Source organism: Cervus canadensis, chromosome 5, assembly GCF_019320065.1.
Source record: "Cervus canadensis isolate Bull #8, Minnesota chromosome 5, ASM1932006v1, whole genome shotgun sequence".
Taxonomy (NCBI): Eukaryota; Metazoa; Chordata; class Mammalia; order Artiodactyla; family Cervidae; genus Cervus; species Cervus canadensis.
The window spans coordinates 66,886,742-66,958,830 of NC_057390.1; the positions used below are offsets into that span (position 1 = coordinate 66,886,742).

The 72,089-nt window shown below is 45.7% G+C and overlaps 1 protein-coding gene across 1 annotated transcript; it reads right to left on the reverse strand.

The window, feature by feature from the left end:
* Nucleotides 1-20,293: 20,293 nt before the first annotated feature.
* On the reverse strand, nt 20,294-46,835 carry LBH (LBH regulator of WNT signaling pathway). The gene is made up of 3 exons (XM_043469025.1): nt 46,605-46,835; nt 43,966-44,068; nt 20,294-22,899 (listed from the first exon to the last, which is right to left on the reverse strand). Exons 1-3 carry the CDS (start codon nt 46,628-46,630, stop codon nt 22,711-22,713), a joined length of 318 nt encoding a protein of 105 aa, XP_043324960.1. The 5' UTR covers nt 46,631-46,835; the 3' UTR covers nt 20,294-22,710.
* Nucleotides 46,836-72,089: the final 25,254 nt, after the last annotated feature.

Here is a 72,089-nt window from a genome sequence, read left to right on the forward strand (position 1 = left end):
AGTCTTGAGATGGTGACTTAAATTGAAGACTGAGAATGGTCATGGGGAGAAAAAACATGGGTTCAAGAGACAGCTGAGCAGTTTTACATGGTTTTCAGCATGCCCTCCTGCTGGTGGCCCAAAGGGCTGCTCCTAACAATGAGTCAAGCTGGGGTTCAGGTCTTAGACGCTGGAAAGAGGTGCTTTCTCTTTGTAACATGAGTGTGCCCAGGGATGGGTGGGTGAGGCTCTGAGAGGGTGAGTAGGGTGGTAGACGGGCCCAGTCATTCAGGGAGGGTGGGGACTTTCACAGAGCAAAAGGAGCTTTAGGAAAAAATGCAGATCTTTGAGAAGCCAACGGAGGTTGGCCTGATTCAGAGTAACCAAGTCAACAGGGAAACTTCAAGGGTTAGAGAAGGCGGAAACAGGAAGGAGAGAGCTGCCGGGTGGAACCCAGACTTGAAGCGGAGGCTCAGCTGCAGAGCTGAGTGGCAGGGCACTGGGCCAGGGGAGCCGGCTAAGTCACAGCTGGGCCTGAGGGGGTGGGGGTGTGGATACCCGGCCTGGGGCAGGGCCACAACCACTCACATCGGACACGTGGCAGAACCCTTCCACACAGGTTCCATTGTAATTTCACAACAGTGAGGAGTGGCAGGCAGGGCAGGGATTAAACCTCCACGGTAGAGGTGAAGAGACACTCAAGGAATTCAGCTGACTTGTTCTAGTTTACGGAGCTCATCTGAAGCCCAGCTCGAGGGTGAAACTGGAGCAACTGAATCCAGTCAGGGCTCCCTGCTTCGCGGCCACCTAAATTCAGCTGGCTGCCTTCATGGAAGGTCCCACTCCTCCGGGGACACAGATGGCTAAGGGCAGTGGCAGAATTCAGGTGTGAAAAAGGAGCAGTTAGAAGGGAAGAATCCCAGAAGGTGGGCTCTGAAGCTCACTTAGGAGAAACAAAGGGTGGGGGGCTGTTCATTATGAAGATGCAGGGGTATCTGCTGGGTGGAGTAGATCATCCAAGGGTGGGGGTCAGTGAGCCCTTCCAGAGAGGGATGGGAATCAGGAGCCCAAAGCTGTCAGGAACCCCAAGGGCAACTCTCTCCGTCTTTCCCAGCACCCAACCCCCTAGTCTGTCAGTTTGTCTGTCTTTGTCTCATGTCTTACCCATATCCCGTCTGCACATCTGTTGAACTCTCTCTTCACCAACTGCTGCTCTGCTTCTGTAGAGATGTGTGTGCACATGTGAGTGTGCATGTGCAAACAGTGCAGCCCCATGGCTTTAGAAGCCCACTACAGCTTTACCTGAGAATAGACTCCTAACAGAATCTCCCGAAAGACAGAATTCAGTAGGCTGAGGGAGAGCAAGCATGATTGCACCTGTGACTCTTAGAAGATGGGGTCCCTTTGAGCTGGCACCTGAGAACTGGAATCCTCAGCAGGGGTGTAAGAGACTGATGCTGAACAGTCCCCACCTGCAGGGACACAGCAGTGACTCCCCTAGGTCAAGCACCCTCCCCAGCCTCAGGGCCTTTGCACTTGAAGTTGTTCTTTCCAGAAGGTACCTCCCAGATACTCCTGTGGCTTGTTCCCTCCTGTTCTTCAGGTCTTCGCTAAAATGTAACCTCCATGAGAACTTCCCCAACCTCCCAGTCTAAAGCCTAAAACTGTACTCCTAGCCCTGTTCACATTCCTTACTGCTTGTTTGATTTTCCCCTTAACATTTCACTGTCAGGCCCACCATATGTTTTTGTTAGTTATTTGTTATTTACTGTCTGTTTTCTCTCCTATATTGTAAGTTCCATGAAGTCAGGGATTTTCTTTTGTTTTGTTCACTTGTGCATTCCCAGTGCTTAAGCATACAATAGGTGCTTGATGAAGATTTGCTGAATGAACTAATTAATAAGTAAAATACATATCTTCCCAAATGGCCTCTCTCTGCAGAAGTGAATGTGAAATGACTGTGTCTTACGAAGTGGGGGCCAGTGGGGTCCCTGAATGGATGAAAAAATAAGAAAGATTATGAACCCAGAACATAGTCCCTTAGAAAGGAAATTGTTCCTTCTCTGGCTCTTGTGGGTTGGCAAAGTTAGCTAATCATTAGGGAATGAAGACAAAGAGACTTTCTAGGTAAAGTAAGAATGATTACAGATGTGACAAGCTCTCTGAAAAGAAATAAGGGGTGAGGGCTTATTGTTATTATTAGTGAGGGCTGCTATACAGTGGGATTCACTGTAATCTCCCCAGTAACTTCCCCATGGGCAAACACTAGCCTTTTATCCCTAAAGCTGGCTTCCCTTGGCCTGACTCCTTCCCTTGGGCACATAACCCTGGCCCAAGACATTTTGTCCTGCATACCAGGAGGAACCATCCAGCCTGGTCAAGACCCAGGCAGGGCCAGGCCCAAGAGAGGCAAGCCTACAGCACAAAATTCAAGGAGGCGCCCACTCTGGGGCTTGTGACAGAGAAGGGTTCTCTCTGATAGGAACCTGAAAATGAGAGGCTCCTTAAATCCTTAATAGGATGTTCACTGTCGGGGCAGGAACAGAAGAGCAGAACAGAAGAACCATGACTTCTGGGGCCCAGGTGCCATAGAACCTTTATCAATCCCTTCCTCCACTAAGAAATATATATGAAAGATTATATTTCAAACTGTGTTGGTGTGTAAAGACAAATATAATCCAAGCTGGATTATACTCATTTTTTTCTTCTAATTTTAAAATAAACTAAAACATTTTCATGGCCCTTGAGAAGGTCTTGGGGCTTCCCAGGTGGCTAAGTGGTAAAGAATCTGCCTGCTAATTGCAGGAGACACAGGTTCGATCACTGGGTCAGAAAGATCCCCTGGAGGAGGGTATGGCAACCCACTGCAGTATTCTTGCCTGGAGAATCCCTTGGACAGAGGAGCCTGGAGGGCTCTAGTTCATGAGATTGCAAAGAGTCAGACATGACTTAGTGAAAGAACAACAACAGAGGGGATCCTGAGTCCTAGGCAGTGTTCCTACTGTGTCTAATGGCTAAGTTGGCCCTGGTGAAGGGGGTCATGCAAACCTGAGAGCATGGGAGTCCTCCTAAATTTTGTACCCTAGATACCTCCCTAGCCTTACCCTCGTCCCAAGCCTGGGTACAGGAATATTTACAGTCCCTACATTAGCAACCCACATTGAGGGATTTTATTTCCTTCACTTCTCTGAGCTTCAGTATCCTGTTTAAAATGGTTATAATCAAGAATTGCATATCCAATCTCAATAGAGACTATAATAAAATCACCATATGATCCAGCAATTTCACACCTAGGTGTATGCCCCAAAGAATGGAAAGCAGGACTCAAACAGATACTTTATAAACCCTGTTCATGGCATCATTATTCACACTAGCCAAAAGATGGAAATAACCCAAATGCCCGCTGAGAGATGACTAGATAGACAAAGCACAGTGCGTCCATACAACGGGAAATTACTCAGCCATAAAAAGGAATGAAATAGGGATGAATCTAAAAACATAATGCTCAGTGACCTAAACCATCTCAAAAGGACAAATACTATATAATTCCATTTATATAAAGTACCTAGAACAGGCAAATTAATAGCAACAGAAGTTCAGAGACTCTGTTAGGGATGATGACAACCTTCTGAAAACAGATGGTGGTGACGATTACACAATATTGTGAATATAATGTCACTGAATCGGACACTTAAAAATGGTTAAAATGGTACCTTTTACCAAAATACAGAAAAGAATACATGCAGAAGCACTTTACATGAGGTAAAATGTCACACAATGGTTAAGAAATCATTGTTTACCATTATCAATCGTTAGTGTACTGCTATAGAGGAGGAGTGTTCCAAAGTTCACAGACAGACAGGCGGGCATAAAACTGCTCTGCAAACACAACCTTCTCCAGCTAGGACCTGCAGCTCCCCACCCACACAGCCTGCAGGTTTAATGACCAAGTCGAAGAATGAATGGCCGATGGCCAGGATTCCTGAAGCACCAGGGATGATAGAGCCAACACTTTCCTCCTGGAATCCTGTCATTCTATGCTTTCTGACAGCTTTCCCTACAGGGGGCGAGGGAACTAAGACAGGCTTGAGAGAGCTAAGACAATGCTGCTCTCGGCGCTAGGAGGGACCAGTGAGGGACCAGGTGACCCACCAGGCCCCGACAGTGGGCACTCTGTGCTGAGGTCAGCCTGACTGATTTCCTGGTTTGGAAGGAATGTCCTGGTGTCTGCATGAGCTGAAGGGGATCTCTGGGGTGTTACGACCTGGAACAGGGACCCACAGGCCTCAGCAGCAGAGTTAGTTCTCTTTATGTGAGCAGATGCTACTTGCCAAAGGGGTGTGTGTGTGTTAGTTATTCAGTCATGTCTGACTCTTTGCGACCCTATGGACTGTAGCCTGCCAGGTTCCTCTGTCCATGGGATTCTCCAGGCAGGAATACTGGGGTGGCTTGCCATTCTCTTCTCCAGAGGAATCTTCCCAACCCAGGGATTGAACTTGGGTCTTCTGTGTGGCAGGCAGATTCATCACCGTCTGAGCCACCAGGGAATGAAGTCTTACAAAACACACATAAGAAGTGAGGTGGGTTGAGGTTTTCCCAGGACAGAAAACATTTCACAAATGAATTCCCCACAGAAAAGTCTGTGCTGTGTCCTTTTGGTTCCAGAGACACCCTACCTCTCAGGGGAGCCTGTGTATTCCCTGGAATTTGTCGGTATTTGTGGGGAGAAAGTCTATAGCTTCCATCAGATTCTCAAAGGAGTTCATGACCCCCAAAAATGTTTTTAAAGCCACTGTTACTGTGAATTTAAAATGTGATCTTAAGGATCAGGATTGAACTGACACCCACTTTTCAGAAGAGGGCAGGCAGATTTCTTCAGATGATGTGTGGGCCTGCACGTTCCTGGCGACAGAAGAGGGCAACACCTCAGTGGGGTCACTGTTCAGTCCTTCCTACCCTCTCCTCTGGAGTGAAGCCATTTGTTTTTAAACAAGTTTTATATCCATGCACGAACACCGGCACCAAGTGGCAGCCCAGATCCTGCTGACCATGATTCCTCCTCATTTCTCCTGGTGTATTTGTGTGTGTGTGTGTGTGTAAGTAACATGCCCATGTCATGTGTGTGTGTAACAGGCCCATGTCACATGTGTGTCACATACCCGTGTCACGTGTGTGTAACAGGCCCGTGTCATGTGTGTGTTAGTAACATGCCAGTGTCACGTGTGTGTGTGTGTGTATAAGTAACACGTCTGCGTCACCAGTCAGGCCACAGTCCTGAGCTCATAAAAGAATGACCCTCCAAGCCCCACTGATCCCTTCAATAGTCTAGCTTAAGCTCCCAGAGTCTTAGGTGTCCTATGAGGACTTCTGGCCAGGCTGGCGCGTCAGGCAAATGCCAGCTTGCAGGGCCCTGCACCTCCCTGCACTGGGAGGGGAGGCGGCGGGGAGAAGGGTCATAATGACTGGGTAATTTAAAGTCTCTGAAGAGTGACTCAGACATTCCAATGGGGCTTTTATTTTTCCTTTTGGTTGATGTGTGAAATGTGATTGCAGTCATTTTTTCCAATGAGTTGATAAACAGTGATTATCCATGGCAGCTTTTGAGTTGAGCCATTGTGAACCAGTTCACATGCCAACATTTTTCTCTTTCCCACCCCCAACCCCTAAGGTAACCACCCTCCAAGCCTAAGGTCAGAGGTTCCTTGGTCCCAGGAATTTTAGCAAGGCTATAGGCTGCAAATGGTCAGAGGCTGTCTGGGAAGGGTGGCCATAGCTGTAGGCTAGAAGCCTGTGGGCTCAGGCCTGACCCTCGGCCCCACCCACCCCTCCTTTGTACTTAAGATGAAGGCAGAACAGAGAAATGGCTTGTTCTGCATCAGAGAGACCGTCATCAAGACAGGCAGAAGCGACACATAATATTTGGTGAGGCCCTTCTGTGGCAGGAGCTGAACTAACCAACCCCTTCCACGTGGATCACTTCACATAATCTTCCAAACAGTAGAGGATTGTTCAAACCTAATGCATGCTAAATACCACATGCTATGGTATCTGATCTTTACAATCATTACTGATTGATATTATCTCCATTCAATTTATAGATGTAGAAACTGAGGCATGGAGGATGAAGTAACATGGCCCGTTAGGGAGCAGAATTGGGGGGTTTGAACCCAGATCTAACTATTAGTAAATTCCATCGCTCACCAACACACAGGCTGCCTCCCATCAGAGAGCTAGGCTTGATGGACCACAGTGACCTCTATGACAGTGCCCAGCTATGACAGTGTAGTAGAGACTCTCTGATAATTCAGGAAGAGTAGCAGATCATGGTTTTCTCCCCACCAACCACAGAGACACAGGCTTCCAAGGAAGACCCGTTTTATTCACTAACTAGTCACTGGTTAACAGCCTGCTAGGTAGTGACCATGGACACAACTTGCTAGGGAGTCCTTGTGACTGTCACTGATATGTGCCATCATCCATCCTCCTTCATGCAAGAGGAGGAAATGGCAACCCACTCCAATAATCTTGCCTAGGAAATTCCATGAACAGAGGAGCCTGGCGGCCTACAGTCCATGGGTTACAAAGAGTCAGGCACAACTGATCACGCACGCTTCACGTTTCATAAGGTCATTCTAGTTGGATTAGAATGATCACCTGTGATCACCTCTGGTCACCTCTCTTGGTGAGAAGCCCTGCGATATGGCGGTGGGGCCAGGCTGGGGTGGAGCAGAAACACTGATGAGAGATGTAAGGGGCATTTGGGAAGGAAGTTTGGTGAAGGCTTGGCTGGTCAGGGCATCAAAAGTGAACAAGAGATCTGAGACAGAGATTAGAAAAATGGCAGGACCTTTTTCTAATTGTTTGCATTAAAGACTGGGGTACGGTTTGGACCCCCAAGGTAAATTTTTATTTAGATATGAAAGTTTAATACTCACAGTTTTAAAAAGGGAAGGATAGGAAGGAGCAGGTTGTTTACTCAAAAAGAGACTATTAATGCCTTTGCATTTAAACTGCCATTAATATTATGGGCTTCTGAATTATAGTTTCTCATCATTAAAATTGAGGCTCTCATTTTTCAAAGTTAGTATGTTGGGGGTGGCAAGGGTGCCGGGGAGAGTTGAGGAGTCACTTTGCTACTAATTCCACTGAAGTTAATCATTTTTTATCCTGGCTGCTTTTAAGATTTCCTTTATGTATTAGGTTTTCTAAATTTTAATTTGTTGTGTCTAGGTGTGTATTTCCCTTCATCTTTTCTAGGGGGATTCAATGGCCTTTTCAAATCTGTAGATTATTGTATTTGATGACTTATGACAAATTTTCATTGTTCTCATCCATTTTCCTTTTTTGTTTCTTTAAAATTTGATTAAAAAATTTTTTCTTCCAGTTTTATTGAAATAATTGATAAATATAGCACTGTATAAGTTTTAGGTAGGAAGCATAATGATTCAACTTATATGCTCATGAACTGATTACCACAATAAACTTAGAAAGCATCATTTCATATAAATAAGAAATTAGAAATGGAAAATTTTTTTCCTTGTAATGAGAACTCTTAGGATTTACTCTCAACAACTTTCGCATATAACCTATAGCAGCGTTAGTTATATTTATCCTGGTGTGCATTACCTCATTTCTTTATATTTGGAAGTTTATTTTACATTTATAAGTGGAAGTTTATTTATTTTGACATCTTCATCCAATTTCCCCTCCCCTTACCCTGTGCTTGTGGTACTCACAAATCTGATCTCTTCTTTCCTGAGTTTGTTTTTGAAGTATACCTGACCTACAACACTATGATAGTTCCTGGTGCACAACTTAGTGATTTGATATTTCTATACATTTCAAAATGATGACTATAGTCAGCCTAGTTACCATCTGTCACAAAGATATGATGTTGAGTATATTCCCCACACTATATCTTTCACACCTGTGACTCACTTATTTTGTCACTGGAAGTTTGTACCTCTTAATCTCCCTCACCTATTTCCTCCCCCAGTCCCCACCTCACTGGCAATCACCTGGTTGTCCTCTGTATCTACGACTGTTTTTTTATGCTTGTTTTTTTAGATTGCGGATATAAGTGAACTTATTTGTCTTTCTCTGTTTGACTTATTTCATTTGGCAAAATATCTTCTAGGTTCATCCATGTTGTTGCAAATGCCAAGATTTCATTCTTTCTTATTACTGATTAATATTCCATTGTATATATTGCTGGATCATATACGGTAGTTCTATTTTTAATTTTGTGAAGAATCTCCATACTGTTTTGCATAGTGAATGCACCAATTTACAATCCACCAGCAATGAATGAGGGTTCCCTTTTCTCTACATCCTTGCCAGTACTCCTTATTTGTTGTCTTTTGGGTACTAGCCATTCTGACAGATCTGAAATGATATCTCATTGTGGTTTTGATCTGCATTTCCCTGATGATGAGTGATGCTGAACATCTTTTCATGTGCCACTTGGCCTTCTGTTGTCTTCTTTGGAGAGATGCTTATTCAGGTTCTCTGCCCACTTTTTTCAATCTTTTTTTTTTTAATGTGAGTTGTATGAGTCATTTGTGTATTTTGGATATTAGCCCCTTTGCAGACATATCATTTGCAAATATTTTCTCCCATTCAGTAAGCCACCCTTTTGTTTTGTTGATACTTTCCTTCACTGTGTAAAATCTTTTTGGTTTGATGAGGTCCCATTAGGTTATTTTGCTTTTGTTTCTATTATCTGAGGAGACCGATGCAAAAAAAAAAATATTGCTAAAACCAATATCAAAGAGTGTACTGCCTATGTTTTCTTCTAGGAGTTTTATGGTTTCAGGTCTTACATTTAAATCTTTAATCCATTTTGAGTTGATTTCTGCATACAGTGTTTTACTGTGGTCTTCTTTGGGTTGATCCTGTTTGGAACTCTCTACTTCCTGAACCTGGATGTCTGTTTCCTTTTCTAGGTTAGGTAAGTTTTCAGCTACATCTTCAAGTAAGTTCTCTGATCCCTTTTCTCTCTCTTCTCCTTCCGAAACAACTACAATGTGAATGTTAGTATGCTTAATATTGTCCCAGAGGTCTCTTAAACTATCCTCATTTTAAAAATTCTTTTTTCCGTTTAGTTTGGGTAATTTCCAATATTCTGTTATCCAGTTTGTTGATTTATTCCTCTGTTTCATCTAATTTACTGTTGATTCCTTCGGGTGTGTTTATTTCAATTGTTATATTCTTCATTTTTGGCTCTTCTTCGTATTTTCTGACTCTTTGTTAAACTTCTCACTGTGTTCATTCATTCTTCTGCTGAGTTTTTTGAGCATCTTTATGATCATTACCTTGAACTCTTTACTAGGTAGGTTGCTTTTCTCCACTTTGCTTCTTCTGGGTTTTTATCATGTTTCTCAAAGATATTTGGAACATATTCCTTTGTCATCTCATTTTGCTCAATTTGCTGTTTTTATCTCTATGTATTAGGTAGGTCAGTCATGTTTTCCAGTCTTGGAGAAGTGATCTTATGAAGGAGACATCCTCTGGTCACCAGACCCACACACTCTAGCAAGGCCCTGTGGGCCACATGGGCCCTTCTATTGTATTGACTGACTACTGTGGGCATGCCGTTAGGTGTGGCTGACCTCTGGTCTGGTTGGTTGCCAGGCCCTGCCTGGTGTGGAGGCTGCTGGCCAATGATGGGTGCCGCCAGGTCCTGGCATAGCTGGCTGCACAGCCTGTGGAGTCACCAGTGGGTGACCAGGTCCTGGGTTAGCTGGCTGCAGGGCCCTGGCAGTCCTAGGGCTAGTCCTGGCCCACTGGTGGGTGAGGCTGAGTCCTTAACCCTCTGGTGGGTGGCCCTATGACAGCAGGTCTGCTGATGGGTGGGGCTGTGCTTCTGCACATCTATCTGTTTGGCCTGGAGTTCCCCAGGACTGGGGATGACCAACTCGTGGCCAGGACCACATCCCAATGCTAATAATCTAGAAGGAGGATTCCACAATGGTGCCCACAGTAAAATGATGTCCCCCAAATGGCTACCGCCAGTGTCTCTGTCCTCAGGGTAAGTTCCAGGCACCCTGTGCCTCTCTGAAATCAGCCAGTGGGTCTGACCCATGCTCCTTTCAAATTACTGCCTCTGCCCTGGGAGCCAGAGCACATGAGATTTTGTGTGTGCTCTTGAAGAACGGAACATATATTTCCCACAGCCCTCTGAGTCTCCTGAAAGTAAGCTCCTCTGGCTTTCAAAAACAAATATTCTGAAGTCTTGTCTTCCTTGTGTAGGAGGCCTGGGCTGGGGAGCCTAGTATGGTACTTGGACTCCTTGCTGCTTGGAGATAACTTCAAGGCAATTGTAATTATCCTCCCATTTGTGAGTCATCTATCCAGGAGTGTGGGTCTTGACCATACCACATCTCCATCCTCCTACCCATCTTGTTGTGGTTCCTTCTTTATATCTTTAATTTTCTAACATCTTTTCTGCTAGTGCTCATCTATAGTTACTCTGTAAGTAGTTGTAATTTTGGGAAGAGGAGGAGGTGAGCTCAGGGTCTTTGTACTCTACCATCTTGGCTACTCCCTTCTTATCCATTTTCTTGTTGAATATTGGGTCCCTTTTGTTTTCCTTCTCATCACCTTCATAAGCTCCAATTGGATGTATATAAGATATTTTATCTCTGTTCTTTAGGCTTCTATTCCATGTTTTCATGTTATTAGCCTCTTTATTTCTCTATCCTCAAATTTATTGGGGGACAGTGTTTGGCACATAGAAGGCACATGATAAATCATTGTACTCTTTCCTGGTCAAGGTGGATAAACACGTAATTATTAGGGTGTGGGTAGTAGGTGAGCCTTATATCTAAAAGACAAACTGAAAAATGCATGACTGCAAAGTGTATTTGTATGAAGATAAAATGGAATAGAATGGTCCTCTAAATCTTTGCTACTCAGGCATAGTTCCTGGACTGTAACATCAACTATACCCTGCCTTTGTTAGAAAGGCAGAATCTCAGGCCTTACCCCAGACCTGCTGAATCAGAATCCATGTTTTAACAAAAGCCCCAGAAGACTCATATGCATTGTAAATTTTGAGAAGCTCAGTTCCTTTACAAACTTGCCTGAGTGTCAAAATTATAAACTACTGGCACCCAGGTTTCACTCCCAGAGACACTGATTTCGTTGGTCTGGGCGCTGAGTCTTTTCTAACATGCAGCCAGCATTAGGAACCAGCACTCTGCATCCCTGGGGTTTCAGGTGCTTGGTGCATCTGGGCAGGGGGTGAAACGGAGGAAACAGGTTGCCTGCTCAGCTTTCTCAGACAAAACCTCCTTGCCACAGCAGGCGTCGCCCTGGCTTTTGCCCAAAGGAGGATGCAGGGTTTAAAGGAAGGAGATTTGGGTCCTAGTTCCAACTCTGCCTCCCCAGTAGGCTGTATCCCTGAGTCCAGTCACTGCTGGCCAAAAGAAGGACGAGTAAGTGACCTGTCCCTCTGAGCCCTGGTGTCATAACTGGAAAAGGAGGCTATTTATTCCCTCCAGCCATATGGTGTAAAGTTTGCCCCTACATTTTCTGTCCCTCCTGCTTTATGGTCCTGCTGAAGAGGGCTTCTCCCAGCTGGGCTGGCAACACGGGAGCAGCTTCAGGAAGAGCAGGTGTGCTTCTGAGGGGTGCAGAGAACATGATTTCATTTATAGGAAGGTTGTGGGGGTCAGAAGAGGGGTTTACCCTTTGGAGGAGTAATTGACAACAAATAGGTACTCAGAAGACTTCTGGGGAGGGATGGTATTCTATATCTAGATCTGGGTGGTGGTTTTATGGGTGTATAAACCTTCACTGAGCTATTCACCTGGGAATTGAAGACTTTATGTAAAGTATATCTCAATTGAAAACAAAGAGCCAGTAGTGCTCAGCAGGCCTGTAGGGGAATAAAAAGTTCAAATCACTTGATGGCTAGAGGCTGGGAAGAGTGGCTTGGGAGCTAAAGCAGAAATTGGGTAGATGGGATGAGGGTGAGTATGGACAGAGAATATGCTTAGGGGAATAAGCTAATCCAAATTCCAGGCAGTTGAATTAGTTCTAGGTAAGAAGGGTGGGGTTTGGCTTCCAAGTAGGGTGAACAACAGTACTGGTTTGCCCAGAACTCCTGGTTTTGGCCCTGAAAGTTCTGTATTCTGGGAAACATCTCAGGCCAGGGCAGTGGGGACACTGCATCACCCTGCTCCCGGGCCCTGGGCTGAGGCTGGCAGGGAAATGGAGCAGGTCGAGGGCGCCCAGGAGGGTTAGGTAGATGGGTTCTTTCCTTTCGGGCCAGAGGTGGCTATTACTCCAGAGTCTGATGTGAGGTGGTGGCCACCTACTTCATGGCTGCCCTACACATGGCTTCTGTCCAAACGTTGCTGTCATGGCACCCATCAGGCTAGTCTGCAGTGACTTATTTGCTATATTTCTCTTAGCTTTGCACCCCTGTGGGTTATAGACGAGGCTCCCTTGCCCATGCAAGTTCAACTCTCTCTCTGCTCAGGGCCCTAGCACCAGCCCCTCAGGGGGTTCCTCGCTGGCTCCCTGAAGAAATTTTAATCCTCTTTTCAGAATATTGCTATAAATGCATAAAATGCAAAGAGTTGCACACCAAATCACTTGTGCTGACATACAGCTACGCACTTGTGACAAAGTCATAAATGTCCTTTATTAATGCTTTACCTAACAAAATGCAGCAGCAGGGTTGACTTTGAGGTAGCCATGACTACAAATGGTAATTCCTGATCCCTGCAACAAGTGTACCGTGAAAATGAAAATACCGGTGATTTCTGTTGGTGACAGTCACGGTGCTGCTGACACTCCTGTGGTTTGTTGCCAACATCTCTAATAGCAGGACATGCTAAATTTTTACTTAATTGTTGTTCAGTCGTAAACCGTGTCCAACTCTTTTGCAACCCAGTAGACTGTACCCTGCCAGGTTCCTCTGTCCATGGGATTTTCCAGGCAAGAACACTGGAGTGGGTTGCCATTTCCTTCCCCAGGGGATCTTCCTGGACCAGGTATCAAACTCATGTCTCCTGCATCAGCAGGCAGATTCTTTACCATCAGGGAAGCCCTTCACTTGTAGTCAATGAAAATATAGATGTTCTTTTTTGTCCCCTCCAAATTCAGATGCTCCCCTGAAATCTACCCATGTGCCCAGGTTCCAAAAGTGCTGTGTAAGTGAATGAAAGATCTGAAGTAAGTATGGAAAACCATAGCGTGCTGTGCCCGTATAGTATTGTTATCCTTGGGGGATGTGGGTACTTCTGGGATGGGCAGGAGAGAATGAGAAACAGACTAAAAGCAGATGATTAGCCAGCAAACAGTGAGGCCAGAAGCCAACAGGGATGCCCAGTCTCCGTGTTTCAAAGCTGGCTGCTGATCCTCACCAGGTTTTGCTGCAGTAAAATAGCATTTGGCCTGACCCTTGCCCCCTCCTTCCATTCTTCAATGTGTAGGAAACTAGCCACTGGCCAAGCTCAAGCACTGAGGGGAACAGGAAGCCTGTCTCTTCAGCCTGGAGAGAGGACCTTTGGGGCACAGGAGGAGGTGCTACAGGGTCAGGCCCCGCCTATAGCCAAGGGAGAGAGCTGCAAGGAAGGTCTCCGTCCTCACCCCCACCTGCATCCAGAGACAAACTTCAGGTAAGCCCTCCTGGGCTGGGGCGCTCTTGTAAGATGAAAGTCTCCCTGGGAGAGGTGGGGCACTGAGATCTCAAGACCTCAGCATGAGTGATTTTTTTATATCACCCTGTGTAAGAGTGCAGGGGAGCAGAGACCCTGGGGTCAAGGGGCCCCATTCCTGGCACCAGCCCAAACGACCTCCAGCTGGCAAGCTGCCCTCTAATTAGCAATCAGGAAATGAAGGTATAGCACAGCGCCAAGGAGCACGACCCGGGCTGTAGCCTGGTGACATTCCAGCCCTTGAGACAGCATGCCCCTGCCCCCGCACCGCAGGGCTGCAGACCCTGAGGGTTATTTTTATCTAAGGGCACTATTGTTGTGTGGTAGCTGCTGTGGTGGGTCCCAGCAGCGGTGAGCTTGCAGCCAGAATTTCCTGTGCAGTTTCCTTCTCCTCCCTCATGCAAAGGGGCCTCCTTCCAGTGCTCAGGAGACAATCTGAGGGCTGCCTGGAGCCTAACCCTGGCCTGGGAGGAGGCCAAGGGCATCGGGCCTTCTCTGGCTTCTCCCAGCAACGCTGGGCCGCCCCGGCCCTGCCCTTGGGTGCCTCAGCCCCATTTCCTCTACAGAGAAGGGTATAACAGGCACTATTTCTAGCTGCCTCTCTCACTCCACAACTCTAAAGGTAAAAGCACTGCTTGCTAGAAAGCCAGATTCACTCAGTGACTCCATTTTAATGGCAACCTACAGCAAGAAGAAAAATTTCTCTTGATCCAGTACACACAGCCACACACATGTAGGAATGAAAAGTTTCAGGAAATAACACAATCTTCCCATGTCTGCTGCACTATGATTTTTTTTCTTTCCTGTTTTATTTTAGTCTTTTTTATCCGTTGTCTTTCTTTTAAAAAATTCTTGTTGCAACTCACAGATAAATCGATTTCACAACCCAATAATGATTCAGTTGGAAAAATACTGTGCTAAATACATCTTCTGGAGCTATTTCTCTTTTCTGAATGAAGGAAAGGCACGCATTAGAGTTTATAGAGGGCTTCTGAACTAGGCACTGCCCGGTGTTGGAATTAAATTCATTTTCTAGAAAAGAAAGCTGAGACTCTGACAGGCTGAGTAGTTTATGCACAGAATCAGCCAAAGTGGGATCATTTACCCCATGGAAATTGGCAAAAGTTTTAAATCAGGTTTGTTTTGTTTTTCTTCTCTTGAGAGCCAGCTCTTACACATTTACCAGCACATCACTGATTCTAACCCCGCTCTTTCAGACCTCAGCTTCTGACCTCAGCATCCTCATCTGTAAAATAACATTAAAAATGTCTACTTCGTGGGAAAAATATATTGAGTACCTTCTGGTAAGTATGAGGGACAATGACTGGAAGGAAACAAAAATGCAAATCATCCTGTCACTTGCCACTGGATGGGATTTGAAAGATGAAGTCCCCACACTGTGCTGTTTTCTACATTGCTAACTGTAGTTGATACAGAAAAAAAAAAACTATATACAAAAACCCACATTTTAAAAAGCTGTTGTGAGAATTAGAAGTGATGGTAAATCTAGAGCTCAGTGCTCTACAAATGGTAGCCAATATTAGAAAAGAGTGAATCCATGTTTTCCTGATTTGAAATGGCAAAGGACATAGTGCAAACGAATTGCATTTCAAACAGGACATTCTTTGCAGATAAATGGGGAGAGGGGAGTATTGTAATGAATATTCTGATATGCAGGCTATAATGACCAACATGAAAAGTGAAAGTCACTCAGTCGTGTCCAACTCTTTGCGACCCCATGAACTGTAACCCGCAAGGCTCCTCTGTCCATGGAATTCTGCAGGCCCAAATACTGGAATGGGTAGCCTTTCCCTTCTCCAGGGGATCTCGCCAACCCAGGGATTGAACCCAGGTCTCCCACATTGCAGGCAGATTCTTTACCATCTGAGCCACCAGGGAAGCACCCACACGTCAATCGTTAATTCTTACTCTTTCTAGAAATTTGAAAATTAGTGAAAACATTTCAATCACTAATTTTCTAGAATAAGCACTTTACAGCCTCAGATTTATCCAGTCCAGAGCAGTGGTGCCCCCTCCAGCTGACAGACACCTCCGCCTGGAGACACCGAGAGAATATTTAGCCTTAAGACAGCATGGGCTCTAGTGCGGGACAGTGGACTCGGCCTGCTTAGAACCCCTCCTGTCCAATGCCACCCTGTTCTCCAAGGCCACGCAGAAGTCTGCCTCAGCAGTACCCAACCTTTTCGGCACGGGGGACCAATTTCATGGAAGACAATTTTTCCATGGACCAGGGTTATGGGGGAGAGAGGGTGGTTTCAGGATGATTCAAGTGCTTTACATTTATTGTGCACTTTATTTCTAATCTAACGGGGCTGCTGATCTGGCTCCTGTGGTACCAGTCCATGGCCTGGAGATTGGGGACCTCTTCGTCTATATTATCATCACCACCACCATATTATAACAACGGTTATTTTGGTTTCTTACTGTGGCTCAAACAAATTACCACAAATTTAGTGGCTTAACCCAAATTTATTATCTTACCGTTTTGGAAGTCAGAAGTCCAAAATGGGTATCACTGGGCTGCAATCAACATGTTCGTAGGGCTGTCAACCTTCTGGGGGCTTTAGAAATTGTTTCCTTGCCTTTTCCAACTTCTAGAGAGAGGTACCTATAGTCCTTGAGGCCCCTTCTGCCATCTTCAAACCTCTCTTTAACTCGCACAGAAAGCTCATCTGCCTTCTCCCACCCCTTATAAAGACCCGTGTGATTAGATTGGGCTCACCTGGATAATACAGGTTCTCTCAAGTCAGTCAGCTGATTAACAACATTACTTTCACCTGCAATTTTAATTCCCACTTGCAATGTAACATCACAGAGTCACAGGTTCCTGAGATCAGAATGTGGACAACTTTGGGGAGTGGGGGGAGGGTATTATTCTCCCTTCTGCAATGATTAACATTTGAGCACTTACTTTGTGCCTAGTACAGTTCTAAGCTTGTTACTACTTGTAATAGTGCATTTAAGCCACACCTCAACTCTGTGAGGTGTACTTGCTTTACAGAGGAGGAAAGTGAGGCCCAGAGAAGGAAAGTAACTTGCCTAAGGTCACATTACAGTACAAGGCAGGGCTGAGCTACATACAGATCCAGGGGCCCGAGCTCAGTGCCCATTCTCTTAGCCATAACCACTTTTCAGTAATTGGAGGACAGCTGTACAAACAGACTTCTGCCTGGTCTAATCCTCCTTTGATGACCCAGAAAGCCCTTCAGCCTGTGACACTGCCTCAGGTCCATCAACCCTGACTGCCATTTGCAGCGGTGAGACATCTTTGAATGGGCTGAGCGGTGGATTTCTAGGGGCTGGGATGCCTGATGAGCCTGCTTCCTTCCCCAGCGGGCTTCTCACAATGGGCAATAGTGATTCTAAACTCCACTCTGTGGTATCTGACCTCAGCTACTTCTCTTTTCCTCTGCTCTAGCCCTGCTGGTTTCACAGACATTTCTCCAAAAAAGTCAAGTCAATGCCTACCACAGGGCCTTTGCACTTACTGTCACCCACACCTTGAATCTCTCTCCATTTCACACAGAACCATCACTTCCAACAGGTCTCTGCCCAAGGATCTCCTCTTATTTAAAAAGGAGCCAGACATCAGGCCTAGCTTGATGGGAGATGTCTCCCTCTCCCCTCTCCAATAGTTTGGTGGACAGAGGCATTAATATTCCCTTCATCTTTCTGCTTTCTCCCCCATCATGGTGATAAATAAAAGGGGCAAACTAAGGGAGGAATTTTTTTTCTGTTTAAATTTGCTTTAAAAAAGAAAGCAACTCTGAATTATAAAAAAAAAGTAAAATGCATTTATCTTCCATTAAGATCAATTAATCTCATCACTGATCAGTTAATTTCAGCATTTGTAGATAGACAGCTGCCTTCACCTTGAAGCTCTTCTTGACTTGGTGTGCACAGGACTCAGTGCGAAAAGCAGGGGAAAGGCAGGGGCTAGTTCCTTAGCTACCCCATCTTTCAAGGGAAAGAGGGATAAAACCTCGACTTGTGGAATGCTTACTGAGTGTTCAACCTTCACATCCCTGCATAAGAGGTACTAGAAAAGAAACCTGAAGATCTTGGACATTAAGTATCTGGCCCCAGATAACATATGGACTGAGAAGGATGGGAATACAAGTCATCCTGAATAACACAGCAGAGTTCACCAGTTGCCATGAATGTTCCTCCTTTAGGGAGAGAGGAGGTGACCTGTGGTGGAGTGGGACAGCATTGAAGCCACTGACCAACCATGAAAAACAAATTTTTTTCCTAAATGAGTAATTATTCTATTTAGAAAGTCACATGGAGACAACAGGAGGCAGAAGTAAAGACTCATGTTTCCATCCCCAGGGGATATTTGCATGAGGATATACAATTTTTCTAGCACCGACTGTTGAAAAGGTTGTCCTTTTTTCACTGGGTTGCCTTGGCACCTTTGTCAAAAATCAATTGAACATGGGTAAACCTATGACTGATTCATGTTGATGTTTGGTAGAAACCAATGCAATACTGTAAAGCAATTATCTTTCAATTAAAAATAAATTTTTAAAAATGTTACAACTACTTAAAAAAAAATCAATCAACCATTTATGTCTGGGTCCATTTCTGGACTCTATTCTGTTCCATGGATCTATTTGTCTGTCGATGCCAATACTAAATGTTTTGAATACTTTAACTTTGTAATAGAGTTTAAAGTTGAGATTTGGGTTCTCTAAGTTTGCTTCTTGTTGTTTTGGCTATTCTAGATTCTTTGCATTTTCACATGAATTTTAGAATCAGATTGTCAATTTCTGCAAAAAAAAAAAAAAAGCTTGCTGTTATTTTGTGTTGAATCTACAGGTCAATTTGGAGATCACTGATATCTGAAGAACATTGTGTGTTTAGGCCCATATGATATATCTCTCTGGTTAAATGTGAGTGATAGTTGCTCAGTCGTGTCTCTTTGTGACCCCATAAACTGTATAGCCTACCAGGTTCCTCTGATTATGTAGGTCTTATTTCATTTTTCTCACTAGTGTTTCATAGTTTTTATTGAACAGGTTTTGTACCCCTTTTGTCAGATTTCTCCCTAAGTAGCTTTTTATGCTAATGTAAGTGGTATTTTAAATTTTAATTTCCAGTTATTCATTGCTGGTATATAGAAATACACTCAATTTTTGTATATTGATCTTAGATCCTGCAACCACGCTTAACTCACAGGTCAACTCTAGTAGATCTTTTGGGTAGATTTCATAGGATTTTTCTACATAAATGATGTCATCTGTGAATAGAGATAGTTTTCTGTGGGGCTAAGTTTAAGGAGGCTGTGTCCTAATAAACTCCATCCTCAACTGTTGGAGAGACAAGGAGGGACAATCCAAGATGAGGATAGTCAAGACTTGAACTTTATCATCAGGGCAGCAGATCCATAGAGCAAATGGTCTGACAGGCTAATGTTAAAATGGATCAATCTTCCATTAAGATCAATTAATCTCAGCACAGATCACTTGATTTTCTATACTCTCCATGGTTAAGAGCCCAGATATGGGCTGAGTAAAGGTAAAAATATCCAGCCCCAGGTTCAAAATGTCCAAAACCCTTTTCCATAAAAGCACCACCGTCTCTCACTCTGATCTCCATGTAGCCCCCTTCCTGGTCTCTGGGCCTTCCATCTTGCCCCCTCCAATTCCATCTCCATTGAGCCAGATTGTGTAAAAATGTAAATACTACTATTCTAAGCCCTGCCCTTAAAATAAAAGCCCAAACTCCTCACCCAGGTCTGAGAAGCCCTCCCCATCCCTCCAGTCAAGCTCATCTCAAACCTTCTGTGCTGGAAGCACCCTCTCCACGCACCTCACCTGTTCCTTGTCACTTCTTCAGACGCCTCTCCTGACCCTTCCAACAGATGCTCGCTATGTTTTTCCTGCCTTGCACTCACCACATTTGTCCTTTAATTTCATACTAAGCAGTGCAGAGAGGGCTGGGACACTGCTGTTTACCCAGCCTCTTACCAATGACTGATAAGTCCTAGGCACTTGGTCAATGGTTTGAATGATTCCCAGAGTTCTCTTGAGCTACATACACACTCATTCATTCACTCCCAGCCTTTGTGAAAAACTTTGCAATATATTGGGGATGTTTGTTTCCCTGGGTCGGGAAGATCCCCTGGAGAAGGGAATGGCAACCCACTCCAGTATTCTTGCCTGGAGAATCCCACAGACAGAGGAGCCAGTCCATGGGGTCACAAAGAGTCGGACATGACTGAGTGACTAACACTTTCTCTTCTCTTAGAAAGGTGGTTTAAAACCATAGCTGTGTGTTTAAATCTCCAGGTGATTCTAAAAAATCCTAATGCCTCACCCCAGACCATTCAAATCCAAGTCTGTGGGGGTTAAGATGCAGGTATTTGTAACTTTTTAGAGCTCTGCTGGTGACTCTGATGTGCATCCAGAGTTAGAACCACTAGTGTAGAAGAAAAAGCTGCTTTCATTCAACCAGCTGATAAAAACCATGAACGAATTCATCCCAGAAGGGCCAACAGGTGAGGTACGTTAAGGACCCTCACATGGGGCGGCTATGCTGAACTCAGCCTCCTGCGAGAGTAGCTCCTACGCTTTGTTGGTTCCAACGGAGCAGCAAGAAAAAAAGAAACCAGACCAGAGTGGAAAGCATTTTCAAACTTTATTTACAACTGTCACAGTGACAAAAAGTAGTTTGAAAAAAAAAAAATGCTAGTTTCTCCCTGAGCCTCAAAAAAGAACAGATAGAAGTTACAGGAGGTTCATCTTACAACAGGCATTTTTACTGAAATACTAGGGTTGGTTTTTTTTTTTTTCCCCAATAGGATCAGTTAGAAATACACACAAGTTACTTTAAAAAAAAAAAAAAAAAAGAGGAGGCCAGACAGGAGCTCAGCCACTTGTTCAAGAGCAGCTGAGTCCCCACAGCAGGCTCACCGCTGAGGGTCCTGACTTAAGCTGTCAGCCCCTGGCCTGCTCAGACTCCACATGGTCATACAAAGGGATCTAGCGACCAGCAAAAAATAATAAACCACCCCCATAAACACACATATACACAAAGCAGATTTGTTATGCAGTTTACAAGCACGTTCCCATCACATGGCAAGACTGGGACAGATGATACAGGGGAGCATGAGACGGGGACACAGAAACACAGGATTTTCAAAGGCAAGACCCCATCCACGGAGGGAGGCATGGGTTGAGAACTGCAGCTGTGAGGAGTGAGAGGAATGGGGACAGGTTCCCTGCGGCTGAAACAGGAGGAGAGCGAGAGCTAGAGCAAGCAAGAGAGAAAGAGAGAGAGAAAAGCTCCCTCGCAGGGCCGGCTGCAGGCCTCTCCCACTTGCCCGAGGAGCTGGAAGAAGTTATTGCCATCGGTGTATGCAACATGGACAGACAACACAGGGTAGGGGCGGAGGGGCGGGGGATGAGCATCGGCTGCCCAGAACCAAGTCCTGCTGATACAAGCTAGCCACGTTGGTCCTCCCGCCCCAGCATTCCCCAGAGCCACACTAACCTTGAGGTATTAAGTACAAGTCTACACACATGTCCCAACCAAAGGGGCTCAGCCTGGACGGCCCGGGGCCCTGAGGGGACGAGGTGGGTGCCTCAGTTGGCTGCGTTCAGCCCCAGGGAGGGACTTGAGCTCACTTCTTGGCTGCACAGTCCTGCTCTGAGATAGAGATGTGTGAAGGGTTTCGTCCTGCAATCTGCAGCTCCAGATGGTTCTTAACTGTGATAAGGAGCTCTAAGTCCACGTTAGCTTTCTCTGCAACTATAGCCCTCACAGGGGTCAAGTGGGAAGGGATGCTGCTCCCTCCCCACGCCACCCACCCTCTGCATCCAGGAACACCAGGGAAGAAGCCCAGGATCTCATTACACCCTTGAGTTTCAAATTCCATCCCTGGGCGGCCTGTCACCACCATCCACAACTCCCAGGCTCTGCCAGCTCTCAGGACCTGCCTTAACGCTCACTTCCCAGTGAGAAACAGAAACTCTCCCCTGCTAGCTGCTCAGCCCCCACCAGAAAAAGAAGCCAAGATCCCACGTAGGAGTGGGTATTGTAGCTGGTCAGGCTGGCTCGAACCCACGGCCAGGCTAGCAGCCACCCAAACGGCTGTGCTGGGGCTGGGAGGGTGGGGGTCAGGAGCAGGAAGGGCCAGCCCTGGAGGGAGGGCCCGCCACGCTGTGCCTCCACCCAGAGGGAGAGCGAGTCTGGGGGGAGCAGCGGAGAATGGACCTCGGTGTCCAAGCATCTATCTCGGCCCTCCAACAAGGGCGGGAGAGGCTCTCGCTATTTCCAAAAGGGCTAGGATGGGGGGCAAAGAGGATAAATCAGGGGAACGCTCAAAAGTGCAGCCTCTCAAAAAACCTCCAGATCACAGCAGGCAGGAGCATCGGCCAGGGCCTGAGGGGAGGGTCTGGAGAAGGAACCAGGAGACTTTTCTCTTTCCCGGCATCACCTCCGGCTGGCTCTGCAGGAAGCCAGGCTCCACGGCTCTCCTTCACCTGCCTCCCATTACAGACCAACACACCCGAAATAAAAACAAAGGTGGGCAGTGGGCAAAATTAGAGAGAGAGATGAAGACTTTGTAGGGTGATGCCTCGGTAGCCAAAGCGCGTGCTGCTGGGTCCATCTTTCCTGGCTGCACTTCTCTGCTCAGTTTTCTTTTCTCTTTCATCTCCTGTTTGTTTTTCTTGCCCCAGACGCCCTCCCCCGGAGCCCACTGGAGTCACAGGGCTGCCCCCAGCCCGCCTGAGTTTAGATAATGATCTCCAAGATGCCCACCTCCCTGCACCCCAACCCTGCTCTAAGAAGCTTCCTTTCTCAAAAGGCCTGGCGCGTAGTCACAGAGGGCTCTGCTGCCCGACATCTCAAAAAAGGAAAAGAAAAGAAAAGAAAACCAACTCAGTGATTTGCAGGTGCAGAAAGGAAGCCATCATCTGACGTGTGCAGAACTGCAGGGGCTCACACACGCTCTCCTTCCATGGTAGTGGGAAAGAACACAGTTCAGGTACAGAGGCTGTCTGGTGTGACCCCGAGGGAGCCGGCGTGGACTCTACTGCTCCTTGTTTTCACTCGCTGTCTCTTCACAGTTGTCCTGTGCATCCTCCTGGACCAAGAACTCCTCGGGGGGCCACCGGAGCTCCCCACTCTCCACCTCCCCCTCTGTGGGCTCCACCACAATGGACGGCAGACGGTCCTTCAGTTTGCAGCAGCGGTCAAAGTCTGACGGGTCAGGGAAGATCTGAAATAAAAGCAGAGAACCCAGTCACATTCACGTGCAGGACTGAGCCCCCACTGCACACCAGGGACCATGCTACTCTGCCCTGGGAACACTGGGGAGCATCAGGCAGGGGCAGGGAGCAAACTCCAGGGCAACAGAGGAAATGAGCCCTTGGCCGACTAATCCTGAAGTTGAAGGCTTTCATGGCAGTGCTACCAAATTGGTGTTTGTCCTTTTTGGTTTTGTTTTCAGATAAAAGAACTTGAGACCATGTCCTCCACAGTAAGTCACATCTCCAATTGTGGCAAGCATTTTAACTACAAGTACAGTGCATACAACAGGTGCCACAACAGCAAATTCCTCCCAGGATAATTATCAGCATTTGATGTGAGCCAGATACCAGGTATTTTATGTAGGTCATTTGCACCCAACACAGTCATGTTGAAACATAGGTGCTGCGAATGCCACTCAGGAGATACCTGGAGAAGGAGGGTGCCCAAATCATTCAGCCTGGAAAGGTGCAGTGGTAGAATGGGATTCAAACCCAAGTCTGTTTGACTCCCAAGTCCATGCCCAATACCACCTGCCCCTTAAGGAGACGGGTTCTAATCTCACTGCAGCTGTGAAGTTGAAGTCAAATCAGAGTTGAATGCACGGCCCCAGACATGGGCAGGTGGGAACACAGTCCCAGGCTCCTTTTCCACCTGTGAACAACCCCTGGTTCCTTGACAGCAAGGAGATCAACCAGTGAGTCCTAAAGGAAATCAACCCTGAATATTCATTGGAAGGACTGACGCTGAAGCTGAAGCTCCAATACTTTGGCCACCTGATGCGAAGGACTGACTCATTGGAAAAGACCCTGATGCTGGGAGAGATTGAGGGCAGGAGGAGGAGGGAGTGACAGTGGATGAGATGGTTGGATGGCATCACTGACTCAATGGACTTGCGTTTGAGCAAACTCCAGGAGATAGTGAAGGACAGGGAAGCCTGGCATCCTGCAGTCCATGAGGTTCCAAAGAGTTGGAAGAGGCTGAGCGACTGAAAAATACCCACCTTGACAATTCTATACCTGAAAGAGTCTAATTCTCTTTCCAAAGTCCTGTCTACAAGGTCCCTTTTTCTAAGCCTACTGTGTGTCTTGCCCAGAGCCAGGGGAAACCCTAAACCAGGCTATAAAATCCAGGCTCTGTGGCTTCCCTTTGCACACGCTGCCCTGTGACTACAGATGACCCAATTCTTTGCCCAGCAGCTTAAGTGCTTAATCCCAAGGGCTGCTGGTCCCCTGCCACACACAGCCCTCGGGGACTCACCAGAGAGCTGGAGAGAAGAGACTGGGCTGCTGGGGCTTACAAAATCACACAGCACCTATAAGGTCGTCTCTTCCCAACCTGTCCTTTTAATAGATACAGAAACTGAGGCCCAAAGGGGTCAGGAGACTTGCTCAGGGTCACATAGCTTGTTCATGGCAAAAGAAAGGAAAGTGAAACAAGGAGGAGGGTGGAGACTCATTTGAAGAGAACCTGGGGGCTCCCTGTGCCTTGCTCTGTTCCTTGGAGGTACTAAAAGGGCTCTCCTAGAACCTCAGGCCTTCCCAACTTCTGGGGTGTGATGAGGGTGCCCAGTCTTACTGCACCCGACCCCACGAAGTGTGGTTCCCATCAAGTCCCTGACCGTGTCAGAGGCCACGTGGAGCTTCTGGGAATCATGGGCCTCAATACAACCTCCCCAATCCCTGCAGATGAGTGATTATTAACCATTTATCCAATAAAGCCCTATTGCTGGGGATTAAGTCTTAAGCCAGCTGCACAACCAGGCATCATTAAAGATTTAACAAGGCTTATAAAAAGTATCATAATGGCAGCCAGGAGGAAACCAAGGCAGGAAGGGGCTCGGCTGGGGGTGGTGGTGAAGGGAGGCGTGGGGAAAGATGATGCCCACCACAGGTTTCCTCTTCCCGAGGCAGCCAGCCCTGCAGGTCTGCCCCTGGACTGAACTGTGTGCACTAGACTTCAGTGCCGAGCAGGGAGAAGGTCATGGGGCTTACGTGGGCCCCTCCTCATTCTCTCATGTGGAGCTGGAGCCCCGCCCTGAGAGGGGGAACCAGATGCCCTTCTGAGCACAAGCCTTGGGCGTGAGTGAGGGGAACCCCACGAGTGGAAAGTATGCTACAGTTTACAAAGCTCTTTCAGACATCACCTGCCTTAGGCCTTACTGCCACCACACCACACACCACACCCCTCCACCAGGAGCAGAGAGACCCTGGGACTCTGAGGGCCACAAGGAAGAGCCAGGATTCAAACCAGATCTGCATCTTCTGACCAATGAATGGATGCTACTGGGCCAACACGCCCATTTCCTGAAAGCTGACCAAGGATGGTGGTAAGACCCTGGGCTTTAATGGTCCATCTGGCAGTTCAGCCCCCAAGATGACCATCTGGGCAGACAGGTCCAGAAGATGAACTGTCGAGTCTGGACACTTGTTCTACATCTTTAAGGACAGAGCTGCGAAATATCAGGAGGGGATGGACACCAGGCCCAGGACAGCCCTGGACCCCTGCCTCTACCCTCTGACCTCAAGCCTGGGGCTGTACCTATGCTGCGACTCCCTGGCTGAGAGAGGTGGTGACCGACTTCTAATTACAGTCGCCCATGCTGAGGAAAAGCTGAAGGGACACGCAGCAGCAAGGCTAGCGAAAGGAAGAGGAGGATAACAAGCAAAGGGCATGTGGTGGAGAGCATGTGATTTCGTTCTGAGCTGAGAGGGGGTCTCTCATTAAAAGTAGGATGATGCTGCTGATGATGGAAGATACGGCAGGCACATGTGCTGAGCAGAATCACAGATCACAATAATCCTCTGAAGTATGCAGTGGTGTCATCACTATTTATAGATGAGAAAACTGAAGCACACAGAGGGCAACTGACTCACTCACGGCCACAGAGTCAGGAAGTGGCTGAACGGGGACCCAAACTCTGACCCACAGGACTTCAAAAGAGGCGCCCATTTGATAACACAAAGGGTCAAGACACAGACCCCAGGTTCTCACTATGTCCTTGACATCACTTGTCCAACCCTACCTAACCAAGACCTCTCAACCGCCTGGGCCTGAGTTTCTCCATTTAAGAAGTGAAGTGGCCTCTGGTCTCACTAGATGGATACAAATCCTGGGCAAACACAAAGATGATAAAATGCTTTGAGGACATATGTTAAATTCAAATTGGAATGTCCTCTTTGGAGCAGTTTCAACAGGACTATGGTAAGTATTCAACCTCTAAGCAAGAGGCAGTAATACTAACACAATAATTAAAATAACTCCAAACAATTTCATACCAGGAGCTGCACAATTAAGTCTTTTAAGTCCTTGGGGGAAGTCTGAGCATTGAACTTCTGATACTGCTTAGTTGCCAGAGAACTTTGCTCCCTGAATTGCTCAGAGCAGGCGCCATGGGGAAAAAAAAAATTTTTTTAACAAAGCCTGTTAATTACTTAAAAAAAAAAATCACTATAGTAATCTAACCTTCCCATCAGAGATTATATTTTATTATCAGATAATACCAATTTATGTCTCTGAAAATTGTAGCTCTCTCCAAAGACAAACAGAACGCACCCAGAACCAACCAGCTTCTCATTTCCTCACATCCAGACAGAAAGCCTTGCAAAGCATAGCTGAGTATTTTGCCAGTACAATCTTATCTCTGACAGCTGCCTAAGAGGCTGACCCCAAGGAGGTCAAGATTTTTCCACTAAGTCATGCTTTTTAATCATCTAGGCAGCAGAAAAATGAGAGGTTGCAATGGCAATTTGATGGGGTGGGGAAGGCAGTGGAAAAAAGGACTCAAGTCAGACTTGCCAAGCACATGACAGGTAGGGCTGGGGCGGCAGGCCAGGCCAGCATGCTGTTTGCCTGCAGGAACTGGCAAGGGATAAACCAATTGCCCCTGTTCCAGAAAGAAAAGGCTTCTGGCTAAACCTCTTACCCCAAAGCATCCCTTCTCCCTGGACTGGGGAAGGGGAAAAACTCCTTTTCTCTTCTCTCTGCAGCAAAGGCTGCCCCTCTAAGAAGTCGGGAAAGGATTATGGGGAGGCTCTGAGAGGTACTTCCCACCCTCACCCTCCAGGCAGGACAGGTCAAGACGCACCCTCACAGCTGGAATTCTCTCAGCCCTGCCCCGTGCTCTGCCCACTAAGACTGCACTCGACAACCAGCTGTCCCCTTGGCTGCCAAGGCCGATGGCTTGGATGAAACTAAAAGACACCAAGTTCCCTTCTTTGCACGCGAAGTCTTGGCAATCACATGAACCAAGAACATCCCAGGCCCCATCTGTCTCACTGTGGAGGAACAGCGGGCATTCCAAACTTGATAATGGTGAATTTCATAAGGGACATTTCTTCACAGGCATCCTTTGCCGGGTGGCCTCCAATCCCAGCAGGCTCTGACATCTTGGGAACTCAAATGAGTTCACTCGAAAGGTCAGAGAAGCTTTAGGACCTTCGAGGAACAAACAGTCTGTGAGCTGTAGTTTGGATGCTGGAATTTCTGCCTGTGTATATCGGAGCCGTCCAATAGAACAGTATATTGGACTATGTTTCCACAATAATGGAAATGTTTTCTACTCGCACTGTCCGATGGCATCAGCCACATGTGGCTCTTAAGCACTTGAATTGAGGCTAAGTTTTTAAAATTTCCTTCAATTTTTATTAATATGAACATATGAAATATGTAAAGTCAAGTAAATATAAATTGCTACACAAGTAAATGGTTAAATATGAGGACAGTGGAAAGGACTGTCCTCCTTTCCTCCTAGGACTGTCCGGGAAAGCTCAGGATGTTTGGCTGATGGGCCCACATGGGCTGCCTCAGAGCAGGGAAATCTGGGGTTGAAGGTGATCTCCTGGAGATGAGGAATTAGTCAGCAGGCTTTTGTTGAAAGCATAAAAGTTGCCAGTCAGTCGGCTCCCATTCCACCCACGCAAGGAAACTGAAAGGTAATACCCGAGCTCCAAAGGCCTGAAGTTTGGGAGCCTAGCTATCAACTGTCTGCCTCTAAGCCAGGTGACTTAAACCTGGCTGCCTCTGGGATGGTAGAGGAGAGAGACGCCTGGCACCTAGGATGGAAAATGTGAGTGACTCTGGTTGGAGCAGCTCCCCCTCCCCTCTGCCACCCCACCGTGTACACTCATCCTCAGCCATCACCCCAACAAACAACCACAACCTGAGCTGGCCACAAACAGGGTGGAGGGCTTGGCAAAGAGTTGAAAGATGCTAATAAGGGAAAGTGGACACCAGCAAATAGAGGAGAGGAAAGGTGGTTAACTAGACACAAAGGGCTAATTACTAGTTCTGCAAGCCGAGATCCAAGGAGCTTGGCCATCCGGTTCCTCTTTGCTGGAGAGGAATAGAGGGAAGAGGCATGTTGGGGTGGGAGGGGGAGGAGGGGAGGTGGGAGATGAATAACCAGGTGGCTCTCCAAGGCCCCAAGAGGGATCTGCCTGAGCATCCAAAACCACACAGTGAGCCTCTTCCCTCCCTGAAGGGGGAAAAAAAAACATCAACCTCAAACCTGCGATGGAAAATCTCCACTCCTGCAGGTAGACCAGGAGTCTGAAAGATCTGGCTTTTCCCTAGTCCCTGAGTTTTATTATCTCTATGACTGGGGTCAAGTCATTTTAATTTCCCTGAGCCTCAGCTGCCTCCCAAGTAAAATGAGGAAGGAGTTCCCACTCTTACAGTACTGTTGGAAGGAATGTGGAGGCCCACCCCCTTCCTTTCCTCATGTATAAATTGGGATTAATGCTCATTCCCATCTTTCAGGGCTTTGGAGAGAACTAAATACAGGTATGTGCGAACAAGTTCTGTAAATTTTAAATTCCTAATGATGGTTCTTATTAGGTAAAGCTGGGGTCCCCAGGGAACATTTAGATTGAGGAACTGGAAAGTCTGTGGTTGTAGCTTGGGACAGGAGGAAATCAGCAGCACTCCTGGGCTTGTGCTTACAAATTCTAGGCCAGGTTCTTTGGAGAAATGGTTGTGGCTGAAGCCTTCACTTCCTCCCCAGTGCCTCTCTTTTCCCAGGGCATGAGTTAGGCCAGCTGGAATGAAAGCCACTGCCTGGTCCAGATCCTGGCCTTTCAGTGGAAGCCCCTGCAGCTAGAGGTCTCCTGATTATGCATCCTTCCCTCCCTCCCCCAGCCTACTCCCAGGTCCCGCTGCCTAGGTTTCTTATTTTTCCCGGAGAACAACAATGGATTGGCCTTGTGTGTTTATCCCTCCCTAGGAGGGGCTGCTTTATAACAATGGGCAGATCTCTACCAGCATCCTGCTCTGCCAAAGGCTGAGTGAATGAGAGGCAGCTAATTAAAAAAAAAAAAAGTACACCCTTCTTCATCATCACTTGCATTTTACTGACTTTTCAAAGTGAAACGTGGCCGGTTAAGAACAGAAAGAATTAGAGCTTAGGGGCACAGTGGCCACTGACGGATGCAGGGGACAAGCAGGAACAATCTCCCATCTCCACTGGGATGCTAGTGACCTCATTCTCCATCCTTGAGACTCACCTCACTCGAATCTCCCCTGGACAGGGTTATGGAATATCCACCTCACCCTCTCCTACCCTTCCTTGGTGTCTCTAATCCTAAAGGAGACTTGAGTAGAGATGTAGGATTTCATAACAACTGTTGGATCTCCTTCCTTTGGATTAAAGATGCTTAAGCCTCTAGCCTTGAAACTTAAAAGAAAAGGAAATCCTCTGGATAAACACCATCTCTCATAAACATCTCTCCAACACACACCCATCCTGCAAGTCAAGAGTTCCAAATTCCAATTAATTAGCACTCATTGCTGCTGATAATTCTGGGTCCAGTGAGCTGATGGGGCTTTTGGAATATTAAAGAATGTCTCTCAAAGTTCTCCAGGGTGCTAAGAAAACACTGCAGCTATCTGGCATAGGATAATTTCACATATCCACATTCTATTGTGTATATCATTATTGCCCTTTGAAAAGAAGACAAGCTTCTCAGTCATCTCAGGGTTTGGGGAATGGCTTCTCTGTCTCTCCCATTTGTTCTACCCAAGTGTCCCACAGCCACATACCCCCTTTCTCAGAAAGCCCAGACTGACAGGGCTGCTGTTTCCAACTATTTCCTCATTTTTTGTTTTAGAGACAAAAATCTTGAATATTTGGCCTGGTCCCATAGCCTTCCCATTCTTGTCTGGGGCTCTGCTACTACATGGCTTCCAAACTCATCACTGGATGGAAACAACTTTCAGGTCTCTAAGGACTTGCTTACAGCCCAGCTCCAGGGCCTCTGCTTGGCCTTCAGTCATCACCACCTTTGCAGCACACTACGAGGCCAGCCTGCTCCAGGACTTACACTCTCTCCTGATTCTCATGACCTTGCTCGAGTTTGCCTGACCTGCTAACCTCTCCTTCCCTGTGCCCTCTCTGGACTCAGTGTCCCCCTAGGTTTTTCTCTGAACTCAAGGCAGCTTTCTGGCTTCAACTGTCCATCTTAGACTGAGGATTCCCCAATTCACGGCTATCCATCCCTTTCCACCATCTGTGAAAAGTCTCCACTTGGACAACATCCATCACCTCCCACTCACCTTTTCCCAAAGTGAGGTCATCAGCTAATGTATGTCTTTAAAAGTTTCCTGCTCTCTCCCAAATAGGAAGCTTGACAGTAGGTCCAATAAAAGAGATCTGGAGATTGTAGTTGATCATAAGTACAGTGTTGATGCAAAAAGACTGAAAAAAACAGGGCTATGTTCCTAGAGGAACAGCTCCTCTCATGGAGCTGATCTACACCATCTGCACTGAGATGCCCTGCTGCGGCCTTCTGATCTCTGTTCAGTCTAAAGCAGTGGTTCTCAAAGCTCAATTCCTCAGGTCCTTTCAGGGAGAGAGTGTCCCTGGAGTTAAAATACTTTCTTCATAATACTAAGATGTTATTTGCCTTTTTTCTCATGTTGATACCTGCACTAATGGTATGAAAAAGCAAAAGTGGGTGAAATTGCTGGTATGGGTGGCTTCAATGGTAAACAATCTGCCTGCAATGCGGAGACCCTGGTTCGATCCCTGGGTCAGGAAGATCCCTTGGAGAAGGAAATGGCTATCCACTCCAGTATTCTAAGCCTGTAGAAATCCTTGGACAGAGGAGCCTGGTGGGCTATAAGTCCACAGAGTTGCAAAGAGTTGGACACAACTGAGTGACTAATACTAATACAATGCAGGAGTTACTGATGGCAGTAGCAGCAAACTGGTAGTCAAAGTATTCTTCACCACCCCCCACTCACAATGAAAACAAAATTCTCCATGTCCTTGATGAAGCAGTAAAGATTAATTTTTATTAAATATTGATTCTTTAAGTCAGTCCAGTTCAGTTCAGTCGCTCAGTCGTGTCCGACTCTTTGCGGAATCACACCACGAGTCGCAGCACGCCAGGCCTCCCTGTCCATCACCAACTCCTGGAGTTTACTCAAACTCACGTCCATCGAGTCAGTGATGCCATCCAGCCATCTCATCCTCTGTCGTCCCCTTCTCCTCCTGCCCCCAATCCCTCCCAGCATCAGGATCTTTTCCAATGAGTCAACTCTTCGCATGAGGTGGCCAAAGTACTGGAGTTTCAGCTTCAGCATCAGTCCTTCCAATGAACACCCAGGACTGATCTGTTTTAGGATGGACTGGTTGGATCTCCTTGCAGTCCAAGGGACTCTCAAGAGTCTTCTCCAACACCACAGTTCAAAAGCATCAATTTTTCGGCACTCAGCTTTCTTCACAGTCCAACTCTCACATCCATACATGACCACTGGAAAAACCATAGCCTTGACTAGATGGACCTTTGTTGGCAAAGTAATGTCTCTGCTTTTTAATATGCTATCTAGGTTGGTCATAACTTTCCTTCTGAGGAGTAAGCATCTTTTAATTTCATGGCTGCAAGCACCATCTGCAGTGATTTTGGAGCCCAAAAAAGTAAAGTCTGACACTGCTTCCACTGTTTCCCCATCTATTTGCCGTGAAGTGATGGGACCAGATGCCACGACCTTAGTTTTCTGAATGTTGAGCTTTAAGCCAACTTTTTCACTCTCCTCTTTCAATTTCATCAAGAGGCTTTTTAGTTCCTCTTCACTTTCTGCCATAAGGGTGGTTCTTTAAGTACATGTTTTTTAATACACTATGCAAAGTTGCTGCTGCTGCTGCTGCTAAGTCACTTCAGTCGTGTTCGACTCTGTGCGACCCCATAGACGGCAGCCCACCAGGCTCCCCCGTCCCTGGGATTCTCCAGGCAAGAACACTGGAGTGGGCTGCCAATTTCTTCTCCAATGCATGAAAGTCAAAAGTCAAAGTGAAGTCACTCAGCCGTATCCGACTCTTAGCGACCCCATGGACTGCAGCCTACCAGGCTCCTCTGTCCGGGGGATTCTCCAGGCAAGAGCACCAGAGTGGGGTGCCATTGCAAAGTTGGAATACAATATTTCTGGTATGTGTCAGAGCACAACAGTTGTCTCGCAGAAAAACACTTATGGGATTGAGTTGCAAGCTGAACTAGCTACTTTTTTCTATGGAACACCATTTCAGTTGAAAGAATTATTGACCAACAAACCATGGTTATTCAGACTTGGATATTTGGCAGACATAAGACTGGTATTTTAAAGGAAATGTCTAATGGTGTTTGTTACCAATGGTAAAAACTGAGGGTCTCAAGCAAAAATTAGAATTTTGGAAAACTTTTATCAGCCATCATAAGCTTGACAGTTTCCTATCACTTGAAGAATTTCTGATGAGACCAGTGGAGATATTAACTAATGTGATTTTTTTTTATATTACATAACAAAATGTATTAACATTTGGAAGATCTGCATAACTTGGTGAACCTATATTTTCCAAATGATCAGTACATCAGGTTGTGAAACCAAGCATGGGTAAAAGAGTCATTCAAAGTGCAAGATAGGCTAATGAATTTTATGTAAAAGTACAGAAAGTTCACTGATAATGTTTCAGATTCCACATTACCACTAACCTTCAAGAAACTACCACTTATTCAGTTTTGCCAAAATATCAAAGAAAAATATATGAAAAGGCTATTAAAATATTTCTTCCTTTTCTAAGTACATATCTGTATAGGCCAGATTTCTTTCATTGACTTCAATCAACACATATCAAATCACAATAAATTGAAGGCTCTAGCTGTTTTCTGTTAAGCCAGATATCAAACAGATTTGCAAAAAATGTGAACACTTATCTTTGTTTTAGAAAATATATTTACTTTTATTAAAATCATTAGTTATATTAATTAATGGTTTTAATTGTTATTTTAAAGGAGTTAATAAAGAATAAAAATGTTAAACACTCTCTTAATGTCAAAAGATAAAATCCACATAAACAAATGTTATCTCTGGGGGTCCTAAATAATTTTTAGGAATGTAAAAGAGACTAGGATTAAAAAGTTTGAAAGCCAATGGCCTAGAGAAAAAAAAACACCTTCATAAAGATGACTATATAAGTCAAGGTTGAAAGATAATATGTTTTAAAACTGGAAAAGACTTGAGGGGAACATAAAAGGTACCTTCAAATAATTGAAAGGCTGACATGAAATCTAAGAGAGAGAAGATTTGTTTAACTCCAGGGGCCAACTAAGATTAGGATGGAGGATTTCACCTCATTATATAACATTTTAACAAAAATGATAGAATCAGCTCTCTCTCCATGACACATGGGGGAAGGCAAGGCCCAAAGAGATGCTGGGAGTCACCTGAGATGACATAGACAGTAGCAAAGCCAAGCTTAGAAACCAGTCCAGATTCATAGTCTAAAACCCTGCTGTGCTGAGAGGTTCTGAGCTCCATATCACTAACCGTGTCCAAAGAACACGTAGGTGACCCAAGGTCATGCTACTGGCATTTAAGTGCATCCCCACATCTGACAGAGACTGGTCCAAGCCTCAAAGGTGGTCAAATCTCCCCCAACCCCACTCAGAGATGCTACAGTACCAGAGTTTTTATTCCAAGGAGAATATCTATATTCATGATCTCCAAATACAGCATATACTTTGAAAGAATTTTGAAAAATTGTCTCCTTTCACACCTGTTAAAACTGACACCTAAAACTTCTGCTATATTATAAACACCACCATTTTAAAATAAAACTTTTATGCTACTCTTTTAAATGTGTACTCAATGGCTTATAAACACCATAGCAATTTGATAGCAACCATCACCTATTTTAAAAAACCTCATGAACAAGCTCTTAAGTCAAATCATATTCCTTTCTCTACTTGAAAATATATGTCCATTCTACTGCTTCATAGAAGTTTATCTTAATATATTTTTCTGTTTGAAAGTTTTTAGTCATTAGTTTTTTTCATACTTCTCAGGAATAATATGTCTTTATTGCATATAAAGTGACTTTTAATGTTTTTATGTCCTGTGACCTTAAGGTTTTAAAAAAAACAAAATTCTGGATTGTCTTACTGCAGCTACTAGTATATAAGTGATCAATAAATATACCACAAATAATTATTAAAGACAAAGGCAATTTTTCATTGGTTTCCTATAGACAAGTGGGACATATGAAGCTTTTTAGACAGTAACATTTTTAAATGGTCCATTTTGTTGGATGCCCCTAAAGTTTCTACACACTGGGGAGGCACCTTAAAAGATTCAAGCTGGTGAGAAGCAGGTCCTCTTACAAAGAGGATGGAGGGCAATCTTGACCAGAAGGGTAAGAAGAGAAAACTGGTGAGATCTGTCTTCAGGAAACACAGTTTTAGAGAGCAACAGAGGGAAGCCAAAGATGTGGAAACTGATTTTTCCCCAAATGCTCTCTGCTGTCACATCCCTTGGAAAGTTTCTGTGAACCCCAGGGCCAGCTGTCCTCTGGTTTTAACACCTTGCTGAAACAAGACGTGGTGTATATACAGAACATTTATTAAGAAATAATCTGGCATTAAAACCTCCAATATTAGGGTGCCAAGGAAAACAGCCAAAAATATTTCTGATATGGCTTTAACTGCTGTATCCAAGGAGTCAAATGAAAAAAAAAACACACACACAGATATCATAATTTAGTATGAACTGATCTTTAAGAATGCTTCCATCTAAGAGTATATCTTCAACTCTGGAAGAAAACAATTCCTTCATGGTGACAACAGTGACACCAACCACAGGAAGTCGGGCACCACCATTGTTACTCTTTCCTGTCCACACTCACACTGTGGCTCAGTTATATTTTTTTCTTTACTCGCTTGTCTAAAACATATTTTTTAAAAAAAGTTCTATCACTACATAAATGGAAAACTAGTATTTCTTATCATAGATGGTAACCATAAAATACACTAACACTTTCAAAGTTTGTCTGTATAACACTTACATTAACTTTGTAAACCACCAGGCATATGGGGGCCCTACTGGAATGTTGGCCTAAGCTATTTACCTGTTGCAAAGAACCAGGAGTCTTGCAGTATTGTTGGATGGAAGGCCCTTGAACACTGGCCCAAGACTTCTATTATGTTCAGACTGACTTCTAAGAGCCCCGTGTAGCCTTGATTCCAGGGAAGCTGTATTTCTTTTTTCTTTTTTGAGTTTTATATTGAAATATAGCTGATTAACAATGCCGTGGCAGGTAGACGGCAAATGGACTCAGCCACACATAAACACGTATCCATTCTCCCCTACACTCCCCTCCTATCCAGGCTGCCACATAATGCTGAGCAGAGTAGGGGAAGCAGTATTTCTAAACCATGACCACTCCATGAGCCAGACCTGAAACCCCAGGAAAACCCAGAGGGTTCAGGGGACTAAACGTGGATCTGTTCAACCTTCATTGGTTTCCAAGCCAAGACAACTTCCCCAATCTTCCTCAAGGTCACACAGTGCTCCAACGTCCTTAATAAAGGAGATAAATAGGGGAATCGACAACTCACACATATTCATAATCCATAAAGTGTGTCAACATATCCACTATAGGACAAGAATGTCACTGGCTATTTTAGAATGCTGGCTAAATGGTATCTAAACATCATTAACTGCTATCATCTCTGCTCAAAATAAGCAATTAATAAACTAGAGTAAGATGTACAGCATCTCTCAAACACTTTAAAATAATCAAACACCTTTCTGACTCTCTCCACAAAGCCCCGCCATCATCCTACATGTATAGATTTTATATCCCCAGAGATTCTATTTGCTAAAGCTTTCAATGCTGGGAGCTAGCATATTATGATAAACTCTTTTTTTTTCTGTTTTTAAGGTAATGTATAATCAAGAAACTTAATCATGTTGAATATGTTTGATTCAGTAATTCTATTTCCAGGAATTTCTGGAAACGAATCAGACCTGTGCAGAGATTTGTGTAAAATGATGTTTAAAGCAGTGTTCTCTGTAAGAACAAAATATGCCACAACCTAAACATTCAGTAATAAGTGGTACACAGCACAATGAAATGCCATTTTACGAAGAAAACCAAATGACAGGAACATAGTCACAATATTATACAAAATGAAAAAAGACTCACTAGATTCACTCTAGCACACACAGTATTTCCTCAATTTTATTTTTTAATAAAAATGAATATAAAACTAGAAGTAAACATACAAAAATGTTTCAGTGATAGGAATGCAGGCATTTAAAATTTCCTTTGTACTTCTCTATATTTCTCTAAATTTTTAGAAGGAATTAGTATCACCTTTATAAATTACAACACACACACAGACACTGTTACACCTTTTGACTCAGAAATTCTACTTCTAAGACCCTATTCTAAGACTATAATATAAACTACAAACATATATTTATATCTAAAATTATATATAAACTATCATATTATTTATAAAATAAAAATGTATACAATCTAAAAAAACTAAACAATTGGAGAATGGTAAAAAAAATCATGTTGTAACTTTATGATAAAATACTGTACAGTTGTTAAAATGTTGGCTTTGAGGCATTTTTAAGATAAGTTATGATAATGTGATGCTGATGATTTACATACCATTAAGTGAAAAAGCAGAACACAACTCAGTATCTTGGGCACATAAAAATACAAGTGCCATGGAAAAGAAAGGAAAAGATGCTAAAATGCTAACAGTTGCAATTTAAGAATGGTCAAATTGTGGTGACTTGGAAAAAAACTTTAAAGAAGAAAATAAAAATTCCACAATGGGCATGTGTTACTTTAAAAATTTGAAAAGTAAGCATAAGAATAATAAAATACATACTTCACCAGTGAAAATGTGAAATTACTCAAAAAGGAGGGAAGGAAAAGAAAGTTTTCCTATAGTTATAGAATTCTGATCTAAAATAACTGCTATTAACATTCTGCCATCTGCCATTTTTGGTCATAAGCGAGTGTGTAAGTGTGCTCCTGTGTGTGTGAGTTCATGTAAGTGGATGCGAGTGTGTGTGTGTGTGCACGCGTGCATGTGCACTCATGTAGGCATCTCAGGCTCAGTCCCCAGGAATCAGCAGCTAAGCCTGGTGCTGCCCACACACATTTGCCTGCTGAAAAATTAGAGCTGACACATAGGGCTGTATCTGGAGAAAATGTTTAGAAATTTGGGAAAACCAAGGATTCCTCTCAAATCCAGAGATGTCTCAAGCTCTACAAAGTAAAGACAGAAGATGAATTCAAGGCACACTAATTAATTCTGCCTGGGAACCACCTTCAGGTTCAAGTCAGGAGAAAGTCGGACCTAGAGACACCCTGCCACACACACTGGACTGAGGTTTGTGACTGCTCTCCTTGCTCAGGGCAATGCTCCTGATGGTGAGAGATCTGGAACCTTCCTATTGGCTCCAATACAATCCCTGGCTGAGTTACAGACAGTCAGTGTCACTTCAGCTAAATGTTTGAGTGTTTCTTCTCTACAGTTTATGTAAAAGGAGCTTCTCACAGTGCAAGGCAATTAATTCTAGCAGAGAGGGAGCTGAGGGGGCTCCCAAACTTCCCTTGAGGTCAAAACAGTCTGGAGCAACTTTTGGCAAATTTTACTTCTTTTTCTAAGACAGGTCTGTGCAACAAAGGGCTCTCCTTCAGTCAAGGAGTGAGGAGTAGACACAGGATTTGATTGACTGATTAGGGACAAGGGAAGGCAGGTGGCGAGATGAGAGGTGGCCAAGGGAACCCCATGGCTACGAGACTGCAAAGGCGCGGAGCCCGGGCCGCTCCGATCCCCCTGTGAATGAGGGCCTGTCTTCATCCTGAGAGGATTATTTCAGGACTTGGGCCTGAGAGATCATTTCAGGACATTCACTAGACACCCAGGAATAGCTCTTGGCTCCAGTCACAAGATTCGCCACCCAAACTCATCCCTTTTCCTCATGGTACAATCCTCCTCTCTATCCAACCTGGGAGACTAGGTCAGCATAGAGAAAAATGCTGATCCTATGAGAACCCACGCCATGGGGTGGCCACGGTGGAGAGAGCATTCTCAGCTCAGGAAAGGGAGAGAAGAAGGGGCCAATCAATCACACAGCATCCAGTAAACAACTATTTGCCGGACTCTGCGCCCGGCACGGTGGGAACAAAGAGCCATCTAAGACACAGACCCTGGGCCTGCAGAGTGATGAACACACCACCGCTTGAGAGGCCTCGCGCCTAACACAGGCCCTTTGAGAGAAGGCCGGGTTGTATGGCTCCAGTGTGTGTCACGTTGGCTGGGGAAGTGAAGCAAGCTTGTTCTCTCCCTGGCGGTGCTACAGACTCACTGTTGTGACCACGGTGTGCGCGTTGTGGGGGGAGCCCCCGTGGGAATAAGTCCAGCCCTCTGCAGGCTCTCACCCAGGGGCACTCCAAAACAGTGAATGCCGTGTGTATGTGTGTGTCAAGGCCTTGGGCATGGAAGGAAGGTGCTGGATCCCCTACATAAAGTAGACGTGACCTGAACACTGACGTGACCTGGGTGCTGGCTCAAAAGAGGCAGCACGTGCAGACACAGGCCCAGTGCTGCTCAAAGAAACAGACTCCCTGTGCTTCTGAATCTTGTGGCTCTAGCTGCCGTGTTCTGCCTCATGTTCTTCTGAACTGTACCAAGCAGGGAGTGCAGTGGACGGGGTAGGGACAGGAGAGAGAAAACATGCTGGGATTCCAGGAATATGTCATGTTCATGGCTGGACGACTCTTGCCAAGTGCTTTGGAATTTTAGCTTTATGTCCCTCCAGGGACAACTGAGGCTTTTTAAGTCTTATGTGAAAGATGATTTCCTGGTGACCAGCGGACTTCTGTGTGCCTGCTCAGCCAGGACTCCCAAACTCCTGAGAACCATGCGGGGGTATGCAGCTGGGGGTAACCAATGAGACAGGGGCGCCAGGAGGAGGAGACAAGGGGCTGATGACACGCCTGGAGTGGCTTTGTGAGCAGGGGCTTGAGGGAAACAGAACAGAGACACAGGCAGGAACCCCAGCCCGTCACGGATTTCCACACCTGCACTTACACAGGAGGGAACAGGAGAGCCAGGCTCGGGGGTCTCGTCAAGAGAGGCTCAATGGACAGGTGAGTGAAGACCAAGCGTTTCTGAGCTACTGTCTGATTGTAGATGTTCTGCTGAGCCTGCTCTTTGAGACAGGATTTGCTGCTTCTGATAAAGAGTGAGGAGGGGGAGAAAAGGGAGTTGGCTAATGCTGGCCTTGGAGATGGAAGAGACAGAGAAAGTCTGTCCCAGGAGGGGCCAGGTGCTTCAGACCTGTCCTAATGCAGAGCGGAAAGAGAGGCTCAGACTGCAAGAAGCAAATGACAGGACTGTGGCAGAAAAGGTCACCCACTACTGTCCCTCCTCCCTGTCCTACAAAAGCCAGGACATCCCTCCCTCCTGTCTCGGGAAACGCAGGGGAAGATGCAGGAAAGCTCTCAGCGCTGAGGATCAAAGGGAAAGCCCAGAACACGAGGCACTGTGGTGCATACAGAATTAGTGCTCTAGCTCATAGCGCATCCTCCCTGGCTTCCCTTAGAAGGAGGGGAGTCCACTGCTCCTCTGACTGGTGGGTGGACATCAAATGGTAGGAGCATGAGACGAAGAACAGCAGGAGGAATACGGGTGGCCATGGAAGGAGGGTGTGCTGATTAGAGAGGAATTTAAAGAGCCTTGGAAGGATAAAAGTTATCAGATCTTGGTTCAGATGCTTGAGAGGGGACAGATTTAAATGAAGACCGAAGAGCCAAATCTCTATCTAGAACTCAGCAAGGGGGGATTATAAACTGCAGAAGCCTCAGCAAGCTGTGCTGGGGAAGCTGGGTGGCCAGGCTGAAATGCACAGCCTTTGGGTTGCAGCAATATCCATGACCAGAGGCAAATGCCCAGGACCCTGCCCTTTTCAGGGCCCAGACCAACTCAGGCACAGCACAGAAGAAGACCCAGTCAGAGAGGCATTCCAAAATGTCACAATCTAGCGGGGTTGCGGGGAGCCTGCAAGGCAGCCACTGACCTGCTTCCCTGAATTAGAGAAAGTAGGAAGGCATTAGGCAAACATCCCTATTCAACGGGCCAGAGAACAAGAAACTGACAGAGGCAGTGTGAGGAGGGAGCTGCAGCCCAGCAGGGACAGAACCCCATCCTCCTTCTGAAGACCCTCCCACTCAGCCCCCTGTGTGCTGGCCACCACTTACATCCCTGCCCAAAATGTACTCTACTTTCTATTAACCGTTTATTCACCCACCTGGGAGGGTGTCATAATTCATGCCAAGTGAGACAGCAGATGTGGACTGCACATATTGAATTGACTCTCTAAGTAAATGTTAAGATAAAACAGGGTACTGGCCCTGCCAATTTTTATACGTGCTCATAAAACAGCACTAACTCTCTAAGCACAAGAGATAGGGCTTCCCCAAATCTCTTAGGGGATAAAAAGACATCTATCTGAGTCTGTGTAGGGGACGCAGGTTTGATCCCTGGATGGGGAAGGTCCCCTGGAGGAGGAAATAGCAACCCACTTCAGTATTCTTGCCTGGAGTAGCTGCATGGACAGAGGAGCCTGGTGGGCTACAGTCCATGGGGTCACAAAGCATCAGACATGACTGAGCAGAGAGAGATGTGATGCTGAGGAGGCCCTTTAAAAATTCTAAAGCAGAAGTGCAGGTGAGCAGCTTTAGAATCAAGAGACTCAACTTTACTGAAACTACCACCATTCACTTAGCACCTGCTCTGTCAAGGCCCAAGCCAGCAGGCACCTCAGGTTGGGGAGGGCTATTGGAAGGGTGATGGTTGATAGGCACAAAGAGGGAATAAGGCATCCTCTGCCCTTGGAGACCTGGGCAAGGAGAAGGTCAGGCAGGACCATGGCAGCATCATTTAAGCTCAAATGCCACAGGCGCTGGAGAAGAAAGATGTCACATCTGGGGCAGAGAAATCAGCAAAGCTTCGTTCTGGGGAGGTCTGGAAGGTGGGGGGAAAAACTGACAAATTCCAGTGTGCCTATTTATTTTACGACCTTATTTCAAGGTCAAACCACAAGTCTGAGATTCTGTTTCAACTGCTAAGTCGGGATTGATGTCTCCATCCCACTTTTAGTTCCTGGGAAAAGCAGGTCGCAGTAAAAGCCATGTACTATTATTACCCTCAGGAGGAATGCCAAGAACAGAGCTCAAAGCTCTGCTGCCCCCAGATCCAAGCCCAGCCTGAGCATGTACAATGGACAGACCTGGCCAGTCCCCAGAGCTCTGGTGGGAATATGTTTAATGGGATGGCAGTGGCTTTGAGTGGGCCCAGAGAATACCGGTTATATGACAACTGTCAGACCAACTTGCTGCAGAGACCTGAGCCTGGCCCAAACGGAGGCAAGCCAAAGGTGCTACAAAATTAGAGATGGAAGTGTCCTCTCCAAGTCCTAATTTTCTTTCAAGGCCCCAGTCTGACTTTCTCCTCCCAAGCCTTCCCATTGCCACACATCCCCAGATTGACCATAGCTTTCCAATTGCTCCACCAGATGGCCTGTATTCCAGTTATGTGCATGCTGGTCTCCCCCATAAGCCCTGGACCCTCCTCACAATGCCCAGCATAGCATGTGACATACAGCAAGTGTCCAATAAATGCTGATTGGTTGAAGATAACCACTGCTCCCCTCTCTCTTCTCCAGGAACACCTTTCTGAAATCTTGTGATGGACTGCACTGGAGCTCAAGGTAAGATATTTTGGAACTGGGCAGTAGTCTGCTTGAAGGTAGCAGGAACAGATCTCCTGAGAGGCTGTGAAAACTGGGCCCTCAGTCTAGCACCATAAGGGAAGATCTGAGGGCCCTTTGCTCAGGCAGCATCGAGTTATCTCAGGAGCCCAGAGGCAATTTTATTGTCCTCCGGCCCGCGGCAGCCCCAGTTGAGCTGTCCTCACCCAGCACCACAGCACCTTCCTCTGTCATTACCTGCTCTATCCCTCAGATTCAACAAAGTAACCTGAAGGTCAAGAAAACTGCCCTGTAGGACCTGGCCCTTTATCCTGGGATCTGTTCAAAAGGAGAATATAGAAAGCACACATAAGATATACCAACGACTGTGTCTGGAAAGGTTCTGTGATGGAAATCTGAAACCCAGAACGAAACAAACAAAAAAAAACCCCTCACCTGTAACCACAAAGAGATTCAGTCTGATTCAGTGACTTGGAAACTGGTATCCAAAAACACCCCAGCCAGTGGGTCAGGAAACTTCTGCCCTCCCACAGGCTGTGGGGCCTTCAGTTGTCTCTCTCAGACCGGCTCTGAGAGTGGAAGGGAGAAAACCAACCAGGAAAGGGTATTCCCCCCCCCCCCGAACCCCCGCAAGCCACCTAAAGACTTCTTTCCAGCCAACAGAAGAGGCTTGGCCGTATCGACACACAACAAAGGGGCCTTCTTGAACGTCCCAAGTGTGTCTGAGGTGACTCTTGCTGTCACCTGCCAAATTACCTTAGCCAACCTCAGCTTTCATCTCAGCTCTCTTTGATCACCCTCCCTCCATCACACCCACCCAGCTTTCTGTTTTCTCTTTCTTCACAAAAACAAACCTAGAATGGTTCTAAGGAGTGACTAGCCAGAGCAAAGTCTCAATTCCAGCCAAGAACCAACCCTAAGGCACAGACAGAGCAAGGCTTTGGAATTCGAGACCCAAGTCAGCCACTCAGTCTGAGCCTGTTTCCTCATCCGTGAGACAGAACAATAACTCCCATCTCAGAGCGACGGTCAAGACCAAACAAGTACTGTTTGTAAAGTGCATGGCCCATAGCGGCATTCAGGTAGTATCTGCTGAATGAGCCCACCGCACCCCATTCATTTTCCCCATTCAGCCATGCTACACAGTTTCCAAGATCTTCCCTTAAAAACAGACTCTTTCCTCCCCCATATGTAATGACCTAGGCACTCTCCTCAGAAATTTGAAAACAGTTCACTGCCCTGAAGGTATTTGAAGGTCTCTGTAGTGGGCTAGGCACAGTGGAAAGCATATGGTAGGCCAGAAGGAGCACGGGGCTGAGAATCTGAAGGCATTACTCAGACCACTTTTTTTGGTCCTTAAATATTCTGGATCCACCACACAGGATAATCTCTGTGCTGGATCCTGGTGATCACATCCTTGAGAGAGCTACCCTCTGGGGAAAGGTCTCTTCAACTCTAAGTAGTTTGAACACTAACCCTGTTGGAATCAGTTGGTCAACCATCAATCAAAGGAAGAGAGCAGCATTGGACACAGCAATTCCTTCACCAGACCACCCTTCTTCATAAGACGCCCCTCACAGCAATGTTACTACTGCCCAAGGCTTGCCTGGGGAGGGAAGTTCTGGTCTGAACTGACTACACAAATCACCTCCCCCTTTGCCACCATAAAGGGAAGAGTTTATAGCAGCCAGGATGACTAATTAAGAACTGGCTCACGCTTTCTGAACGCTTACTGTGTCCCAGGCACTATGACTGCCTTACCCATGTTATTTCATCATGTTGAATCTTCACAATTCTATGAGGTAAGAACGACTGTTGTCTCATTTTACAGATGAAGAAACTGAGGCTTATTGGCATTCAGGAACTTTCTCAAGGGCACATAGATCTTACAAACAGCACTCAGATACAGAAACAAGTCTACCACCAACCCCAGCAAAAGCCACTAGGCTCAAAGAAGCCAGAACAGAGCCTGTACTGAACTCACCTGGTAGGAAAGGCCATCCTTTCGGGGGTTGAGACCAATTTCTTCCATGGATGGGGTGTTCATCATCACTTCAGTCATCTCGGCCGAGCTCAGATAGTCAGGGCTGCCAAGAAACCCAGAATAAAAGTCAACAAACATACACACTTTCACATTCCTACTCTCGTGCCTTCTGCTGTTAAATCAGGAAACTGTCTGGAAGGAGGATGAGAGGTGTTCAAAACAGAACTCACAGAAAAACAAGCTCATACCCCGAGGAAGCGCCTTACAAGCCCAGAGCATCAGGGCTCTCAAAAAAGCCCATTGTCTGAAAACCACTCTGGCAAACCTCCCCTTTCCTCCTCTCTTGTACTAGTCCCCACTGGCACAAAATGACTCTGAATTTTCTTTTAAGTGACAGAACTAGAAAAAAACCCCAAAACAGTAAGTAGCTGAGGCCGTCTGTCTATATTAAAACCAATTCAACCCTTCTCTAGGGAAAATGAATATTGCTATTACATAATGATAACAGGCCAAGCTCAGGGAAACCAAGTCCAGTACTGCTGCCTTCCTAAATTTCTATATCTCTCTGGTGTTCTTTTTTGCAAAATGTCCCATATAAAGCCCCAAGGGGTCAGCTTTCCCCAAACTTCACATCTGCCATCCAAGCCCCTTCTCTAGCCCTTGCCACAGCAGCTGAAAGCTCACAGCTCGAAAAACATCCCCTGGATTAAAAGCCTTAAGGATGCCTGGACTCTGATTGCAAAGGAAATTTCCAGAGGGGCCAAGTTGGCCCACCAATGGCTGACATGTGAAAGTGCTTTGTACTCTGTAAGCAGGATACAAGTGTTCCATTATCCTCACACAAGCCATGGGCACGTACAGGGTCCCGAATGTGTAATGCCAAATAGCACATACCAAAGTCAACGTACTCGCTACATAACACTCAACATTTTCACCATCATGCCTTTATAAATGGTTAAACATAAAAAGTAAGGTAGGTCTTAGAAAGACCACAGCTGAGGAAACAGGGATACCAAACTCATCTTCATTTTACATTTTACAGTTTCTACATAGTGTAGAAATGGCACTAGATTAGGAAACAAAAGCAATAGGTTCTCCAAGCTAAGCCACTCAAGTGCTGTGTGATCACACAACCTCTCTGAGCCACAGGTGCCCTGTTAGTTACCACGACACTAATAATGCAGAGCCCACAGTTTCACAGTTATGCTCACAGTGCTCCACAGGGTGAGGGGTGGAGCACTACAAACTATGAAATGCTAATCAACTGTAAAGTGAGACCCAACCTTAATCTCTCAGGGGACAATAACCCTGATGGGCCTTGACGCACATCTTGGTGAGTTCTGAGTGGTCAGGGGCACACAGCCTCCAATGGCCTTGCAAGTCTCACCCATATGGTACCTGGAGGTAGGAGGGAAGGGGTGAGGGAATTTTTACTCTGCTTTGAGAATGCCGTCTCTTTTCTAATCGGGCAGGCTGGGTTGGGGGAGGGGAGACTAAGAGAGGATGCTAGGCTTCCGGGCAAGTTTGAGGTCAAGGACGAGGACTCCAAAGTCAGTTTCCTCCTGGGTTCGGGAAAGGCTATTGCCCACCCTCGAAGAAACGAGACAGAAGAGCGCCCACCCGACTCTGGCCGGGCTCTCAGCCTGATGTCCCGGCGTTCACTCCTCTCTCTGCGCGGGGCCGAAAAGTTGAACCAAGAAGCATGAACTTTCCGGTTTCTGAACTGAGCAGGACTGCGTGGAGCTGGAGCCTGCGCGGCGGGGCTCTCTGCACCCGCACCTGAGAGCGCGCTCGGGGCCGCCAGCGCTCTCCCCACGACCGCTCTTCCTCTCCTCAGCGCAGGAAGGAAGCAGCAGCCGGCACGCAAGTCCCAGCGGCCAGGGGCTCGCTCTTCAACCTGCCGGGCGCCCAGGACGCATCCCTCCCAGCTCCAATCTCAGGTCGGGTGCAAACCTCCGCCTCCCGCTGCCCGGCCCGGGCTCCTCCAGGCGAGCCCGGGGGGAGGGCGGCTCCTCCCCAGCCTCGGCCCCCAGAAAGGCGCGTCGGGTTTAGGGGCTGTGGAGAGGAAAGGAATCGAGAGGTGTAGCGAGTGATCGTGCGGCTGCTTGTGGCTTCAGTCAAGTTCCGTGTGGGGAGGGCGTTTTCCCCAACCCTCGGAGCTCTGCAAACGCGGCCGCTGCACCAGCTCAGCCTGGTGGCCGCGGGCCTCGACGCCAAGACTTGCATGCAAACAAAAAGGAAAAGGGGAGGGGCCGGGGAGAGCTGGAGCCCCCTGCGCCAGGCCGGGCGCGCGCCTCCTGCAGCCCTCCGCAGAGAGGGGGTTTTATTAGCCGGGTTCAGCCCTGACCTCTGGTTCTTCTTCCACCCCAACATGACTGTACACACACCCTCCCAGCCGTCACTTAAGTGAAGGCTGCGAGTTCACTTCCTTTGTCTGGATGCTCTCACCACCACCACCCCCCACCCCCACCTAGGCAACCTTGATGTTGACGCCTGCACGGGCTTGGGCGGCTGGTTAGTGCCCGGTGCCCGCGCGCCGCCCGCTGCCCTCGCAATCCAGCCGGTACGAGCAGGCGCCCCGGGGCCCAGCAGCCACGGCCGCTAGACGGATGCCCGCCGAGAGCGCAGAAGATACTCACCAGTGAATGGGGAAATAAACAGACATGAAGTCCTAGGGGAGCCTGACCCACGCCCTTGTGATTTAAACACGGTCACTGCGTCCCGGGTAAGGATGTCAGCGGCGCAGAGTGGGGCGGCAGGCTGCCGGATGCGGGAACTGGGCGTTCGCTGGTCCGCCTCCAGGAGACAGCCCCACTACCAGCGATGTCGGCAGGGCAGACGAGCTCGCGGCCCCACAAAGAGCAGGGGAAGCGGTATTTATAGGGGCGGGGGCGGGGCTCGGCTCCAGGAGGCCACGCCCTCCCTCGCCCACTCCTGGCATAACGTCACCAAAATCATGAATGGCTTCAGCGCTCGCAGCTCCGGCTGGCTGCGGCTGGGGGGCGCGCTCGGCTCCGCTCCCCGAGGGCCGTGGTTTGCTGCAGCTTTCTAGCCCGGCCCCCACCCCACCACTCACACACGCAAACACGCGCGTGGACACGGGCGCGCGCGCACCCGCACGCACGCACTAGAACCTGAGTTCAATGTCAACGCAGCTACCCGCTTACAATCTCGCCGGCGTCCGCACACCTCTCCCAGCACACACCCCGGGGACTTCTGGGCTGAGGACTGTGGCGTGAGGAGGGCGCCGGGGCCCGCTCTGGACACGACCGCTCCGTGGCCGCCCTGCGCTGGGGGAGGGCGCCATCCCTCAACCAGCGCCCTCTTTTGCACCCACGTGCCGTCCCCAGCCCACACCTGGGGTTCACCCCCGCTCCCCCAGATTAGGCCTTTCCCTGGCATCCTCTTCCGCAGCACCTGGATCGCTGCGCCCGAGGCGAGGCGCGTCTCTTCTGTCCCCCGGGAAGCTGCGTGGAAATGAGAGCACAACTCCAAAAGAGGCGGTGGGAAGATGGGAGGGGACGCGGAGCTGGGGCGACCGAATGCCCGCGGGGGCTCGTGTTAGCTTGCAAGGGGCTGGTCTGCAGCGCTGGGAGCTGCGGAAGGTTTGATCTGGGTGAGAAAAGATGTGGTGTCGTTGTAGGGTTTTTTTTCCACTGGACACAAACACACTCGGCCGGCGGCGGGAGACCCGGGGTGCTGGGAGTCGCGCCGGGCAAGCACACACCACCCACCAGCCTGGGCTCGCAGATCTGCTCCAAGGAGAAGAAACAAAAGAAGAAACAAAAGGGTTCCGAACCCACCCACCCTGCCCAGGAATTGCGGTGCTGCCACCAGGAGTCTCTGGGGCGCTCAGGCTGCCGAGCAGCCCCCATAGCAGGGGTGGAGTCTGCCCCGCTGTGGCTGGAGTGCGTTGCTTCACACCTCTGCCTCAAAGACTCCTGTAAAATAGCTTCATAACCCTGACTTAAGCGCGCAGAGGATGTCTGTGGGGCGGTAGGGGGAGGTGGGGGAGGTGGGGGAGGGAGGTATCCCAAACTAGGCAAAATGAAGTGTGCGTTGAACTCAGCTCTTTGAAAGATAGTGAATGTATTGGGTCCATATGTTTGTGCTTAAAAGTAGAAACATCAGGTTTACCTCGGGTAAAGGAGGATAGGATTAATGGCGAGGTTTTAACAGTGGCAGAGTCATGAGGGGGGCCCTCATAATTTGATCAACCCTCTCAAGCCAACCCAAATAAAAATAATCGATAAGAATGTACAAGAATAATTACATGAAAACCAATTTTGCTCTTTTTAGTCATTCATATATATAATCTGAATAAAAACAAAGGACTTCCTGTGAAAATGTGCCTCCAGGCCAGATCCCTAGTTGCTGCTTCCAACCAGAGAAATTCAGGAGCTTCTCACCAACTTGTCCTCCACTCCTACCCCACAAGATCTATCAGAAATTGATTTCAGCTGCCCATTACCACCTTCATTCTGCTCTTTTGGTGGTAGTATCCTGCTGAGGGCGATGATGCTTCTATGGACAGGTGTCAAGGTGGTGGGTGGGGGTCGGATTCCAAGTGTGCGTTTACTGCCGACAGGGGGCGCTGTTTGCGCCTTGTCTACAGGGTAGGGAAGCTTCTCAAAGGATGCCTGTGACTGTGACAAGTCATCTACTCCAACCAAATAGAAGCCAGTGATTGAAGACCTGGTTTCCAGCCTGGACTTTCTGGGCACCTAGACGAGGTTCCTGAGCCAGGGCCTGGGTGCTCTCTGCCATCTCTCCCCAGTAACAATCCGTGGCAAGGCCTGGCATGAAGGGCTGTCTTACCACTTATACACCCAACAGCCCTGTGTTGCATCTTTGTGATTATTGCTTTGTGAAACTCTCAAAACTCAGAAAGCTACTCCCGCCGCCCCCCCCCACACACACACACTTATGCACTCCTTAGTGTCAAAAAGGCCTCATTTGGAGAAGAGGGTGGGAAGTAAGGCCCCCACCAGCAGATATCTATCTGGCCTATCTGGTGTCTGGAAAAATTTCCTACATTGGAGAACATTGAGGTAATTATCTTATGCTCCTCTTGGGGAAACTTTGTATTAATGCCAGTTTTAGCTAAATTTCACCTCCATTTCTTAGGATGGAGTTGAAAGTAATCTTTGGGTTGGGACCCCAAATCTATACTTTCCTTTTCTCCTCTGGGTCCTTGTGACACATTCATTCATTTGAAAATAAGGGAAGCAGGGGGCTAAACTTTGATACAAGTATAACAGCTACGCATGCATGCATGTGCACACTAAGTTGCTTCAGTCAGTGTCTGACTCTTTGCAACCTTATAGACCATAGCCCATCAGGCTTCTCTGTCCATAGGATTCTCCAGGCAAGAATACTGCAGTGGGTTGCCATGTCCTCCTGCAGGGGATCTTTCTGACCCAGGGATCGAACCAGCATCTCTAATGTCTCCTGCATTGGCAGGTGAGTTCTTTACCACTAGTGCCAACTGGGAAGCCCATAACAGCTATACCATTTCTCAATTAGAATACCCTATATAGTACCTTGCAGGTTTTCAAAGCATTTCCATGATCTCAACTCTCGAAAGAACACATCAATAGAAAGATCACCATAGCACAACTTTACAAATATTCCAGCTGAATCTGAAACAAATGAAGGGGCTTTCCAAGGATTACACAGCCACTCAGCTACACTGCTGTGGGTAGAGACATAGGTTATTTTAATCTACAGGCTGACCATTTCTTCCCAATATCCCATGTGATAGGTTTCTATCCCTACTACCTACCGCCTTTGAATAAATGAAGAAACAGGAACACAAATGCATGAAGTTGCATGGAGGCCCAAAACTTTAAAGCTGAAAGAGACTTTCCAAATCACCAAGTCCAGTCTCCTCATTTTACAGGTAAGAAGACATCAAAGATTAAGTGGCATGTCCTAGGTCGCCAGGCTGTTAAAGGGGTATAGATGGAAACTGAACGCAGGCCTTCAGACTGCTGGTCAAATGTTCTTTCCACTACAACACCACACCTTGCATTGTACTTGCCAGGAAGTCAGCAGCAGAAATCAAACACATGACCTGGTCTCTCAAAACCCTCTCAGTCTACCACCAACATTTACCAAGCATTTACTATGTGCAGAACAGGGAACTAAATACTCCTCCGTATTCCCTTCTCCTTTCTTTATCCCCAGGAACTAGAGAGTTGCATTGCAATTATGCTTTGATAAAGCATAATCAGAACTGCCTTGCTTTCCAACATTACATAAATCCAGTTTCCCAGCTCTTTCTCCTCTCACCTAAGATAAGAATTTTTAAAAAAGGATAAAAGTACTGAGCTTTATTTTTCATTAGAGCTATCTCAGGCAGCACTGTGCCATGTATGCAGGACACATAGCTGATTATTCATCGAGGAGAAAAAGTCTCCATTCACATTCATTTAGCAATATATTTCCACACATTATCTCCCTCTGGCTTTGCCAAAAGGCACTATTGCTTGTCATGTGCTAGCAATGGTGGAGCTGGTCCTTAGTGGTGGAATTAGAAGGAACTTCACAATGTAAGCGTGCTGAGGTACACTCGTGTCTGTTAAAACCCTTATGCCTCACAAACAACTTGAGGACAGTGGCATGATTGCTTCATTTTATAGCTAAAAAAGAGAGGATCTGAGAAGTTAAGTAACATGACTCTCAAATGGCTCAACTAAAATTTGACTTTGGGGCTTGTTGGTTCTAAAGCCTATGTTTTCCCCACAATACGTTTATTCTGGTCTCTGTGGTTTAATTTGTTTTAACTACTAATCTATAAACTGAATACAAAAGTGTTGATTCCAGTAGCAAAGATCAGGACTACTTTGTGTCCATCCAGTGGGGTAAAATAAACAAATTTCCTACCCTGGGGATCTAGGAACTTCTCAAGGTATCGGTCCAAGCCTTGGGGCTTAAAAAAAAAAAAAAAGTGAGTGGGAGATGGGGAGTTTCTAGCCTTTTTCAGTGAAACTCATTTGAGTGTATAACAAATCTGAAAGGCAAGAATGTGTGTGGGTTGATGTGAGGATGAAATGAGATAATGTTATGAAAACACTTGGTAAGTTGGAAAGCACTGAGCAGACACGCAGCTTGTTTTTAAGGTGTGGGGTGGGGGGAGGAAAGGGGTGTTCAGCAGACATGATTGCATATGCTTCAGTTTCTCACAACCACAGACTGCCCCATTTTCCCCTGGAGCCCCTTGACTGAAATTTCCAGCTTTGGGGGCGGTGGGGGAGGGCAGACATCAGAGGCAAGCGGAGCAGCTCTGCCTGGTGGGCATTGCAGTGGCCCCCGCAGCACAGCAGCTCGCCTCTCACCTCCTGGAGTTTTTGGGGCCTCCCAGCAAGCATTCAGCTGGGTTTTGGGCACATGATGAAGGAGCAGGCCTGAGAGTGTGGGCACACTTTCCCACCTCAGCCATTAGGGACTTAGCAGCCCACCATGCAGAGCAACCCTAACCCACCAGACAGAACCCTCTAGCCTTCCTCTGACTTCGCTGTAAGTCCTCAGCACGTTGTGTGAACTCTCGGTCTCAGGCTCTTAAAGCAACAAAGCAGGCAATAGCGTCTCTTTTTGGCTCTCAGGGTGCTAATAAGGCCGAGAGAAATTGCTTCTATAAATGCTCAAGAGGGAAGTGCTTTGCATCCTCTCATCAGAGCTCTGCAGCCCAGTATAAAGCCCGTGGATGCTCTTGCCGTGTGCCATCATGCGAGGAGCCTTCATTAGTCTGCCCAGATTGCTCTCACCACCCCCACCCCCCACCCCAGAGAAGCCTGGGATCTGGCAGCCCGTGAACTCTTGCCTTCCTAAATATCAAAGACATCCAACCCTGGCTTATTCTTTATTTCTATCGAGGGGCCTTTGAACCAAAGGGGTTTTTCAGAGAAAGAAAACTCTATGGAATCTTTAGGGTCCAGGCTCTTAAAAGAAACACTGAAACTGGAACAGTTCAAGGCTCTTATGTCCAATTAAGGAAATAGTCACATTCCTGTCCCGGCTCTGGCCCTAGCTTGCTTTCTCTCTTTCCCCATCCACACAGGAATGCACTTTAACAGCCAGAAAAGAGGTTACTATCACCAGGATGCAGATCACAGATCATATAGCTGAGGGCTCCTCAGGGTGGGCTCCAGTAGGCTGACACCTTCCTCAAATCAGACAAAGAGCACGGACCACAGAACAACCCAAATTCCCTTTGTACCACCCTACACTCCACCCCCCACCCCTCACTGTTTCACCCACAACTCTGGACCCCAGAAACTCCATGGTACCTGAGGGGTTAGGAAAAAAAGAGGAAAACACTTACAATGGTTTCTTGTGAAGAAAAGCGCTTTCAGTTTTCTTTTCGAATATACAGGATGTCAGCCAGCTTCCTCCAGGGGCAGTGGCGTCCCTGTTGATTTCACACCCACTGCTCCTCCTTGGAGGAACAAGCAGTGAATTATGCACGAGGAGCAGTTCCTTCGGAAGGCCCCTGCCAACTCAGTAACCCGAGCTAACACCAGAACGCTGGAGTCCCTGGTGTGTTTCACACCCACATGGTGCCCAGTCTCAGGATCAGATAGCTGGGTCCATATTACACCTTCCCGACCTTTCAACAACAATTCTACCAACAGGTAGAATTAGCAGGTTTTAAGCACTTACTATGTGCCAGATGGTGGAGTTCTAAGGAATTACTTTTGGAGATCTTCAGTTCTCTCCCACCTCCATCACCCTTGAAAACCATCCCAAATAGACACACAAACTACGTGATAACAAGGGATCTGACAGGCCAACACAGCTCTAAGACAAATCACTAAATTGCTTTCCGTTCAGTTTGGTCACTCAGTCGTGTCTGACTCTTTGCAACCCCATGGACTGCAACACACCAGGCTTCCCTGTCCATCACCAGCTCCTGCAGCTTGCTCAAACTCATGTCCATTGAGTTGGTGATGCCATCCAACCATCTCATCCTCTGTCACCCCCTTCTCCTGCTTTCAATCTTTCCCAGCATCAGGGTCTTTTCCAATGAGTCATTTCTTTGCATCAGGTGGCCAAAGTATTGGAGCTTCAGATTCAGCATCAGTCTTTCCAATGAATATTCAGGATTGGTTTCCTTGCAGTCCAAGGGACTCTCAAGAGTCTTCTCCAACACATTTCAAAAACATCAATTCTAAATTGCTTTAGTGATCCTCTAAACAAGGATAAAACTGAATAAAAACAGCACACAAGCTACGCAAGTACAGTTTGCATATAAGACCCCTAGCCTCTACCCTTCCTACCAGATTTTCTGTCCCTGTGTTCCTTATATAAAGAAGTCAGGGGCTGCCTCTGGTGCTTGGCATGGTGTCTGTCCCTGGGGAGGTGGGGCAAGGCCAACCCCTTCTAGAACCATCTGATAGAGTGATAGAGATGTGAGCATGGGGGTTGTTGTGATTGCTCTTGTCTTGGGAAGATGGATGCTGACCACCAGAATATAAGCTCTATAAGGTAAAGGATTGAGTGTTTTGTTTCCTGCTGTACCTTCACCACCTGGAAAGGTACCTGGCACATAGTAGGCACTCAAGAAATAGTGGTTGAATGATTGAATGTTTTCTGGAGAAGCTAAAGGGAAAGCATGCTACTGAGTCAGACACGGCTAAGCGACTGAACTGAACTGAGCTGAACTGAGCTGGCCTCAAAGGATGGGGAAAAGTCAGAGAAAGGAAATCCTAGCAAAAGAATGGCACAAGCAAAGACTAGGGGTGAGAAAGTGACAGCGTGTGCCTGGAACCAGGAACGAGCCAAAGAGTCGAGATCTTGGGAAGGGGCATTGGATGCCCCTGGGACCCCAAGTCTGCATGCTAATTGGATGCTTATTTGTTAGGAAAGGGCCGTGTGCCCTGCAGAGTGGACTGTGCATGGAATTTCTGGTAGGAAAAAAGTCTGTCACTTCTATTAGCCAAACCAGTCCGGTTTTCTTCGCCTCTCTGTTATTTGAGTTAATATCAGCATTTCTCCTCCAGTTGGGTGGGGCCTAAGCAGAAGTGTTAAGTAGGTCAGATTGAGTTTATGTGAAATTGTGTCTTCTGAGACTTCCCCTTTCCATCTCCTCTTGTTTCTCACCTTTTTTATGACCCGCCTTGGGCACCCACTGATCTCAAGAAACCCATGCTCCCTCCTTCATAACAGCCTCCAAACGCCAAAAGCATCTTTTTCTTTTCCATTGAAATGTCTGTCCTTCACCTCTCTAATCTTAGGCAGCTGCCAGGCAAGCAAACTTGATCTGCCAAATAAATTCACACTATTGTGAGAATGACATGCTCAAAGTACCTCCAGGGTCTCCGTCTAATAGTGTCATTTCAGGCGGGCTGAGTGAGTGAGAAGGAAGATCTCGTGGGCTTGAATGCTGGATGATGGTTGCTGGTTGAAGGCTGGGGACAGAGAAGGAAGGGCACCCCTCAGAAAGTCTGGGCGGGTGCAACCACAGGCACACATGGAAAATGATTTCCATAGTCGGTCACAGCCCTTCTGGAAGGATCTGATGGGAATTCTAGTCCCCAGCTCTAACCTGCCGACAGCATTATAGCAGATTAACACCAGCGAGGAGGGGTCAATAAAATCTCTGGGCAGATCATTTTCCTCCTTCCTTTTTACTAAGAAGGGGTAACTTCAGACCAAAGGGAATTTCTCCAAGTGAACCCCAGGCACCCAGTGCCTCTGCTCAGGCCCAGGCCAGGCCAAGCAGCTCAGGTGTGCACCAGGATGGAGGTGGCCCTGACGTCACTGCTGAAATCCTGCACCAGCCTGAGCAAAGCCGATGACAGACCGTGATGGTGAGAAAGACAAGTGCCCTTTCACCTGCTTGCTGAGGCCCTGGGGGGGTGGGGTGGGGGCAGAGGCTTCTGTGAAGATTGCTAAGCCTCGCCAGTGGACAGTGTGGCACACGAGCTCAGGCAAAGCAGGGAAAGGTGCTGCTCACCAGCTACTGAACACAGTGGGGCAGTTGGCCTCCATGACCCCCATCCTGACATGTGAAGCCTAAACTCCTGCAGGGGTCTTGCCTTGCATCTCCACTTGCCCTCTGAGTAAGCACCTGACTGTCTTGTTCCTTGTTACCCTGGCCTTCTCTGAGGAAAGAAAAACCGAAAAGAGGGAAAGACATCCTTCGGAGGCTGTTTTCTAAATTTAATGCCCCTGATGTTACTACAGCTGGAGCATGAGATGTGTTTGAGCCATTCTGGAGGCTGGGGGAGCACATGGGAGTGGGGTTGCCTGCCCCTAGCCATGTGTTCTTTTTGTTTAGGAGTAGGTGGAGAGCCCAGCAGTGAAAGCCCTGATCCACATCACATCCCTTTCCTCACTAGAGGGGTCCCCTCCACACCCACTCCCCAGGGTTATTCTCACATTATTGCCTCTGTCTGTGGGACCCTACTCTTCCACAGTTCTTACTAATTTCCTCATTTAAAAAGAAGAAAATATAAAGACTAATGAATTACACACCAGATATGATGTTGTCTGACATTCTTAACAAGAGAACAAATAGGTCTTTTCACTAGTCTGGCCTCAGTTTGCCCCTCTGTAAAATAGGCCTGATATTCCCCGTCATCAGCTCCTCACACATAAGGGTACAGTATTGGCAGACATGGGTTTCCCTGATGGCTCAGCGATAAAGAATCCACCTGCTGTGCAGGAGACACAGGAGATGTGGGTTCGATCCCTGGGTCAGGAAGATCCCCTGGAAGAGGGCATGGCAACCCACTCCAGTGGTATTGCCTGGAGAATCCAATGGATAGAGGAGCCTGACAGGTCCATGGGGTTGCAAAGCACCAGACATGACTGAAGTGACAGAGCACGCATGCAGGGGCTGACACTCGCTTCCTTGGTGGTGTGGTGTTAAATTATCCTCTACTGGATCTGCCTAAAGATGAACAGGAAAAAGAAGGGAAAGTAAAACCTGCATCAATTATTTCATTCTGTTGCTTGTTAACAGGAAAATATAGTAAAGGCAGCAAACCTTTCTTATTTCCTGAGACAGAGAGGCCAAGCCAGTTGTGTTAGAAGAGAATGATTTTGATATAATACAAAATTATAAAGTATAATTGTTGATAACCCATCTCTCCTTCTTCCCAGCACATTTCATGGAATGTTTGCACTGGTCTCACACTTGCCAGTGCCTTAGCTAGAAGCACATGGCACATGAACTGCTGCATTTCCATCAAAGCCCAGGGAGGTTCCACTGGCCTTCATGGCAGTCAGATGGCCTCCCACCTTCATAGCTAGCCTGCCCTTTGGCACAAAGGGACACGGGCAGGTGAAAGCTATTTATTCAACAAAGAACGTTAAGAAATGCCCTGGTATCGGATGCCAGCAAGTCACCCAGCTCTTCTTTTGTTCTTGGGACCTCCACATGTCCACACAGGCACATACACTTATGTGCCAGGGGCACCTCGGCCGTTGAACAAGTGCTCTATTTTCTGGGTCTAAGGTAGGGAAATAACGCTGACCTCCGCCCAAATAGAAACAGAAACTTCTTATCCAATTCATGTTGTTTAACCACCTTTGTGTCTGAGTCTTTGTTACAAGCAGCAACAAATACCTCCCAGTGACTTCAGGGGAAACAGGTGTGAAGGACTGGCATGACTCCGCTCTCTCTAAGGTTCTCTCCCTTCTGTGGAGAGATGATGGGGAGCAGCTGGGGCTGTCTTCTTGACAGGAGCCCACATGGGGATAACCATCCAAAAGTAAGAAACGAGGGGCAAGTTGGAGAAAGGGAGGTCAGAAGGGGATCTGCTGTGATGGCCCAAGAGGGAGGTTATGTCCATGGGAGCTGCAAATGACAAGGTGAGAGGCCATGCAAAGATGAAGGCTTTAGAATTCAGTGATTGTTTGGACGTGGGAGCAGAAGGCAGAGGGAATTGGAAGAGTCTTGGAGTCCTTGAGCTTGCATGACTGGAAAACTGTCACCATCTGCTGGAAAAGCAAAGCCCAGAAGGGGCTGGTCTGGGGAGAAGAGGGTCACGTTGGTTTTTAGATGAGTGGGGCGTCCATGTGACGACTGCCCATTGAGATGCAGCTGTGGCTGCAAGTGCTGTCATACCATCAACGCTAGCTATTTCTCTCCCTCTGGTCCTCGGTGACTAAGGCTTCTGTTCTGAAGGTCAAGTGCCTGGCAAGTCTCTAAGCCGTGAGTGCTTTGAACATGTTTCTGATTAGGTTCTTCAGAGACGGCTGTGGAGAGAGGGCTCGGGACCAACACTGATGAAAGGAGGGAGAAGAAGCCGACTTGGGCTGAGAAAGAAGTCTAACACTGATGCAGGCTCAACAAATCTCAGCCAAGCCTATGGGGAGCTTTGGGGCAAATATAACCTGTTAGAGTATCCTGTGCTGTGCTGTGCTTAGTCACTTCAGTCCCATCCGACTCTTTGTGACCTCATGGACTGCAGTCTTCCAGGCTCCTCTGTCCATGGAATTCTCCAGACAAGAATACTGGAGTGGGTTGCCATGCCCTCCTCCAGAGGATCTTCTTGACCCAGGGATCAAACCAGCATCTCTTGCTTCTTGTGCATTGCAGGCGTATTCTTTACCTGCTGAGACATCAGAGAAGCCCTTAGAGTGTCCTATATTGGGACACATCTTACCCGGGCCTTTTTCCTCCTGCATCTGCTGTGTGAGTTGTTCTGAGGAGGGCCTGATCTTGGGAGAGGAGGCTTGGGGCTGACCTTGAAGGAGTCAGCAGCTGGCAAGAGTCTGCTCACCCCACTTGCAGCAGCTGGCAGCAGGTCCTGTCCTGAAGGCGATCCAGGTGGCACATTTCCATTTCCACCACAGACCCCAAAGCTGGCAGCCCTGCTTTTTGACCACTCTTCGATCTGCCATGCATCACATAGAATAGCAGCTGGTGGAATCCTCCAGGAAGGGACAGATTAGATGCCAGCCCACCTTCTCCGTTTTGCAGGCAGCAGAGCTAAGGCCCAGAGAGAGGAGCTGACTTTCCTCAGTTCTGACAGCGTGAACTCAGGACCAGCCCTGACCCTCAGCTCCTCGGCCTATGCTTGCCTAGGAAAAGAGACTGCTCCGTGCCCAGCGAGCCATGGTGGGCAGACCACTCCCAGTTCAGGGAAGGGCTACATTGCCTTCATTGTCTGCAGATTTGCTGGGAGTGCTAAGGACTCACACACCAAAGCATTGAGTGAGGTGGGCACGAGACCTGGAGAGCAGACAGAATTCATTTTCCCAGAGAGTCAGGCCCGGGGAGCACTTAGAAATCACACTGTCAGATTCCCAAAGCAGTTCTTTGCCTCTGATTTTTATCCTGGGACTAAGCCAGCTCTGAAGGGGTCACTTCACAATTGCTCTCAATGGATTAGGCACTGGCACAGCCATCAGCCCACACTGGCCGCAGTAGAGGAAACGTCCCCAGGAAACAGCCTGTGGGATTCCCCAGAGAGCTGGTGTTGAAGACGCTGTCGATGGCATTTTGCTGTGTCTTGATTCTCCATCCTGAAGCCCCACGGGGGAGCCTCAACACCAGGAGCAGCCACTGCTTCATTATTACAGCGTTCAGTTCAGTTCAGTTCAGTCGCTCAGTCGTGTCTGAATCTTTGCGACCCCGTGAACCGCAGAACGCCAGGCCTCCCTGTCCATCACCAACTCCTGGAGTCCACCCAAACCCATGTCCGTTGAGTTGGTGATGCCATCAAACCATCTCATTCTCTGTTTTACCCTTCTCCTCCTGCCCTCAATCTTTCCCAGCATCAGGGTCTTTTCCAATGAGTCAGCTCTTCACATCAGGTGGCCAAGTATTGGAGTTTCAGCTTCAACATCAGTCCTTCCAATGAACACCCAGGACTGATCTCCTCTAGGATGGACTGGTTGGATCTCCTTGCAGTGCAAGGGACTCTCAAGAGTCTTCTCCAACACCACAGTTCTTTACAGCATCGAACCTTGCTTCTATCACCAGTCCCATTCACAACTGGGTGTTGTTTTTGCTTTGGCTCCATCCCTTCACTCTTTCTGGAGTTATTTCTCCACTGATCTCCAGTAGCATATTGGGCACCTACAGACCTGGGGAGTTCATCTTTCAGTGTCCTATCTTTTTGCCTTTTACAGCATAGGTATAGTAAATACTGTCCATGTTTTTCTTTTTTGCTTTGTAGGTTAGGATGTCACAGCTGGATTTAAGATACCTTAGTCTTGTGCATGGGACCTTAAAACATCTGTTAAGTTATTGACCACACTAGACTTAATCCTCTTGTACTTTTTATTTTCTCTTCCTCTCATAATTGCACTCCTTTTTTTTTTTTTTCAAATTTTGCTCTATTCTAAATGGTTTCTGAAAACTCCTTCAAATATCAATTCTTTCTGGGATGATGTAATATGTAAATAGCCAAATTAAGTATGAATTTTTCAGTTCAGTCGCTCAGTCATGTCCAACTCCTTGTGACGCCATGGACTGCAGCATGCCAGCTTCCCTGTCCATCACCAACTCCCAGAGCTTGCTCAAACTCATGTCCATCAGGTCCATGATGTCATCCAACCATCTCATCCTCTGTCATCCCCTTATCCTCCTGCCTTCAATCGTTCCCAGCATCAGGGTCTTTTCCAATGAGTCAGTTCTTTGCATCAGGTGGCCAAAGTATTGGAGCTTCAGCCTCAACATCAGTCCTTCCAATGAATATTCAGGACTGATTTCCTTTATGATGGACTGGTTTGATCTCCTTGCAGTCCAAGGGACTCTCAAGAGTCTTCTCCAACACCACAGTTCATAAGCATCAATTCTTTGACACTCAGCTTTTTTTATAGTCCAACTCTCACATCCATACATGACTACTGGAAAAGTCATAGCTTTGACTAGATGGAACTTTGTCAGCAAAGTAATGTCTCTGCTTTTTAATATGCTGTCTAGATTGGTCATAACTTCTTCCAAGGAGCAAGCATCTTTTAATTTCATGGCTGCAGTCACCATCTACAGTGATTTCAAAGCCCAAAAAGATTTTTTCACTTTTTCCATTGTTTCCCATCTATTCGCCATGAAGTGATGGGACCAGATGCCATGATCTCAGTTTTCTGAATGTTGAGTTTTAAGCCAACTTTTTCACTCTCCTCTTTCACTTTTATCAAGAGGCTCTTTAGTTCTTCTTTGCTTTCTGCCGTAAGGGTGGTGCCATCTGCATATCTGAGATTATAGATATTTCTCCTGGCAATCTTGATTCCAGCTTGTGCTTCATCCACCCCGGCATGTAACATGATGTACTCTGCATAGAAGTTAAATAAGACAGGTGACAATATACAGACTTGATGTATTCCTTTCCCAAATTGAAACCAGTCTGGTGTTCCATGTCTAGTTCTAACTGTTGCTTCTTGACCTGCATACAGATTTCTCAGGAGGCAGGTAAGGTGGTCTGGTAATCACATCTCTTTAAGAATTTTCCACAGTTTGTTATGATCCACACAGTCAAAGGCTTTGGTATAGTCATAAAGCAGAAGTAGATGTTTTTCTGGAACTCTCTTGCTTTTTTGATGATCCAACAGATGTTGGCAATTTGATCTCTGGTTCCTCTGCCTTTTCTAAATCCAGCTTGAACATCTGGAAGTTCATGGTTCATGTATTGTTGAAGGCCGGCTTGGAGAATTTTGAGCATTACTTTCCCAGCATGTGAGATGAGTGAACTTGTACGGTAGTTTGAACATTCTTTGGCATTGCCTTTCTTTGGGATTGGAGTGCACACTGACCTTTTCCAGTCCTGTGGCCACTGCTGAGTTTTCCAAATTTGCTGGCATATTGAGTGCAGCACTTTCACAGCATCATCTTTTAGGACTTGAAATAGCTCAACTGGAATTCCATCCCCTCCACTAGCTTTGTTCATGGTTTGGAGGGCTTCAGTTTGTCTTGGGACTTGTTTCTCTGAGTATTTTCTTCTGTGTAACAGTGATGGAGTTACAATAGCCTCCCAGAGGGCCCAAACCTGGCCTTCCCCACCCTGCAGTACAAATCACGGTTGCTTCTTAGAACCACCGTGGGTGAGGTTCAGATACTAATGGAGTCCTACAGCAGTCCAGTTTCCTGAATGGTCACCAGAATATAGGTCTTCCAAGGGTCTGAGAGAGAGTTTCATGTTTTTCCTGCTTTGCCTGTGTGTGATGGGGACGAGTCAGACTGCCTTGCTTCTTGAGAGGCAGACGTGATGCAAGTGCCTATCAGGAAGCTGTCTAGGTTTTGCAAGGGCACATCACAGTTCTTCGAGGTATTTAAATATCTCCAGGTGGGTCAGTCAGTTATAATTGCCTTCACTCTGCTGTTTCCACAAGCTGGGGCATTTTTTTCCCCCTCCTGCAGTCCTGAATGGCCCTTAAAAGGCATTCTTTCCAAGCTGACACATCAAAGCGTCTCCTCCTGGTATTAAGAATCTCAAACTGCATGTCCTAGGGGCGAACACATCAGTACCAGAGGGATCTGAAATCCAGACATGTCCACCTTTCTGAGCTACTGTCTCTACTGAGACCAGGGATTATGGGCCAAACATTCATTCCAGGATTCCTGAATTCCCGTACTTGGCCCTGTTGACGCTGAACAAAAGGTATTACTCATTCTCTAGTTGTCAAGAGGGCCGATCACCACAAGCAGACAACGCCCGGCCCTACCATGGGGTATTTGTTATCCTTTGTCTTTGGGTTATTTCAGATGGCTGTGAAGGGGAGGGAAGGCAGCAATGAAAGCTCTTGGAAATGACACTTACATAGCAGGAATTAACCTCTCTTAGATCTCAACTTCCTTGCCTGCCAAGGAAGGGGTAGGGATAACAACGCCCACCTTGCAGAACTGGTAAGAAGATTAAAAGAGCCTGAGGACAGAAAACACCTAGCATAGCACCTGTCACAGAGTCAGACAGAGCTCCTTAAATGGTAACTATTTCGACTGTAAAATGTACACAGTCATTGAAACATTCAGGCTTTGCTAGCTCACCATGTGGTCCACGGACCAGCACCATCAGCATCACCTAGCAGCTTGTTAGACATGCAATTTCTCAGCCCTGCCCTTACCTGCTGCATCAGAAGCTGCAGTTTAACGAGGTCCCTGGGGGACCATGTGTGCTTTACAGGTGGAAAAACATCAAATTAAAGGACATCAGTTTTACCTTTGAATCTGGCGGAGTTGATGGCATTTCTCTTGGCAACCAACTGACAGTAAATGAGTCCGTCAGTCAAATCTACCTATTTACAATATTTACCTAACATGGCCTGCTCGGGGCCACGCTGACTCTGCATTGACTCCAGCCAGCCCATGGCTCACCTTGCTCACCTGCCTGCCACGGTCACCTGCCCAGTGGCCAAGGCTCCGGGGAGCTGGAAGGCTCCTTGTTTACTGGGCAAGCACAGATAAGGTTTCTCACAGCCCCACCTGAGCTCCTGTGCCAAGGTAAACTTGCTCTCCAGAATCGCTCCCTGACTGGAAAATGTGTCAGTCTATTTATTTCTCACTCCCACTGGAAAAAAGGTGGGGTGGGGGGAGTGGTTGGTCATGATGTCATTCTTTCCACAGAACTTCTCAAAGGCATCACATTTCACGGTGACTTCCAGGCACCACTTGGGTTTCGCTGCACGGTACAGGACAGAATTGTCCAGAAGCACAAGTTTCTCTTCCTTCTGCCAGCATTCTGTCCCCTGCCCCCACCTCTGCCTGGGGTTTTCACTCCCTGAGAGTTTTGGAGGCAGCCCTGAAAAGCAACCTCGGAGCCACAAAGTGTAGGAAAGTTCTCTTAGCCTTCCTTGCAGAGATGACCTGCATCTGGGGAAACAGTTGCTGATTTGTGGGGATGGAGGGCAGGTGTTGGGCTCTAAGGGGGTAGGGGAAGGACTCCCTGGGGGCAAGGTTAGCATTTTCTGACACATCAGGGAATTAGGAACAAAAGGTAAAATGATTTTTCTAAAACCAGACAAAGAGTCAGCAACAGTTGGGACCATTGCATTCATCATAATTCTTGTTTACATTTCTCTGGAGAAGAGCTGAGACTTTCTAATTGAATTTCTGACTCCCACAAGCTGATGAGAGATGCTCTAGGCTACCAGACAGAACTGTAGGAAATCTGGACTCAGGCTAGGAATGCAAGCCCATCATTCATTCCCCCTATCAAGGGATCTAGATCTTCTGTCATTCAACATTGCTTCCATCTGTAGTCTGAGATACTAAGAAAACAAGTATTGATAAAATAAGAGAGGAGACCTATGCAGACCAATAAAGATAATGTGCCATGAACTGAGAAATGTGATTAATCCAGTCCAATTTTAAAGCTGTTTTTAAAATGTCTTTGTAATATTTCAACATACAGATAAAATCAGAGACTAATACAATGAACCCCTGTGGACATACTTTCCAGCTATATCATTCAGGACAGAGTTTGTTGTGCTGTGATAGCAAACATCCCCAAATCTCAGTGACTGAAAGGAACAAAAGTTCATTTCTCACTCATCTACCTGTCCTTCACAGGCTACCTGGAGATATCATGTCTGCCTAGGGCCTGAGGCTTTGCCCCTAGCTGACCATGTTGGGCAACACTTTTGTGTGCCGGCTCGTGAGACCAGAAATGTAAGTCACTTCCACTCCAATTCATTGGCCAAAGGCTCCAGGCCACCCCTAACTTCAAAGTGAATGGAAAATGCAATCTTAACATGGGCCTGGAAGGCAGAGAGCCAGAGTATTTGGTAGACAGCATTAATGATGGCCACATCAGCTTTAGCAAATATTAGCATATTGTCTTATTTGCTTCAGGTCTTTTTACTTCAAAGAAAGTAAATATTAGAGACACAACTGAGTTTCCCTCCATACTCCTACCCACCCTGTTCTCCTCCCGCATTTCCCAGGCTGAAGCACCATTTTGAATTCAGTGTTAAATCATCTTCCTGCATGATTTTATATTTTTTACTGTATTTATTGCATTTTTATGTATCCATAAACATTATAAACTACTATTATGCTGAGCTAGCTTTTAATATATGTATGTGTGTGTATATAAACATTATCATAATCTTCTACAATGTGTATGTCTCCCCTAGCATTGCAATTATGAGATTTTTATCTATGCTGACACACACTGTATTGTATTCCATTGTATAACTATAATACAATTTAGTCATCCATTCTCTTGATGGGCATGCTGCAGCAAACATCTTAATACATGTCTCCTTGTGCACACATACAAGACAATATGCCTAGGAGTGGAATTTCTGGACGTGACCACCTACAACTTGACTAGTAACTGCCAAGTTGCTTTCCAAAGTACTTGTATCAGTTTACAATCCCACTGGCAGTGAATGAGCCTCCATGACTTAACGTCTTTGCCAGCACCTGGCATTGGCTAACATAAATTTTTGCTGATCTGGTGGGTGTGTATGGTATTACATTACTATTTTAATTGGTATTTCTTTGATTAATAGTGAGAGCAAGCATCTTTCTGTATTTTTATTGATCTTCCAGAGTTCCTCTCTGCAAATCGATAGTTTATATTCTTTGCCCATTTCCCTCCATGTGTTGTTTATCTTTTTCTAATTAATCTTAAGAGATTTCTCTACATGTTATAGTCACTGTGAATATCTTCTCCCAGACTATGGTTTGTTTTCCCTTTGTTATAGTGGCCTTTTGTTGTATAGAAGTTAATTTTAATGTAGCAGCCAAGATTATCGATTTTTTTATGGTTTCTATTTGTATGTGTGTGTTTCTGAAAGAAATCTTTATCTTAAAGTCATGAAGAATTTTTCTGTACTTTCATGTTGTATTTTAAACTTATGCTTTTTGTTTTTAGTTCCTTAATGTACCTGGAGTTGATCTAGGGTAGAAATCTAATTTTATATTTTCCATATGGGTAACAGTTGCTCCTTAGACTCATTGATTAAATAGATGCACACTGATTTGTGACATTTCTGCCTTGCATTGTCTCCAAGTATGGGTGAGCCAGTGGCGGGGCTGTCTATTCTGCTCCACTGGTGTATCTTTTTGCCTAAACAATAGTGTCTTCATTACTAAGTATTTTGATAATAAGTCTTGATATCTGGTAGGGCAAGTTTTACCCTGTACTTTTTCAAAATTGCTTCTCCATTATTCTTGGCTCTTTCCTCTTCCAAATCACTTTTGGGATCAGATTGTCTAGTTCCAAATGAAACAAAACATCCTGTTGGACTTTGATTAAAATTCCACAGATGAATTTGACATCCTTATGATTTTGAATGTTCCTATTTATTCATTTCATTTTGTATGATATGTGATAATGATTTCAGACTCTCCATAAGACCCCTCATTTCCTCCTTCACTCCCCTTTCTAACCTTTCTCACTTAGAGTCAAACATGGCTTACTTCCTATTTCTTATTGCAGCTTCAGTATTTTCACTTGTAGTTCTTATATCCTTCAAAGGTCTCCTAATTCTTCCAACTTTTCCTGGTGTGCAAAAGGTAAAACCCATACACAAAATGAGAAGAGGCAAAGAAAAGGGTTCCAATAGTCTCATATGAGCAAATCTAAGAGCATAATTATATACAGGGGGATGCACAATAATCTCTTCTGAGCTTCAGGAGGTAGTATGCGTAGTGGGAAAGAAGCCATTCTGCTGAGCTGAGTTTGAATCCCAAGTCTATTGTTTACCAACTTCAATTTTGGGCAAATGACTTAACCTTACTTGGCCTGTTTTCCCTTCTGTCATGTAGGGGTGGAAGTATTAATTATCTCATAGCATTATTATAAGAAATAAATAAGTTAATGAATATAAAGTACTTGAGACAGTGTCTGGTTTATTGTGTGTTATCTATGGTTGTCATTACTAAGACAGAATTTCCATGGCACACTGGGAATGTAGTCAGTTTGAATATTCAACCTAGATAATGTCAGAGAAACTCAATGATCTTAACATCAGATAAATAATTTCCTGGTTAGGCTTGTTTCTTCTCATTAAGTAGATGGTTACCATCCATATCGCTGCAGGTTTAATCACTAGTGGCCCTCAGTAGTGCTGGTTTAGTGTTAACCATGTTGCAAATTTCATAGAGTCATTGAATTCAGGGTTGGATGGTGCCCAAGAAAATCAAATCCAATTTCTTACCTCATGCTTGAAACCTCTTAAAATAAAGCTATAGAAAAGGAAGACATTTATGAAAGAAGATTAGAAAAGCAGGGATACTAAAAGGGCATCAGATCTACTTAAAAACTAAAACTGAAGAGGACTTTCCTTGTGGTCCAACGGTTAAGAATCCTCCTGCCAATGCAGGGGACATGGATTCTAGCCCTGGTCCGGGAAGATCCTACGTGCCTTGGAGCAACTGAATCCATGTGCCACAATTACTGAAGTTCACGCCTACGGCCAGTGCTCTGCAACAAGAGAAGCCTCTGCGATGAGAAGCCTGAATTTCGCAACTACAGAAAGCCTGCGTGCAGCAGTGAAGACCCAGTGTAGCCAAAAAAAAGGAAAACGTTTTCTGAGGTTGGCCACTAAGAGAAGTTGAAAGTAAGGGCATGGTTCTAGGGAGCTGATAGCCTTGGTCCGAAAGAAAGAATCTCATTCAGAGAAATGTCTGTGCCTGGGAAACGGCATATTCTCAAGAGTCCACATCATTGCCTAACTGGGTTATTTGAAGGGCTTGGAACAACCCTCTCCTCTCTTCCTGCTACCAGGCTGCAGAGAGACCTGGTATTTCTACCTTTTGTGTTAAGGCTTTTGATCTCCTATCGAAATAAAACATATGTAATTTATGAGGAGTAAACCCATATTATCCAAGGAACTCTTAGATTGAATTCCTCAGCTTAGGCCTACCTGAGAGCAGGTCATAACGTATATGCATAGCAGAGGCACTTCTTCTGGGCAGAGGGAAAAGAAAAAGCTCAGGATGTGGGACGCTCTTACAAGCAGGGAAGGCCAGAAGAGAAACTCAATGAAACCAGAGCAGGAGACGGTGAGGGGATGGAGTTAGGGTTAGGGGTATGAGTGAAGGTGTGGAAGGGGAGGGTGAAGAGTGATTGGAATCATCCACCTGGAGCTGGCTCTAGCTCTCAGAAGTTTCAAATGATCTGAAAAGCCATAGACCTGTGGGTAATCTTGCTCCCCTCCAAGGAAGCAGGGTTATATCAAGAACTATGGAGCACCATGTGGGCGCTCCCTTCAGAACGCAGGCTGCAGGGTCAGAGACTTTTACGTGCACTATGCTGGGTCCTTGAGGACAGCAGCAGCCTGTTTACAGACACTTAAACATCTCTTTTGCTGCTCCTTACTCCCCGGGAAGCTGGATAGGATAGTGACATTATCCCCAAATTATGAAAAAGAAAACTGAGGATCAAAGAGGGGGGCAGTTTGTCATAGATCCCACAGCTGGACAGGAAAGGACTCAGACCAGCAACCCATCGGGATCCCCATGGCTGTCAGAAAGGAGCTTTGGGTCTGCTTGAAGATATGGCAGACACTGACCCCAGGTCTTTATCTCAGAGCATGACTGGGCTGTGCTGGGTGCTCCTGGTGTTTGCTCCCCTAGGGAGGGGTCTGCTAAAGGGGCTGCCAGCCTGTAGAGGTGACTGGATGTGGGCACACAGTGTCACGAAGCTTGGTTGCTGCCCTGGTCCCACAGCAGCTCCTACCCCAATCCTGTGGCCACTGCCACTCCTCTGTTCTCTAAATTCATTCATTCATTCAACACACAGTGAGCACAGGTGCAATAAGAATACTGAGGCAAAACAGGCCCCCACCACTGCCTTTCACGGTGTCGGGGAGGGAAGCAATGCCTAAACAGACAAGGACAACAAAATGTTGACTTAATTTTCAGAGAGGGAGGATGCTGTAGTGGTTAGTATCACAGGCTTTGGAGCCAGAATGGGAAAAAGAATTAAGGAGAGAGGATAAATTTGGAAGTATAATAACTGAGAATTTTGTATAAATAAAAAGGTTCTGTTGAAAGGATTCAGTGTATCTAAACAAGATAGATGAAATAGGAAGTCACACCTGGAAATATTGTAATGAAATTTAAGAATATTAACAAGGAAAATTCTCAAAGTACTTATAATAGAAAATAGATGAAATAAAAAGGAAAAAGAATCAGAATAACACGAAGCCACAGTAACGAAAATGGATATAAGAAAGCAATGAAGTGATATTTTAAATGTTGATGGAAAAAGACTTCAAACCTAGAGCTTTATATCCAATGAAGCTATCATTTAGATGTAAGTTTAAAAGATGCAATTAAAATAAAATAGTATCAAGTATATAATTATTAAGATAGTTTATATCCAAACCATTTTTGAAACATTCTTAAAGCTAATTTTTCAATGCAGGAAACTAGAAAAAAGCTCCAAAATAAACCTAGAAGAAGAAAGAGGAGGAGAGGAAAGGAAAACATACATATAATGTCAGAAATATGATAAACAGAGTGCAGAAACAAGACATAAAACAAGCTGGTTTCTTTAAAAGGTTACAAAATATACAAATAATATGTAACAAAATTAGTGAAGGAAAGAAAGAGAAGATGTAAATATGCAATTAATACTGAAAGAAGCATGAACATGAAAAATTTTGGATTAACAATGTCATGAAGAATTATAATTTGGAGACATTAAAATTGATACAATTTTGGAAAAATATGAAATTCTAAAATTGCAACAATAATAAATAGCAAACTGAATTGTCATGGGTTAATTAAGAATGACGATATAATCAAAGATGCTCCATATTCCTGAAAAGCCCTAGGCTCCAGTGATTTTGTAGATAAGCTCTATCTACTTGTAAGAATGAGATAATACTGATATATACAAATTGTTCCAGAAAATAGAAGTCAGTTTCTACTTTGCTATAACGTAGGTCTAACCTTCATAGCAAAGTCAGACAGAGATGGTAAAAACAAACAAAAAACTATACAGCTATTTTATGTTGGAATATAGATATGAAATTCTAAATAAAATATTAGCTAACTTTATCCAACAGTATATTTATAAAGCTATGTCCAAAGTAAGGTTTATTTTTAGAATATGGGAAAGTATGGTGTGAGAAAAAACTATTAATGTAATTTTTACCATTAATGTGCTGAAGAAGAAAATTCCCATGATTATCTCAATAAATGTTTTTTAAAATATTTGAACTTTTAATTTGAAAAGCATTTATATCAAATAAACACTTTTGAATGTTTTAAAGTCTCTCACAAAGTTAGAATAAATGTATATTTTCTCAACTTGATGAAGACTATATATTAAGTATCTGGGGCTTCCCTGGTGGCTCAGATGGTAAAGAATCTACCTGCAATGCAGGAGACCCAGGTTATAGATGTTACATGAAGAAAGTTAGATTCATCCCTACAACCAAGGGTGGCTATTATAACTATTATGGTTCAGCTGAGTGCTAGAGACTTAGCCAAAGCATTTATCAGAAGAATAAATAAGAGCTATAGGAAGGAAAGAGAGAGAATAATGACCAATCACATTGAAAATCCACCATATTTTTAGAACTAATAAGACAGCTCAGCAAGTTTGCTCGATAAAACTATCACAAATATCTTTTTTCTACATCACCAAAAATTATATTAAAATAGAAAATATATGAGAAGCTGTTTTCTGTTTTCTTCAGAATAGCAAAAATAAATGATGGAGTATTTGAGTATCATTCTTACAAAAAAGCATCACACCTTTAAAGAGAAAAAAAAAATTAAACAAGAAAATTTGAACCTACAGAATGGGAGAAAATATTTGCAAATCATAGATTTGATAGGGGGCTAGAATTCCCAAAGTGTGAAGAGTTCATACAACTCAATGGCAAAAACAAACAGAAAGGCCACTCTTTTTTTAAAAAAAAGATTTCTTTCTAGAGAAGACACATAAATGGCCAACAGGTGAAAAGGCATTCAACATCACTAATCATCAAGGAAAGGTGGTGGTTTAGACACTAAGTAGTGTCCGACTCTTGCGACCCCATGGACTGTAGCCCACCAGGCTCCTCTGTCCATGGGATTTCCCCAGGTAAGAATACTGGAGTGAATTGCCATTTCCTTCTCCAGGGGATCTTCCCAACCCAGGGATCAAACCTGGTCTCCTGCATTGCAGGCAGACTCTTTATTGACTGAGCTATGAGGGAAGCCCCAATCATCAAGGAAAATTCATATCAAAACAACAGTAAGATATTACCTCACTCTTGTTAGAATGACTATCCTCCAAAAGGCAAAAGATAGCAAGTACTGACAAAGATGTAAAGAAAAACATATTTTGTACTATTGGTAAGCTTGTTAATTGGTGCAGACACTACGGAAATTCCTCAGAAAAATTAAAAATTGAACTACCATATGGTCCAACAACCCCACTTCTAGGTATATATCCAAAGGAAATGGAAATAGATTTTCAAAAAGAAATCTGCATTCTCATGTTCATTTTAGTATTTTATTCGAAAACCATCTAAGTGTCTATCAACAGATGAATGGATAGAGAAGATGTGATACAGATATAATCTCACATCTTCTCTATCCATTTGTATGTGAAACACATATCCATGAATGCTACTTGGCCATGAGAAAGAGGGACATCCTGTCATTTGTGACAGTATGGATAGGACTTGGGGGCATTATACTAAGTGACTAACAAGTCAGACAGAGAAAGACAGATACTGTATATCACTTATATGTGGAATCTAAAAAGCTGAACTCATGGAAATAGACTACAGTGGTGGTTACCAGGGCTGGAGGTGGGGGAAATGGGGAAATGTTGCTTGAAGAGTACAAACTTCTGGTAATAATATGAAACAGTTCTGTGAATCTAATATACAGTATGGTGATTATGGTTAAGAATACTGTATTAAATACTTGAAAGTTGCCAAGAGGGTAGAACTTGAATGTTCTCACCAAAAAAAAGAGATGGTAATTATGTGACATGATGCAGGTGTTAGCACTATGGTGATCATTCTCAATATACAAGTATATCAAATCAACACCATTGTATACCTTAAAAACCTAGACTACTATATATCAGTTATATCTCACTAGTTCTGGAGGAAGGGCAGAAAATTGCATGTGCATAGAAATCATATGGGGAATCTTGTTAAAATGCAGAGCTAATTCAGCAGACCTCGGTATGCTTGAGATTCTGCATTTCTAATAAGCTCCCAGCTTCCAGATGACAATGCTTCTGGTCTGGTGACCACATTTTGAGTAGTAATGCAATAGGTCTATGTATTCCACTAGGTAGTCACATGAGGCTATTTAAATTTTAATTTAAATTAATTAAAGTTAACTTTTAGCTCCTCAATCACAGAAGCCACATTGCAGCTGCTTAAATAGCCACATATTGCTAGTGGCTACCATATTGGACAGCACAACAGTATAAAACATTTCCATTATCGTGGAAAGATCTACTGGACACCACTGTTCTAGCATTCAACTATTAAGTGGTATGTGAAACTTATAAAAGGATCAAGATCAAAGCAAGAGTTCAGTGATTTACTGTCAACCTTTTAAGGAGTTCACTCGGACTTTAGGTGATGGTGAGGACTGACTAATGTGGATGACTGTGGACACCACCATCACCAGTGTGGATGCAGGACTCATAAGCATATACAGCAAATAAGCAGATAGTATAAAACGAGCAGGGAAATACCTCCGAGGTAAGTTGAGAATAATATAAAACAAATCAGAAGCCAGTAAAAATAAAGCAAATTAAGTAGGCACAAGTAGCAGGTAATACAATTAGGGATGGCAGAATCTGGGAATGAGTAAAGCATATACATAGAAATGGGAAATGACTAGGAATGTTAAAAAAAAAAAAAAGACCCATAGTTAGAGTCCCTGAGTTGTGAACAACATTAACAAAAAATGCTTGTTTTAATAACATCATAAACACAGTATTAGAAATGTTTCTGACTCAAGCCTACAAATGAATGAATGAATCAATCAATCAATTAATGAAAGAACCAATCAACCAAATTGGATGTGTTGCTCATTTAGTGGGTAAGAAGAGGTGTTGAATGGAAACACAAATTGGGGGTGATGAGAAAATTAAATAAAATTAAATCAAACAAAACAAGAGAAGGTCTTTGCCTAGTTTGACAATGATAATGTACACAAGTTGAGAATGATGATCTTTTATATCTACGTTGTTTTTGTTGTTCAGTCACTAAGTTGTGTCAAACTCCTTTGCAACTCCTTTACA

Excerpts from the sequence above, each read along its gene's own strand:
- LBH (XM_043469025.1), bottom strand. The coding sequence starts at position 46,630 with ATGTCTGTTTATTTCCCCATTCACTG. Across the intron at positions 44,069-46,604 it reads GTTTATTTCCCCATTCACTG|CCCTGACTATCTGAGCTCGG; the intron begins GTGAGTATCTTC and ends GTTTCTTGGCAG. Across the intron at positions 22,900-43,965 it reads AGGATGGCCTTTCCTACCAG|ATCTTCCCTGACCCGTCAGA; the intron begins GTGAGTTCAGTA and ends CTTTTATTTCAG.